Here is a 72,089-nt window from a genome sequence, read left to right on the forward strand (position 1 = left end):
TAATTAATTATAACATTCTATTATAAACAAATTAATTATAAAATTATAATATTATATTAAAGATTTATAGTATGATTACTTAATTCATTATAGTATGATTACATAATTAGTTATAACATTACATAATTAGATGATTATTTAATTGATTATGACATTATATTATAAATATTAATTGTAATATTACATTATAAATATATGATTATTTAATTAAATGATCAGAAATTTAATTAATTAAGCATTACATTATAGTTAAATAATTACTTAATTAAATTATAACATTATTATATTACATTATATTATGATCACTTAATTAATTATAGTATTACATAGTTAAAATGATTACATAATTAATTTTGAATTTATAACATTACATTATAAACATTAGTAAATGTAATAGCTGCTTTCTACTCAAATACTCATAAAACATGTACATAATAAAATACATATAAAGTAGTATAAAAAGTTGGGCCCAAATTTTTCTTTTATTAAACATATACATTCTTTATACAAAAAGTTGTATCATGTACAAAAGCATCAAAACAAGGTGGACAGTGTAGCCATATCTCTTCGCTTGTCGAGGCCCTTCCGACTGTATCCTCACCTAGGTCCTGCAAAACATAGAAAACAGCGGGGTGAGCACAACTAATGCTCAGTAAGTAAATCCTCTACTCATCTGTCCCCGTAACTCTTTCTCTCTAATTCTTTCCTTGCAATTCTCATTTACTCTCTCTTTATACTTCTCTCTAATTTCTCTTTCTCATAACTCTTTTTTTTTTTTTTTTTTAACTAACTCTCTTTAGTAGTCATGGCCTCATCTTACCGGAGGCACGGCCGGGACTCGCTCCCACTCTACGTGACTTCTACTCATTCTAGCCGATCAGACTTGGTTATGCATGGATTCGGAAACCTTGGCCATGTGAGTGTATATTCTCTCTCTCTCGGGTACTCTCGGGTATAGCCCTCATCCGCATGCACTCTCACGGGCTACACCACTTCTCTCTGTCTCATACTCATGCCGCTCTCTCAATGTGGCGTACATGCGGGAATACTCTACCCATAACTCACGGGTTCCCCATCGCACAACCTACTCTATTCTCTTTTGTTTAGCACTACTTTCTCTTTGTTCTCTAGTGCTCATTCTCTCTTTCTCTCTTTACTCTTAAAGTAGCTTATACTCACGTTCTCTACTATTTCTCAAGCTACTTCTTAAGTGCATAAATAATGCGTATGGACGGCTCATGTTGCACTTATGAAAAGCATAAATGCAATGGTGCCTCAAAGACAGTCATTCTGCGCAGGTCACACTGAAAACGGCATAACTTGAGTTATACACATCGGATTGCTACGATTTTTGTCTCGTTTTAAAGCTTAGAGACAAGGCTATAACTCTTATGTTTTTGTCTAAACCCAGTTCAATCCGTAAGATGCCCAAACATCACTCAGAAAGTCATGGCTGTGACAAGGCAGTTTGGTAACATGCTTTCACTTAGGCATTTCATCAAGCAACTCATGTGCATATAAACACTCTACTATAACTACTACTCTACTTCATTTTCTAGCCATCCAAAATGGGAGAAAACTCCCTCATATAATCATAATCCCTGTCAAAGAAAGCACTTCCAAATAGGTTTACACAACATCTCCCAAAACTTCATCTCAATTTCCATTTCTCCAAACACATTAAAACACTTCTCATCTATGAAGTGTATCCAACAACCACAAAATAGCTACTCATCTCAACTAAATTTCTCATCAAGCATACTACATACTTATTCATGCATACATCTCTACTCAATCTCTACTCAAGAGCTTATTTAAAACTCAACTTGGTTGGATTTACTTACCTTGTGAAAAAGTGACTTCTCTAGCACATTTCCTTTCCTTTGTTGTCTTGTCTTCTCTCTACAACTCAAAACAACAACAAGAACAATAACAACCAAATAAGACTTCAATATAACTATAAGCAAACTCACATCTAAAGCAAGAATCCTTACCTTAGGATGCTTTAGATGAAATCTCTACTCAAAATTACTCAAAAGTTCTCTTAAATCCCTTAGAAATCTTAGGAAAATTGAAAGGAAAATTGAGAGAATTTAGAGAATGGGTATGGCGGTGGAAATGAATGAAATGGAGGGTTTATTTCACTTAACCCTTTTTAGCTCATATTATAACCTTTCTTTCCCATTTTGCCCTTGCTCTTTCTTAGAAATTTCATCTATATCCTTTGATTCATTACAATCACACCCCCACACTAACCTATTCTCCATGAAATTTCCTTACATTTTACTCCCCACTTTTCCTACTAATTAGGGGTAGAATGGTCAATGTGCCCCAAAGGAAGAATTCTCTAGAAACTCATTAAACTTTTCAACTGGCTTGTCGCTGCGGCGAAGAAACTTCCGTCGCCCCGTCGAAAAGTTACAGAGCCGACACCGCCTTACTCAAGCCAACGTCGCCGCGACGAAGACTGAAATTTTAAGAGTCCTCAAAACTCAACCAATTTCAAGGCAAACACTCAACCAACTCAACATACAAACTCAATTAAAAGCGAATCAATGAATACAACAAATCTTAACTACGTACCTCAAGCGAGGCGTTATAGTAAATTACTACATTATTACATTACTTAATTAAATGATTAAAAATTTAATTAATTATAACATTACCTTATATATTTATAGTATATTTATAGTATGATTACTTAATCAATTATGACATTCCATTATAAACATTAGTATATTAATTAAATGATTAGAAATTTAATTAATTAAAATATTAAATTATAGATTTATAGTATGATTTCTTAATTCATTATAACATTACATTATAGTATGAATGTATGATCACATAATTAATTATAACATTACAGGGTACCCGGGAATAATTGTTTGTGTTTTGGTTTTGATTGACGAATTTTATGTGAATTGTGATGGATTGATTGAATTTAAGTGTTGCCTAGAGATTACAGGTTATGAGTTACATTGGACACAAATGAATGAGTAATCAAAATTTGCTAGGGGTGTATTTGTAAACTTTTAAGGTATTTTTATCATTTTTTAAACTAATAGGGGTGATTAATTTTTTACAGGGTACTCGGGAAAGGAACCGAAACCTGCATTTTAGGTTCCGGTTCCTTGAATTTAAGAACCTACACTGTGCGGTTCTGGTTCCGGTTCCTTTTTTTAAACTTGTATTGTGCGATTTCGATTTCGGTTTCCCCGAAAAATGCAGGGTACCCGAAACTGCTCACCCTTAGTAAGACTACCTCCAAATGTATTTTTGGAGCTGAAGGTTGATTAGAAGAAGTGTGAGGACCTGATGCATTTAAGGTAGAATCACAAGAGGAGGTAGATAAATCAGATTCCGTAACTAAGGGTAAGACAAAATCAACAACAGGCCTAGCTAAAACACTAGGTAAAGGTTCTTTTGTATCAGGTGCATTAACAAGTCTAGCTGAAACACTTGTCAAAGGATCTCCTACACACAAAGAACCACTAGTAGTTTTTACAGTAGGTGAAGGTAGATTAGCAGCAGAAGAAGTAGTGTTAGATTCTACAGCAGGAGACACATTAGCACCAGTAAAAAAAAAACACAACTGGAGTCTAAACAATGAGCAAGACTCCATGAAGAATAAATCCCTTCAGAACTGGTGTTTGTTGAAAGTCCTGCAAGGTCAAGATTTTTTAGATGCACACACTTAAATCCATGTTTAAAAGGAAACATTATCTCATTAAACTTCACTTGTTTAACGATATATATTTTTCCTGTGGGAGACAAGCCCTTAAAACCCTTATGAGATGGGTTATACCCTTTAAACACACATTGTTCAGTGTGATAAGAAAACTTATACTTTTGATAGGGTCGTATATATGGATAGAAACAGCAACCGAATACTTTAATATCAGTGTATATTGGTTCTTTACCAAATAATGGAGTGGGTGAAAGCCCAACTTGTCTTATCTAAGGATTTGGGGTTGCGAAACTTATGTTAAGAAATTGACTTCGAACAAGATGGGCTCGAAATCCTGCGAAAGTGTGTTTGTGGGATATCCTAAAGAGACCAAAGGATACTATTTCTACCATCCAGAGGAGCACAAAACCTTTTGTTGCTCATAGTGGTGTCTTCCTAGAAATGAAATTTTTTCTAAGAATTACTAGTGGGAGAAAAGTAGAACTCGGTTCTAGTACCACAAGATGCATTAGATGAAGGACGAGATGATGTGCCACAGGAAGTGGTTGAACATCAGGAGGAGGTTACTCCGCAACTTGTGAATCAAAGTGAACCACCTTAGGTAGCACAGGAGCTACGTAGATCTGGGAGAGTACGTCATGAGCCCGAGAGATATGGTTTTCTCATGACTCAACATGGAGACATACTGGTTTACCAAGACAATGAACCCAGAACCTACGATGAAGCTGTACAGATCTAGATTCTGTTAAATGGCTTAAAGCCATAAAATCTAAGATAGACTCCATGTACCAAAACCAGACATGGTTTCTAGTGAATTCACCTGAAGGGGTAAAACCCATAGGGTGTAAATGAGTCTTCAAAAAGAAGACTGACATGGATGGTAAGGTGCATACCTATAAGGCATGACTGGTTGCCAAAGGTTTCATACAAATTCATGGTATTGACTATGAAGAAACCTTTTGCCAGTTACCATAATTTAATCCATCTCGATTATGCTTGTGATTGCTGCATATCATGACTATGAGATTTGGCAAATGAATGTCAAAACGGCTTTCCTAAATGAAAACCTTGAAGAGGATGTGTATATGGCACATCCCAATGGCTTTGTTTTTGATGGACAAGCTGAAAGGATATGAAAGTTGTAGAGGTCCATTTATAGACTCAAGCAAGCTTCAAAGAGTTAGAAAGTTCGTTTCGATGAAGTTGTAATTCGATTTTATCAAGAACGAAGGTGAGGCTTATGTTTACAAAAGGGTAAGTGGGAGCGTAGTGGCATTCCTAGTTGGTGTGCTGTTGTAAGCAATCAAGATTAAAACCTAAAAACACATGTAGTAGTGTAAGAAAGGATCATTCCCACAGAGAGTGTCTAGCCGAGTTTTATGTTACGTGAACAAGGCTGGAGGGGGGTGTTAGGAAACGACCCGGTTGCGCAGCGGAAAACAAAAANTTTCTTTCGATTATTGGCTTTCTAAGCTTATTAAGAAGATTTTATTTATATTGACTTCTCCATTTTGTTCTTTAACAGGATCATTAGTTTCCTTTTTCTTTTTAAAAGATTAAATTATAAGTTTGATATAGTTATATTTTAAATTTTTAAAATAAAATTTTCTCATTTCTATATTAATATTAAAAAATTAAAACATTAAAATCAGATTAATTATCATTTCTCATTATAGATATGACAAATAATACAAATATAATTTTTTTCAATTTTCAGTTATAGATTAGAATTTCTTTTTTTTTTTGTTTTTTTTTGTTTTTTTTTCAATTTACCTATTTAATTAGAAATTTGTTTTAAGTTTTTTATTTGATTTCTCGGTTTATACAATGGATCTTTATCAGTGACAATATGTCATGTAGCTTACAACTCACTGGGAGTCTAGGACACTATCAGCCCAAATTGATTGATTGGTTGATTGACATTGAAAATTACTTTGAAAAATGTTTATGAATTTATTAATTTTGTAACTTTTGATAATTATTTTTTATTTTTTTTGAAATCAAATTAGCTTTATATTCATTCAATAGGATCGACTAAGGATCCAATACAATTTGGAACATCTTCAAGCTCTACCAACACATCATCTATGGTTAGAGCATCTTTAGCTAGAGTATAAGCAATCACATTGGATGCTCTATTAACATGATGAACCAAAAAAGTTTGAAAATTCCTAAAAACTGATTTAGCATCCATAGAGATTAGACCAATTTGGCCCCAATTCTCTTCATCCTTAAGGAGATCATTGACTACTTGAAGTGCGTCCCCTTCCAGGATAATTTGGTTTATACCAATATCTGCTGCTAGGATAATAGCATGACAATATATGTATTTTTAAAATTATTATCATTTGAATAACATAAGGTTTATTTTCCAAAACCACCCCCGGGTTTTTGAAATATACAGCTACATTGAGAATTTGGGTCTATTATTCAAAACTACCCTCATGTTTCTAAAATTGTTCAAAAATCATCCTTATAGTCCAGGGGTGGCATTGGGCACTTGTCTGTTCGCCCTAACCAAAATCCAACCAGACCCTAACCGATTAAAATTTGGCTTTTGTTTTCTTAACCCGAAGAAAACCAATTGCAGAGTAAACTGAATCGAACCAAACTATTCATGTTCGGATCGGGTGGATTTTTCAGTTTGAGTAGACAGAAATTCTAGATCTCGCTCAGTCTGTAGAGAATATTGTTGCACAGTTTCAAAGTTATAAATATTATATTTACTTATATATTATTTTCTTGTCAAGAATTGATGTGAAAAAAATAAAAAAATACTTTTATATGATACCATGTTTACTATTTTTCTTGTAATATAGAATTTGTTAAATAAAAATTTTATTATACCTTTTTTGAAGTTAAATTATCCGTTTGTGTTGATATTAGTTAATACATATGATTAAGATTTATATTTTATTTTTATTAATTATTAATCTCATTTTCGTTTGAATATTTTGGATAAGTATTTTTGGGCAAGCTGATCGTTCCAGATTTCATTACAAATTCCAAGTTCCATCATATCAATCACTTCAAAAGACAACTCATGCATATTAGAATCACAACTTTTAAGGAGTTTATTTTATTATTATTATTATTATGATAAGTATTTTTGGGCAAGCTGATCGTTCCAGATTCCATTACAAATTCCAAGTCCCATCATATCAATCACTTCAAAAGACAACTCATGCATATTAGAATCACAACTTTTAAGAAGTTTATTTTATTATGATTATTATTTTCTTTTATTGGGTGCTCCCACTTTATATTTCAATTAATCCTGGAAATAAAATATCTTTTATTAATAATTCAGATGAGTTAAATTTTAAAATTAATTATTTTATTTTCTAAATCAACATTAAAATCAGGTTAATTATCATTTCTTATTATAGATATGACATATAAAACAGTGGAAATATAATTCATTATAAGTTTACAACTACTGTAATAAATTCATTTTAATTGTACTAATGAACGCAAGCTTAGTAAGAGTACATTGTTTCATTTAACGTGCAAGTGACGGTTTTTTTTTTTTTTTTTCTCACCAAGAGTGTTCAATCAATTTGTGTGCACCTACTTTCTATAGCCTTGAACTTGACAATCAAATAAATTTTCTCAGTGATCATCATATTAGTAATCCAAATAAATCAAACTTAAAATTTCTTAAGAATATATTCAAGAGTCTTAATTAACTGCTGAATCATCCAACTGTAGTTAACACTTGGGTTTTCGTTGGTGAGGGAACTGTGTCCGTAAAAATGAATGGTCTCAAGTTATTCTATTATCTCTGATAGTCCTTTTCATTTTTCCAGGATTCATTTATTTAATGTTTAATGTTTAATGTTTTATGATTATTGATTACTATTTAAATTTCAATACACAAATCCATTTCAATCATACTATTAATTTTACTCTTATAAGAGATAGTTAAATCTCAAATGCCCTAATGAATTCAAAAACATGATACCTCTATTAAATTATAAAAACCCTTTTAAAAATTGTCATAAAACTTTCTATAAAATATTAAAAAGCTATTCGAAGATTTATTTTAGTAAAAAACTTCAAATGAAATTGAAAATTACAATAAGCTTGGACTCAGTGTTGCTAGTTACAGCTCACTCGTGACCAAGCGTTAGATGTATTCAATAAATTAATTGATTTGATACGACAATTATTTTGATAATATTTATTTTGTCTATTTTATTTTCTCTGGCAGTAGTCAGTGTCTTACAGAGGTAATAAGTAAAGAATCAAACAAGATAGACAGTAGAAAATGTTTCCTCTCTCATCCAGGAGGATCACATGTTGTTTTATTTATAGATGATTTTGGATAAGCTTAATCTGTTACAGCATTTGAAAATATTTAAATTTACAGATAGTTTGTTAGTTCCTAGATTTACTCCCGTAAATGTTTATATGTATCTTCATGTTTGAATCGATCTTGATCTTTATCAATTTGTTGGGCTTTATCTGTTTGTTGAGATTCGGTTGTGCCATTACGCCTCCTCAATCGCAATGGGAGCTCGTGAACATTGAGATTGTCTCGAAGATTGCACAACTGTGCAGTAGGGAGAGCTTTGGTGAATGAATCTGCGATATGATCAGTGCTTGAGATGAACCGAACCTACAGTTGACGTTGGGCAACCTGGTCATGCACGAAGTGAATGTCCAGTTCAATGTGCTTCATGCGTGAGTGATAAAGAGGGTTGGCCGTTAGGTACGTGGCCCCTATATTGTCGCACCAGAGTGTAGGTGAATTTGGACTTGAGATGCCAAGTTCCGTTAGAAGAGAACAAAGCCACATAACTTCAATGGTGGTATTGGCAATAGCTTGATACTCTGCTTCGGTGCTTGAACGTGATACCGTTGGTTATTTGTGTGAGCTCCAGGAGATTAGATTTGAACCAAGGTATACACAGTAGCCACTTACAGATCTTCTGTCGTCAAGACAACCGACCTAGTCGGTGTCGAAAAAGGTATGTATGTCTGTGGATGAGGTGCAGCGGATGAGAATGCCATGGTGGATGGTGTGGTGGAGATAGTGGAGAATCCGTGTGACTGCGGTCCAATGATCTGTTGTGGGACGCTGCATGAACTGGCACACTTTGCTAACGGCAAAAGCAAGATTGGGTCTTGTAAATGAGAGATCTGGAGAGAGCCAACTATACTGTGATGAAGAGTTGGATCACTGAAAGGATCACATTTGAAGAGTGATAAGGTGGCTGTTGTGGACATGAGGAAGTTCACCAGCTTGGCATGTAGCATATTGGTATTCTTGAGCAGGTCAAAAAGATACTTTTGCTATGAGAGAAAAAGTCCACGGTTATCTTGTAGGGCCTCAATATCCAAAAAATAGTGAAGGGGCCCAAGATCTTTTAGGGCGAAATCGTGCTGAAGATTTGTAATGATCAAGTGTAAAAAAGATTGGTGAGGACTAGTTATGATGATGTCATCAACATGTATGAGTAAAAAATTGACAGCTTGGTTGGACCTGAAAATAAATAAAGAAGTATCGGCCTTGGAAGCAGTAAAGCCCATTTCTACCAATTTATTGCTGAGTCTGGAGAACCAGGCCTGAGGTGCTTGTTTGAGCCCATAGAGAGATTTTTGAAGATGACAAACATACTCAGGACATGATGGATCAAAGAAGCTGGGAGGTTGGGTCATGTAAATAGTTTCTTGTAGGTTTCCATGTAAAAAGGCATTTTTGACATCTAGTTGTCGAATGGGCCAATTTTGTGACACTACAAAAGAGAGAATAGTTTGAATGGTTGTGGGTTTTTACCACTAGACTGAAGGTATCATCATAATCAATACCTGGTAATTGATGAAAGTCTTTTGCAACGAGACGGGCTTTGTATCGTTCTATGGACCCATCAGCCCGTTTCTTGATACAATAGACCCACTAACAGCCCACAAGATTTATGTTGGGCTTTGGAGGGACTAGGACTCATGTACCGTTGTCAAGTAAAGCTTGAAATTCCTCATTCATCTCTTGTCTCCAATGTGGGCTTTTTGAGGCAATAGAGAAAGAAGTGGGCTCAATTTCTTGGATCTCGGTGATTAAGGCCCACAGAGTGGAAGTTATATCAGGGGGGAGACTTTTGGTTTTGTGTATATTATTTTTGGATCTTATGGTCATAGGATGCAAGTTTCGGTTTTTAGGATTGGGCTCAGGTTGGGAGTTTGGGCTTAAGTTAAGGCACGATGCAGTTGATGAGAGAGTCGGTAAGTCATTTGTCAAAGGGTGAGGCTACGAAATATAGAGGTCATTTTGTGAAGAGGAAGGCTGCGAAATACAGAGGGATGAGGGTAGTGATGTGAGAGAGGTTTGTGAATCGGTAGGCAGGGGACTCGTTTGTTGGAAAGGAAACCTGGTTTCATCGAAGATGACATGTCTGGAAATGAAGATTCGGCCTGAGGATGGTTGTAGGCAATGATAGCCTCAATGGTTGGGGCTATATCCAGGGAAGACATAGAGATCAGAGTGGTAATCCATTTTGTGGGAGTTATATGGTCTTAGATAGGGCCAACAAGCGCACCCAAAGGTACGGAGGAGGGTATAGTCTGGTGTTTGGTTGAAGAGAAGCTCAAGTGGAGTTTTGTGGTGAATGATTGCAGAAGGGAGGTGATTTATGAGATAGGTGGCAATGATAAAGGCATCATCCCAGTATTGGTGGGGAATAGATGCAGTGGCCATTAAGGTGAGGCCAGTTTCGACGATGTGGTAATGGCGGTGCTGGACAGACCCATTTTGTTCATGAGTGTGTGGGCAGGACAGACGATGAAAGATGCCGGATTTGAGGAGATGTGATTTTAGAGCCTGAAATTCGCCTCCAAAGTCAGTTTGGACGCTTTTGATTTTGCAACGAAAGTAGCGTTCAATTTGAAGTTGGAAATTGATGAAGGTATGTGCAACTTTTGATTTTGCATCAATAGGAAATAGCCATATGAATTTAGAAAAGTCATTAATGATGCTTAAGTAATATTTATTGCCATGAACAGACTTGGTGGGTGAGTGACCCCATACATACATAAATATTAACTCAAAAAGAGTAGAAGAAATAGAATTTGATAAATGAAACGGTAATTTATGACTTTTCCCTAATTGACAAGTATGACAAACTGGAAAACTTTTATTTTTGGTGACTCCTAGATGGTGCTTTGAGAGGATTTCTTTCACTATGCGTAAAGCAGGGTGTCCAAGGCTTGCATGCCATTGTGGAACCGAAACTCTTTTGCCAATGTAAGAAGTTGGACTGGTGGAGGGAGATGTGAGAGTATGCAGAGGGTAAAGGCCATTTTTACTCGGTCCTTTGAGAAGGATAGCTCCCGAGGATGGATCCTTGACACAAAAAAAAGAGGGGTGAAATTCAAAATAAACGTTGTTATCTTTTGTGAACTGAGAAACTGACAATAAGTTCTTTTTGATTTCAGGAGCATGTAAGATTTTGTTGAGAAAGAAAGATTTTGAAGCTGAATAAAGAAGAGAAGAACTAGTGTGAAGAATTTTCAAACCTTGTCCATTGCCCACTTGAATTTGATCAGGTCCAGTGTAGATATCGGTATTGAGGGAAAGATTATTAAGGTTTGAGGTAATGTGATTGGTGGCACCAGTGTCAGGGTACTAGTTTTGATCATATTTGGGTGTAGGAGAAGGGGTGGGAGGTATGTGTGATTGAGCTATGTTTACTTGAGGATGGGGTGTGGAGGGAGACTGAAATTGTTGGTTGAATCTATACCAACAAGTGGTAGCTGTATGGCCAATTTTGGAGCAGATTTGACATGGAGGTTTGTTTGATTGTGACATTTGGTGATGGGAATAATTCTCGAATCCATGCCCCCTACCTCTAGATCGATTGCCATAGTGGGGAGCACCTCTATTTGAAGGTGAACCACGATGACCTCGACTAGAGTAGGAGGTAGCAATATTGGCTGAGGGTAAGTTGAATTCATTGGAGGTTGTTTGTTGCTCAAGGCGGTTTTCATGAGTAAGTAGGCAGCCATATAGGTCATCAAGGGAGATGGGATCTAATCTGGTGGTAATCACAGTAACAAGTGAGTCATATGAGGAGGGGAGACTAGCAAGGAGATATGAGGTGATTTCTGAAGAGCTAAGGGGATGACTTATGGTAGAGAGAGTATCTGAAAGGTGTTTGACTTTGGTGAAGTAATCAGTGATTGTGAGGGAGGCCTTTTTAAGGGTTGAAAGCTGGAAACGAATGCTGAGGATTCGGGCAGAGGAAGTGGATGAGAATGTTTTCTCTAATGCAAGCCAAACATCTCTAGAAGTTGTAAGACCAATAATTTGGGTGAGAAGTGATTCGGTGAGGGAAGAGAGTATGGCGCTTAGAATGATTTGATCTTGTTGTGACCAGTGAATGTATTCGGGTTAGGGATATGTATGGAAGTGTTGGTAGAGGAAGGAATTGTGATGGGTGGGCAGGGAATGGAGCCATCTAGGTAACCAAATAGGTTTTGACCACGGAGGTATGGGATTAATTGAGCTCACCAAAGAAGATAGTTATCTTTGGTGAGTTTGATTGTGATGAAATGATGAAGTTGGGTGGGGAGAATGGAACTGGTAGCAACAGAGGAAGAGGAATCGTTAGTAAAAGATTCATTGGAAGCCATGGATGAGAGACGCAAGTCTTTGTGGCTCTGATACCATAAAGAATCAAACAAGACAGACGGTAGATAATTTTTCCTCTCTCATCCAGGAGGATCACATGTTGTTTTATTTATAGATGATTTTGGATAAGCTCAATCTGTTACAGCATTTGAAAATATTTAAATTTACAGATAGTTTGTTAGTTCCTAGATTTACTCCCGTAAATGTTTATCTGTATCTTCATGTTTGAATCGATCTTGATCTTTATCAGTTTGTTGAGATTTCGGCTGTGCCATTATAAGTTCAGTAATTGAATGAGAAATTTTACTTAAACCTTTTTTAATGGAAGAAATAAAAAATAATTAATTTTATTTAATATGATATAAAGGACCATTTATTCAATCTTCTCAAAGTAAAAATGTATGTCCTCACACTTTGCAACTTCAAATTTTAGATTTGAACTTTTTGTTTGATTTTCAAGTGATTTTGGAGGTTTAATTAAGTAAGTGCGATTAGTTTTAGTTTAATCGTTACTCTTTAAAAAAAAAATATTTAATTAAAAAACATAAATTAATTTTAGGTCACATTTTTTAATAAATTTGAATGAACTTGTGCAATGTTGAATTAAACATGTTAACCACCATTGGGTGGTCCAGCAGTCAACTAGGTCTCTTGTTGTATAATTCAAGAGGTCCTAAGTTCAATTTATCTGAGTTGCTAATAGGGTTAGTTACAGAGGAGATTTACCAAATTGTCAACATCAGACCCCAAGATATTATTTGAGTTGTACTCAAACGACTGCGCTCAGACACTCGCGATAAAAGAAAAAAGAAAAAAATTAAATTATTTTTTTCGAGATGGAGAAAGAAGAGAAGTGAGTAAGCTAGGGCAATAAAAAATCAACCCTCTCTTCTAAATATGTGCTTCAATAATAAGACAACCACTTAGAAGAATACTATTTGTGCATAAAGTCTTGCACATTTTACGAGTTATAACTGTTTTGTTAAAAAATTTATTGTGATGGTAGAAGTCTTGTTCGTAATAAAAAGTTTCTGAAAATTCGGCTCTCTCTCGTCTAAGCGAGTGCAAACAGATGGTTGTAGAGTTCAAAGTTATATAAATATTATATTTATTTATAATTATTTTCTGTCAAGAACTGATGTGGAAATCATATTTATACATGATATAATGTTTACTATTTCTTGTAATATAGAATTGTTATAAAAAAAATTAATATATCTTTTTAGAAGTTAAATTATAATTTTTGTTTTTCTTTAACGAGGTTATTCTACTAGTTTACAGACATTTCAACTAATCTCTTGGGTCCTAAAATTAAAGGTCGATAAATCCTCTCAGTGGCTGCCCCTATTAGTAGTCGTGAAGATTCAAACTCAAGACCTTTTGATATACACTTAGAGTCCCAAGCAAACTGTCAAACTAAATCAATTTGTGTTCATATTAATTATACATACTACGAAGATTATATTTTAATTTTATTAATTATTAATGAGGCATTATAATCTTGTTTTATTTGAATATTTGGATAAGTATTTTAGGGTGTGATCATTCCAAATTTCAAGCTCCATCTTATTTATCGTATGAAAGACAACTTCGGAGAAATTATTGCAGTTCTCCTCCTCCTTTCCAATAACTAATTTTCTTTTGATTATTTGCTTTTCTAAGCTTATTAAGAAGATTTTATTTAATTGACTTCTCCATTTTGTTTCTTGACAGGATCATTAGTTTTTTTTTTTTTTTCTCTTTTTAAAAGATTAAATTATAAGTTTGATATAAATAGATCTTTAGTTTTAAAATAAAATTGTCTCATTTTCTAGATTAATATTAATAAATTAAAACATTAAATCAGCTCAATTACATTTCTCATTATAGATATGACATATAAAACATACAATATAATTTTCTTCATATTGTACATGTTTTTCAATTTTCAGTTATATAAATTTCTGTTTTTTTATTTTTTTTTCATTTACCTATTTCATTTGAAATTTGTTTTAAGTTTTTTATTTGATTTCTCGGGTTATGTAATAGATCTTTATCAGTCACACTGTAAGCCTAAACCTTACCCCCCCCCCCCCCAAAAAAAAAAAAAAAAAAAGGGACACTGTAAGCCTAAATTTGATTATTGATCGATTGACATTGAAAATATTTTTTCAATATTATCAATTTTTTTTAAACCCTCTAAATTTGTTAATTTAATTAAATACCCCCTAATATTTTTTTTAAATTACAAAAACACCCCAATAATCCACTTTACCATCAGATTCCGACCCCCACCGCCGGAAAATCGTCGGAATCTGGTAGGATGGGCGCACTATCGCGCTGAATCTGGTCGGTAGTGTGCCGATCTAGTCTTTCCGGCCAGACCACGGTGGATCTGGCAGGAAAAGGCCAGATCAAGAGACCAAAGATCTGGCCGTTGATGGCCAGATCTTTGGCCGTAACAGTCGGTCACGACCCAACAAACGGTCATCGTTGACCATCAACGACGCCTTTGTTGGCCGTCGTTGAGAGCAAATAAGGCCAGATCTGGCCGTAGATCTACCTTTGCCGCCAGATCCACCGGGATCTGCCGGAAAAGGCCATATCGGTGTATGACCGGCAAGATCCAGCCGGACATGCGCCCATAAGGTGACTTCGGCCACCTCCGGTGGTGGTGGCCGACTGGGGGTGTTTGGGTGGGTATGGGTATTTTTGTTAACTTTTAATGTTTATTATATGGGGGTATTTTGTAAAAAAATAAATTATAGGGATTTTATATTTATAATCCTACATCTATACCCGACAAATTCAACTTTTTTTAACTTTTTTCAAAGAACTTTTCCCAAAACCCCAATTTTGAACCAAACGGAGCGCCATGAATTTATTTTTTTGTAACTATTGATATTATTGGTAATTTAAATTATTATCAATGAATAACAAAAGGTTTATTTTCCAAAGCCACCCTGGGTTTTGATAAATGCAGCTACATTAGAATTTGGGTCTATTATTCAAAATTACCCTCGTGTTTCTAAAATTGTTCAAAAATCAACCTACAGTCTAGGGGTGGGCACTTGTCTGTTCGTCCTAACCAAAATCCAACCCGACCCTAACCACTTAAAATTCAGCTTTTGTTTTCTTAACCCGAAGAAAACCAATTGTAGAGTAAAACTGACCGAACCGAACCATTCATTTTCGGATCGGGTGGGTCTCCGATTTGAGTAAAAATAATTATGCAACCTAAAATAAACTGCATTGCGATCATGAGAAAAATAAGCAAAAAACCGTTCATTTTTGCTAACATATTCCGTTGTCCGTGAGTGTTATGCATGTATAATGTATTGACTATTTGTCCACATATCAAAATTGAAGACAAAGGAGCCAAGAAGGGAAAAGAAGTTATTTCAGTTCATTGAAACTCTATCCCAGTGCTGTGAAAATACAATATAAAATAAAGTACAAGCAAAAACCAACTGGGATCATAAATGGCAAAAGATCAGCAAGAAGAAAACCAACTGTGGTGGGCGCCAAAAGAAAAGGGTGAAATCCTTGGCTAGACAACAATAATCTGATGTGGTTAGTTCCTCGTCCAAACTCGGTGCACAATAATCAGACAAATTTATTCTGATCAAAACATTTCTGGAAGTTATATTAGAACTAGAGCTGCAGAGGAAGCCATCCCTAAAATCCATTTTTATGTAAGAAACTGAAATTTAAATTGCGGTATAATAAAGTGCATTAGAGCTCAAAACTATGACAAGTATAACATGGAGAAAACCTTATTATCTCAATTTTTGCACAGAACATTTCCACAACCACAATGAATCCCTGTATTTTTAATTTTATACATAAAATGACTTATACTACAGCTACGTCTGAATCACTCCATTCATGCCTTGCCCCACCCCGAAAGGGGGAAATTTCAAATCTATATGCTAGCAGCTATATTACTTAAACTCATGGTTGACTGGGTTTCATAAGTGCTGCTACTTCATACCAATAGCAAAGGTTCTAATTAAATATCAGAAATTGACCAGAAGAGTATTGACTCATTAAACACAATTCTTTAAGGAATCTCCGGCTCCTTGGAAGAAGATATAAGAGAGCAAAATCAGCTAAAATATACCGACAAGGGAGATAACAACAGTCGAAGTCGTTGACTCCCCAACACCTTTTGCACCTCCCAAAGTGTAACACCCCGGCACAGCTCACAATGATATGATGGCACCAAAAACTTGTGATTTAATCATTGCACTGATTATATCCCATGATCTAAGTCTCTGTGGGCTGAATCCAGTAATGTTAATGCTAATTCCATAAACACCATCAGAAAGTAGGGCACTGGATGCCATCCCCACATTGAAACACATCAATGTCAAAAATGGAGCGCAACACAGGAAGCAATACTCTGGGGGTGACCAAGTAATCAACAGGGTCGAACCAAGAACTCTCAGCTGTCAGTTTGCTCAGAGACCTGCATTGTGCCCAACTCTGCTGCAAATGCACTTCCAATTCTCCAGCAACCACATTGATTTCACTACAGGACTAAGCTCCCTTGAAAATGCCAGAGCTAAGACGCCACCCACAGATCTATTCAAACCCAATCTAGTAAATTCCCTAACAAATTGGATAGTAAATCCTACCAACAAAGCTGCCGTCAAAAGACAGACCCCAACAGATCGTGGGCCAACTCTCTCGAGCTGCTGGAGAGTTTTTTCTCCATGCACTTTCCCTTTTAAAATCCTAGTTATTACCTGGCCTGCCAACACAAGAACTGATAATCCCCTCCAAAGGTACCGGGGAGGCGACCAATTGCTCAAGAAGGAATTTGCTTCCGAATTCTGCACTTTGTTCATAGTTGTATCTTCTTCCAGCTTGCACTACGGTGACCGTCATCAGAGTTCGAATTGCAAATAATCTTATCCCTCGAGCAGTCCTTGAAATTTACAAGACGAAACTCTTGCATTTAATCGCAGTGAACCCGTATTCGGATATTAATCTTCATAAACCCATTGTGTTTTACACAACTTCTCTGCATTATCATTTACGAAAATGAGCAAAACCTCCATTTAAATTATTTTTAATTGGCATCTAAAACAAATAAAGTAAAGAAAATAAAATAAAGATAGACCTGTTTGAAAGTAAAATACTGAGTAACAATGTGAAGCTGTTTGCATATTTGGACTCAGTTATTCTGATGGCTGAGCTAAATAACAGAACCATTAGCAGCTGTAATTACAGAAAGAAAAAAATTAACATTGATAAACAACTTAATAGAGCAACACAAAATAATATATAAGTTAATTAAACATGATAAAAATTAATAATAAAAAATGAAGAAAAAACAATCTGTACTCTGAAAATGAAACACTTATGTTAACTAAGATTAATAAATTTAACTACAAAAACATTAGTTAAAAATGGTTTTAAGTCTTTCTACATTTCGGATTTTAAACAATTATAATTACTTAATTACAAAGATTTTAATCTATAATTTTTATTTCAATCCACGTTCGATAATTAGAAAAAACTTGCCTTTATGTTGACTCATGGTTAGTTGGTGATACGACCCCTACTACTCACGTTTACAAAAGGAACAAGAAGGCCAGTCAGCGGGTGCGCGCAATGGGGAGTTAGTTACCCACGTGGCAGGAATCATGCTTAACAAGAAGGCCAGTCAGCAGGTGTGCACAATGGGGGAGTTTGTTATCCACATGGCAGGAATCATGCTTTGGGCGTGACTTGCAGATATAAATTGGGAATTTCAATTGTAAAAGGCAGGTTGTTTTTGAGTATGAATTTAGGGAGGAACTAGCCCCTCGAAGAGCTAGCCAGCGTTGTATTTACCATACTGGTTTTACATACCCATTACTATATTGTATTTCTTTTCCAGTCCAGCAATCAAAACAACAATAATTCTATAAGTCCTGTTTTATTTCTGTTCTGTTTGGAGATTGAACATTGTGATTTGAGTTCCGAATTACAATCCATTGAGTGGCGTTGCGTTGAGGGTCTAGGTTCTCAACAGTTGGACACTAGCCTGCAAGGGGATTTGTGTTCAAATTTAACTTAGAAAAACTTTATTGGCTGGCTTGCTAATAAAAATTATCAACTACATTTTTTCCTCGCATTTCCGACTTCAGAGTCTATTATATTGTGTGAAGGTCACAATAATTATATGATATGAGAAAGAATGTGCTTATGCCTACTAGACCAGCTTCAAGGATGAATCTCAGCAAATTTGAAGAGCAGAAGCAAATTGGTTTTCGAGCAGTTTAACACCTCATTTGAAATTCAACATTACAGAGTGGCTGACTGAAGAAATTCTCGATACTCTATAATTCAAAACAAAACAAAACAAAACAAAAGGCATCACAATTTTTTCCCAGAGTGACAAACTCCAACCCCATATATATCACACCGTTGATCGACCGTCTATTAAAACTATTTGAAAAACAATAATTTCTCAATCAATAAAAAAAGAGAGAAAAGAAACACCTGAATCACTTTCTGGCATTCATAAAGTACTTCGTTATAGTCCTAAATCTTACCCATCTCACTGTAACTGTTACATATTCAAGTCAAAACGCAACAATTAAGGAAAATAATCTCTCTGCAAAGTTCTCTTCACAGATATAAACCCATCTCCATTTCTTCGTATACCTCAACAAAAAGTCAACAAACTTAAAATCTGGACTAAAATCTAACCCAAAAACTCCTCATTTACGCTAACAAAATTGAGTGAGAACTTTGTTCAAACACTTAGCAAGCTTAAGGTTTTGGCAAACATGAAGATTACAAGGTAAGAAAGTTTCCCCCAATTCTAAGTGAGAAGCTCAAACCCATTTTATATATAAACATGTAAATGTAATTGGGCAAATAAGAAACAAAATGGTACCTGAGAAGCCTTCGAACCCGAGATTGAGAGATCTTTGAAAGATATAGAGAATGAACAAATGAGAGTCTGAGAGATAAAAGGTCTCGAATAGACGGCGGTAGTAGTGGCGGTGGCTTGTGGTGGTGTGTACGGCGGAGAAGAAGATTTTGTTACTCTGTAAAGAGAAACGACAGATTGCAGAGCATTTTGTATGGTAATCTGACGATAGCTTGCTAAAGGATTTAGGACGAGGGACGATTTTAACCATTTTGTTTTTCAATTTTTCATTTATTATAAATAGGGGCAATTGAATTAGGTTGGGATTAGTATTGGGTCGGCCCAAATAAATGTGAGCCGTCGGATCTACCCCATCTGGGCCTGTTTCTAATTACAAATATTTTCACATTTAATCTTCAATTACAAATTTATAATTGAGTAATGATAGGTTCACAAGTCACAACCTTCTTCCATAACCTCTTCCGTGATAGCTTGTAAATTGATCTCGTTTGTCTATTTGCAAGTTGACCAATTACGTGTTATCATGTTAAAGGTTATGAGGTTGGATTGTGAACCTAACATTACTGTTTATAATTTGCAAGAGAGTTTTATATATATATAATAATTCTTTGGTTAGGACGTCCTGATAATACTTTCATCAGGATCATGTTTATACACACCATTGAATTTGTCTCATGGGATTGAAATGATATTTTACCATTAAGATCTAATGGTATATATTCATGGTTATGTTAATATCAAGACATCTTGACTGAAAAATAATATATATATATATATTAAAATTGAAAGAATAGTTGAAATTTGCTCACTTAGGATTTAGGAAAGTGTTTGATTCATGAGTAATATTATATATAATATATATTACTCATAAACTATTCTTTTTAGATTGAAATGATAAATGTGCATGTTTGACAAACCATTTATTTTAATATGTTTAATTTTAATTTTATGTCATTCAATTATAGTTTAACAAATCAATTTTTATGAATTCATTTGTATAAAAAGTTTGTATATAATATTTTTTTTGTCAAGCTTTCACTAAAAGATCATCAATATTGTCTCCAAATCTATTTAATTATTTCAGACTGTGATATTTTGATGCCCTTTGTCTGAATATTTCTGAATCTATTAGAAACTCTCCACAAGCAAAAAAACATGTGACTTACAGTATGAATGCAATAGTTTCCTTCAATATATAAACCAACTCGTGAAGCTAAGAATTTACAATATCAATGGAACAATGCACTTCCATAATTTAGCCCCAGTAATGACCAAGAACCAGTGTAATCATATAAGCCTCAAGGCGACGTTTTGCTCTACAATTCCCTTGTTTGAAAAAAAATATCCAATCCATTTTTATATTTCATGCTTTCACATTATAGCTAGGTATATAATTAACTTTCACATTAATTTGATTCTTACAAAAATAAAAGAATAAAAATTGTTGAGTGGTTCAAACTATGTTTTAATTATATAGATGGTTGCTTAATTTTCGTTTTTTAAACTGTTAAAAAATAAATATATGATAGCAATGAACATAATCACTTTAATAACCAAAGTTCTTGGTATATATGTTTATTAGTTGAACAAGTAGTGCAACAACACAAAATAAAAATGAAAGTAAAACAATGATTGACCCTCAAGGGGTCAACTTGATCACCTTCAAAGCTCAAGAAAACAAGCAAGAAGAAAATAAAACATTAATCTTTTGTGTTTGCAAGATGCAAACATCTTAATTTAGCAATGGGAAGAGTTGGGGAGCTTGCATTTAGTAGGAAGCTGCATGGCTTGGTTGAAGTCTATCCCATAAAAACCTAACAACCCGGAATTCTTGAACGCGCAGAAGCATTGGAAGTTAGCCTTGGATAGCGCCGAGCAACACTCCGGCGAAGGAGGCGCGGTGCTCTGGGTGGTGACAAATGGCGCACACGCCGTGAGACCTTCCTTGGTCATACCACAAATGCCCTCAGTATCACTCTTCTTCTCCACCGCAAAGGCATCGGACCCAATCGCCAAACCTAGAACCACTGCCACAATTACAAGCTTTGTGTATGCTTCCATATTATGATCTCTCCAAGAAGCTCTCCTTGATTTTTGCTAGTCTTTTGGTTTGTTATTGGCTTGGTGTACTTGGAGAGGGATCACGAATTGGTTTATATAGAGAATGAATATGAGCAATATGGATGTTATGTTGCTGTTTTCAATGGGCACAGAAATTAACCATGCAGCTCGTGAAAGAGAGAGATGGCAGAAATTGACATTTCTATGGGCTGTTAACCGTCACGGGTGTGCATTGGGTTGATTTTCTAATGGGAATTAATTAGTTTGATGAGGCAGTGGTGTTTAAAATTGTTGTTCAGGGAGGCAGCATGTGAACTCTTATACGTGAACAAAATATATGACAAAGGGTGCTCAACTTGCTCTATATATTTTAATGGTTTATATTGATAATCTTTCTGTTAGCTAGCACTAAATTTAGTCGGAATTGGGTGTTATATTCCGATGAAAAGATTTGGCAAGATTTCATATGGGTTAGAGTTCAATGAGGAAATTTATTATAATTTGAAATTCTTATATTAGTAAGAGCAATTTCTCCATAACATTACTCATGAAATTAACAATTTTTATTACGAACTTTCAATGTTAACTCCAAGGGTCAGCCTGGTGGTTAATGAAATTTGTTTTCTTTTTTGAGTTTTTGGGTTTAAACATTGGGGTCACCTACTACAATAATATTGTGACTAACTTGATCTTTTGAGCTTGTGAGTGTTCAATGAATTCTTGAAATTAGTTGAGATACGTGCAAACTGGCTTGAATACTCTGATTATCTTCAAATTGGCTTGAACACCTCGATTATCCCAAAAATAATTTTTTTTTTTTATGTTTATTAAAAGAGCCTAATTTAAATTCCTATACTCTCAAGGATGACCTGTGATTCCTTAGCACGTAGTTTTACTAACAATTCAGATTCAACCTTGAAGAAGGAAATGAAGACTTATTAATAATCCAAAATTGAGAGTTAATCAATTAATAGTTTGATATTCAAGATATAGCTAGCTCGAGGATTAGAAAACCAATTAATATTTTGTTTTTTTTACTGGTTTCCCCGTTTAGGAACTCTTGAGAATCTATAGTTACATAAAACATTCAAACTCTCTTTGTCTCTTATTTATTGTAGTTGAGGAGACATACGTCTTTGTGGTTACCAATTTTCCTCTTTCCAATATTATTGGCTATTGTGATATTGTACGGATCAAGTATTACATGTGACCTGTGATTAATTATTTTACTAAACTAGTGCGACTCGTAATAATTATGGAGGGGTGCAACACATGATGTTGGCGAGTTCAAAGTTATAAATATTATATTTATTAATAATTATTTCTTGTCAAGAACTGATGTGGAAAAATCATATTTAACAGTTATAATGTTTACTATTTTTCTTGTAATATAGAATTTGTTATAAAAAAAATTAATATAATCTTTTTAGAAGTTAAATTAAAATTTGTGTTTTTCTTTAACGAGGTTATCTGGACTAGTTTCAGACTTTCAACTAATCTTTGGGGTCCTGAAATTAAGTTCGAATAATCCTCTCATGGTTGCCCTTATTGATAGTCGTGAGGATTCAAACTCAAGACCTTTTGAGTAATACACTTAAGAGTTCCAAGCAACTGTCAGACTATCAATTTGTGTTCATATTAATTAATACATATTGTTAGCCGTTTTTACAATATGGTCCTACACTTCTCATATAATTACATTTTGTCCCTATTGATGTGGTCATACGTTTTGTCTCTTGAGCAGTTGTCTTTGATGGAAAGACACTGCTATAAGAAGAAGTTTACAGTCCCCATTGATCAGTTTTATTTTTGATCCTAAAACCATCACCCAAATTTGCAGTCATGTAAGATCCTGTAATTCATAAAGGAGCAGAAGACCAAGAATAATTGCTATGGCTGGAGGTTTGTCATTATTTCCGCATATATTCCATGGAGTTTTTAAACTGAAATTGTTGTGTTTCACTGAATATTGGAATTTATGTGTTTTAACATTTGGTATCAGAGCTTTTATTTGAATCTCTGCCTAGCATGAAGTTGTTTGTTTGCAAATCTGAAAAATATTGCATAAAATTAGGATTTTTTCCATAAAACCCGTACTGGTTAATCAAGCATAACTTTTATTATAAATAGAATTTGTTTTCGTATTTTGATGTCATTGGAATCCTTGTTGAAAAAGCTTTCCAACGGTAATTACTTTTGTCAAAAACGGAGTTCTGGATGCAAATTAGCTAGTTTAAAGTTTTGGTTTAGTTTTGTTTGGGTGTTTCGGAAGCCATTTATGGCATCGATTTAGGACTAAATTGTCATTTGGGATGTCACTGACATAGTTATATGTCCCATTTGAGTTTCCCATGGAAACGCCGGAAAATGCCGGAAACGGCTTTGAAATCTAGAAAATATTGTGGTAAAAGTTGCAGAAAACCGTGTCAGAAGAACCGCCCCAATAGGATAAAACGTGTCAAACTGACCCGTCAAGTCAAATCAAACCGGTCAAACGACCCGTCAACCCAACCCACCCCGTTAGTCACCCGCCCGGTCCAACAGTCCAGCCCGGTCAATGAACCGGTCAACGAGTCAAACCGGAAGTGCCGGTCAACGTTCCAGACCGTCACGAACCGGTCCAATGGGACACAAACCGGGTTAACCGACCCGATCAAAATGGGTCAACCCGACCCTGGTCAGACCCGGCGCGTGCAGATCGTGCGCTTGCGTCAGGCGCGTGAGGGTGCTGTTTGGGCCGCGTGTAGGCTCGTGCAAGCGCGTGATAGGACCGTGGAGGCGCGTGAGGGCGCTGAGAGTGTGTGCTGCCTTCTGGGGGCCGTGGGGGCTCGTCCTTAGTCACGGTGGCGCGTGAAGTCGGTGCAGCTTGTATGATGGTTTTTTTATGTTTATATTACTTTGTTATGCATAAAAGTATTATTCTTGCATTGATTTGTGTTATATTATACAATTCATGTTATAAATTATTTTGATGTTTTATGATCGTATATATTTTGATTAATTTAGAGTAGCCGCAGCATCTAATTATGATAATATATGCATTAGAAATATTAGTTATGAATCATATTAAGGTTAATAACATCGTTTTTGTAGTTAATCATATTAGTTAATCATTTTACCCACAGGGAATGTTATATTTTTATGATTAATTAGGGATAAATAGAATTATCTTATTTCTTAATTAGCCCACAGGTATTATGAAATTAATAATTCTAGTTTCATCATTAAAGGATAATGAATCAATAATATGTAATGTCTTTAACCCACAGGGAGATTTTTATGATATGTCGATTCTTTATGATTTATTTATTGTTTTACATTGGTAAACTTATAATGTTATTGATGGTTTGTGCCTCATACTTTTTTTAGTAAGCATGTCTATTGATTACCTACAGTTGATCAAACTTTGATATGGTTGAGATATGTTCCTATTTAAATGGTGATAACGATAAAATCCTGGAAGAGGCTGTCTCCTTCAGTTTAGGGTGCATAGATCTTACTATGCTCTTCGTAAGGAAGACCACCAACACCTACAGATACTGCTCTCAAGCGAGATTGCTTTGTATGAACGGTGGGGCGCGATCTAACCGTTTAAGCATGATGTTCTCAAATCTCACATTACGAGTAGTATCCGTGGGTCGATACCCGGAGTGTGAAAATGCCAAGGATCTATGGGGCATTCATGCATAGTTTTGAAACATCAGACAAGGCATTAGGAAGCATCCTAATGAGTAGATTGACATCCTGAAGTTGACTGGTATTAAGGCGTCCGTGAGTCATATTGATAAATGAGGGACATAGCTGCTCATTGAAATCCCTTCATTGGTGATTATGATGATTTCCTGGTGCATTTGTTTCCTGACTCCTCTCTCGTCTCATTATACTCCTTTCAAGATATCTTTACACACAGAAGGATAAATGGGTCCAATCAATGAGCTTTTGACCATTTGTGTTTCAGGAGGGAGAAGAACTGCTTCAGGAAGTAATGAAACTGCACACTGGTGACGGAAATGTCAAGTACACTTCAAATAAATAAGAAGTGGAAGGGAAAGGCAAGCTGCACGAAATTGTGAGCAAGGTAATAAGGACAATACAAGTGTTTCTTCTGTAAAAGACGGACACATGCAGAAAGATTGTCCTAAGAGAAAAGCCTGGCTTATAAGAAAGGTAACCTCTTATCTCTTGTGTGTTATGAATCTAATATGATTTGTGTTTCACATCATGATGGTGGATATTCTGGTTCTACAATCCTGTTTCTAATACCATACAGGTGTTTTCTGGATCAAAGGACCATTGGGAAGTGAATCGCATCTATTCGGAAATAGGTCCTTCACGTGTTGAAGTGTTGGAAACTTTTAGACTTATTTAAGTACTATTATGTTTTGATTTGGAACAATCTTTTATATTCCAGTTTTTCTAGGAATTTAATTTCAGTTTCTAAACTTGTACCTGTGGATACTCTTTCAACTTTTATGGTAGTTCTTTTAATTTAATTAAGACTCATCTATTGTTGTAAATGGTACTTGATTGATGGTTTGTTTTAAAATTCATTTAAGTGATACTGTTCCTTATGTCTTATGACTTCACATGCTAACGCTGGTATGAAACGTAATATTATGTATGAAAACTCTTCTTTTTTGTGGCATATGAGATTAGGAACACTCTCCATTGATAGGATTAAAGGTTGGTAAATGCTGGAGTTCTTGAAACTCTTGACTTTACTGACTTTGATACTTTGTGAGACTGCATTAAAGGAAGCAGACTAACAAATCCAAGAAGGGTCCAGGAAGAGTTCTGAACTTTTAGAAATCTACACACAGATAATGTTGCCCTGACATGAGCTCTAGTGTCAGAAATATTTCATCACCTTTTGATGATTACTCACGATATATGTATCTCTATATGCTTTATCACAAGGATGAAGCATTGGATGCTTTAAAATATATAAAGCAGAAGTAAGAAACAATGTGGAAAACAATTAAGATCGTGAGAATCCGATAGAGGTGGTGAATATTATGGTAGATACACTGGTATATGCAGCACTTGGTCCATTTGCTAATTTTCTTCAAGAGCAAGGTATTGTGGCTCAGTACACCTTGCCTGGCACACACCCATCTCAGAATGGTGTAGCAGAACGAGAAATAGAACATTAATGGATATGGTACGGATGTATGCTAAGTAACTCCAACTTCCTCATTCTTTGTGGATTGAGCTCTCAACTGCAGCGTATAATTAACCGAGTTCCAACTAAGGCGGTTCCCAAACGCCATTCGAATTATGGAAAGTTGGAAACCAAGTTTAGTCTTTACCATCTGGGGTTGCCCAGGTTGAGGTTGCGTTTATTAATCCACAAAAGGAATTTAGATCCTAGGACTATTAGTGCATATTTTATTGGATATGCGAAAATCCAAGGGATATAAGTTTTTATTGTCCTAACCATTCCAGTAGAATTGTTGAATCAAGAATGCCAAATTTCTGAAAATGATGTGGTCAGTGGGAGTGATCAATCAGAGACTCAGTCTCTGAGAAAATTGATATTCAGACAATGCTCCTACATCAAGTAAAAGATTGTGTTCATCCAAACAGGGTGAATATGAGGAACCACTCAATCAAAATCCACATTCTGATGCGATTGTTTTAGAAGTCATTTTGAACAACCTCCAAACACGTGGACAACCAGTTGTGCAACAGTCTCAAGAGACTGCTGATACAACATTAAGGAGATCTACTAGAACAAAGAATCAGCAATTCCTACTGATTATGAAGTGTATATGCAAGAGTCTGACTATGACATAGGTTTTGAGGATGATCCAGACACTTTTTTACAAGCTATGAACAGTAGTAAATCTGAGTTGTGGTATAATGCCATGATTGACGAGATGAATTCTATGGCGGATAATACAGTTTGGGACCTTGTTGACTTGCCTACTGGAAGAAACCTATTGGTTGTAAATGGGTATTTAAACCAAAAGGATTCATTAGGCAACATTGAGAGATACAAGGCTAGACTTGTTGCCAAGGGTTCACGCAAAAGGAGGAATAGATACAAAGAAACATTTTCTCCAGTTTCTAAAAAGGATTCCTTTCGTATCATATGGCATTAGTTGCCCATTTCAATTTAGATTTACATCAAATGGATGTTAAACAGCTTTTCTCAATGGATATTTGGAGGAAGAGGTTTATATGAAACAGCCTGGGGTTCATTTCAAGTGATGGTGGCATTTGTTTTGCAAGCTTAAGAAGTCCATTTATGGACTTAAACAAGCCTCCCGACAATGGTATTTAAGATTTCCACTGTTATCTCTTCATTTGGTTTTGTAGAGAATGTCATGGATCATGTATATACCACAAGGTCATAGTAAAATCATCTTTCTTGTGTTATATGGTAATGATATCTCCTTGCAACCAATGATTTGGGTTTGCTACATGAGGTGAAACAATTTTCTCTCTCTCACATTTTAGTAGAAGGATATGGGTGAGGCATCTTATGTCATTGGCATTAAGATTCATAGGGATGGTCTCGACATGTTTTGGGACTATCTCAGGAAGCCTATATTAATAAATTCTTGAGAGATTTAGGATGAAAGATTGTTCACCCAGTGTGCACCCATTGTTAAGGGTGACAGGTTCAATCTGAACCAAGTCCTACACTTGAGATTGAAAGGAACAATAAAATTATTTCCTTATGCTTCAGCTGTTGGAAGCCTAATGTATGCTCAAGTCTGTACTAGACCTGACATCACGTTTTGCAGTTGGCTGTTAGGAAGATCAAAGTAATCCAGGTTTTGGATCATTGGAGACTGCAAAAGAAGGTCATGAGGTTCTTTCAGGGACTAAAGGTTTCATGCTTACTTATAAACTTTCGACATTTTGAAGTCTCGGATATTCAGACTCAGACTTCGCTGGATGCGTTGATTCTCGAAATCAACATCCGATATGTTTTTATGCTTGCCGGAGGTGCTATATCTTGGAGAAGTGCCAACCAATCTTGAGTTGCACCTTCTACCATGGAAGCTGAGTTTGTTTCCGGTTTTGAGGCAACTACACAGGGTATTTGGTTGAAGTTTTCATTTCTGGGCTTGGAGTTGTTGAGTCTATCTCTAGCCAATTAGTTATATTGTGACAATTCACTGCTGTATTCTTTGCTAGAATAATAAGAGTGGAAGTCGAAGTAAACACATCGACATTAATTACTTAGCAATAAGGGAGCACAGTTAAGCCAAGAAGTGCTCTTGAACACATACTACTGAGCAGATGATTGCTGATCCTCTAACGAAAGGCATGCCACCAAGACGTTCAAGGATCATGTTGTCAAATGGGACATTGTCCCGCTTTGTCACTATGAGAGTAATACTTTCATTGTCTGAAACTTTGTAATTTAGTTTGTTTTCCTCTTTTAAGTTGTATACATTTTGTTGGGAGACAAACAAACATTCTAGAGGACCTAGAGCAAACATTTGAGGTTTGTTCATACAAGTGATATTCCACATTTAAGCGTTTTATTTAGAAGAGAAAAATTGCATTGTAATACATAGAAGTATACTTGTTTAAGGGACTTACCGCTATGATTCCTGTAATTTCCTCATTCTAATTGATATACCGCATATACATCTCTTGTGTTCCTGGATTATATTATACAGTTTGGACCAAGTGGGAGAATGTTAGACTTTTTACAATATGGTCCTACACTTCTCATATAATTATATTTTGGTCCCTGTTGATGTGGTCATACGGTTGTGTCTCTTGAGCAGTTGTCTTTGATGGAAACAACTGCATATAAGAAAGAAGAAGTTTACAGGTCCCCATTGTGCAGTTTTAATTTTTGATTCCCAAACCATCACCCAAATTGCAGTCAGTGGAGATCTTGTAATTCATAAGGAGCAAGAAGATCAAAGAATTAATTGCTATGGCTGAGGTTTTGTCATTTATTTCCGCAATATTCCATGGGATTTTTTTAAACTGAAATTGATTTGTGTTATCATGAATATTGGAATATGTATGTGTTTTAACACATATGACTAAGATTTAATTTTAATTTTATTATTATTAATGAGGCATTATAATCTTGTTTTTTTTGATATTTGGATAGTACTTTAGGGTAAGGTGATCATCCCAAATTTCATTACAAATTTCAAGCTCCATGCTTATTTATCGTATGAAAGACAACTTTGAAGAAATTTATTGCAGTTCTCCTTCCTCCTTTCCAAATAACTAATTTTCTTTTGATTATTTGCTTTTCTAAGCTTATTAGAAGATTTATTTTATGACTTCTCCATTTTTCTTTACAGGATCATTATTATTTTTTTTTCTCTTTTAAAAGATTAATTATAAGTTTGATATAGATTGATCTTTATTTAAAATAAATTCAATAATATTATATTAAAACTTAACTCAGCTCAATTATCCATTTCTCATTATAGATTGACATATAACACAGAAATATATTTTTTTCATATTGTATATGTTTTTCATTTTCAGTTATGTAATTTCTGTTTTTTTTTTTTTTTTTTTTTTTTTTTTTTTTTTTCATATTTACCTATTTCATTTGAAATTTGTTTTAAGTTTTTTATTTGATTCTCGGTTTATGTAATGGATCTTTATCAGTCACACTGTCAAGCCTACCCTACCCCCCCCCCCCCCCCCCCCCCCCCCACCCCCCCCCAACCCCCAAAAAAAAAAGCACACTGTAAGCCTAAATGATTGATGATCGATTGACTTATAATTACTTTGAAAAATATTTATGAATTATTTTTTTGTAACTATTGATATTATTGGGATAATTTAAATTATTATCAAATGAATAACATAAGGTTTATTTTCCAAAGCCACCCCTGGGTTTTTGAAAAATACAGCTACATTGAGATTTGGTCTACTATTCAAAATTACCCTCATGTTTCTAAAATTGTTCAAATCACCCTTATAGTCTAGGGGTGGGCACTTGTCTGTTCGTCCCAACCAAAATCCAACCCGACCCTAACCAATTAAAATTCAGCTTTTGTTTTCTTAACCCGAAGAAAACTTAAGAAAACCATTGCAGAGTAAAAACTGAACCAAACCGAACCATTCATGTTCGGATGGGTGGGTTTTCCGGTTTGAGTAAAATAAATTATGCAACCTAAAATAATGCATTGCGATCAATGAGAAAAATAAGCATAAAAACCGTTCATTTTTGCTAACAATATTCCGTTGTCCGTGAGTGTTATGCATGTATAATGTATTGACATTTGTCCCATATCAAAATTGAAGACAAAGGAAGCCAAGAAGGAAAAGAAGTTATTTCAGTTCATTGAAACTCTATCCCAGTGCTGTGAAATACAAATGAACAAATAAAAGTACAAGCAAAAACCAACTGGGATCATAAATGGCAAAAGATCAGCAAGAAAAAACCAACAGTGGTGGCGCCAAAAAGAAAGGTGAAATCCTTGCTAGACACAATATCTGATTACTTCAAGAATTTCGTGGTTAGTTCCTCGTCCAAACTCGGTGCACAATAATCAGACAAATTTATTCTGATCAAAGACATTTCTGGAAGTTAATATTAGAACTAGAGCTGCAGAGGAAGCTCCCTAAAAGTCATTTTTATGTAAGAAACTGAAATTTAAATTGCGGTATAATAAGTGTATTAGAGCTCACAACTATACAAGTCTAACATGGAGGAAAACCTTATTATCTCAATTTTTGCACGAACATTCCACAACCACATAATCCCTGTATTTTTAATTTTATACTAAAATGAGTTTATACTGCAGCTACAGTTCTGAATCACTCCATTGACATGCCTTGCCCCATCCCGAAAGTGGGGAAATGTCAAATCTATATGCTAGCAGCTATATCTTAAACTCATGGTTGACTGTGTTTCTAAGTGCTGCTATCTTCAGTACCAATAGCAAAGGTTCTAATTAAATATCAGAAATTGACCAGAAGTAGGTATCTACATTAAACACATTCTTTAAGGAATCTCCGGCTCCTTGGAAGAAGATATAAGAGAGAGCAAAATCAGCTATAAATATACCGACAAGGGAGATAACAACAGCTGAAGTCGTTGACTCCCCACACCTTTTGCCACTCCCAAAGTGGTAACACCCCAGGCACAGCTCACATAGATATGATGGCACCAAAAACTTGTGATTTAATCATTGCACTGATTATATCCCATGATCTAAGTGCTCTGTGGGCTGAATCCAAGATAATGTTAATGCTAATTCCATAAACACCATCAGAAAGTAGGGCACTGGATGCCATCCCCACAGTGAAACACACTCAATGTCAAAAATGGTAGCGCAACACAGGAAGCAATTACTCTGGGGGTGACCAAGTAATCAACAGGGTGAACCAAGAACCTCTAAGCGTGTCAGTTTGCTCAGAGACCTTTGTGCCAACTCTGCTGCAAATGCACTTCCAATTCTCCCGCAACCACAATTGATGTCACTACAGGACTAAGCTCCCTTGAAAATGCCAGAGCTAAGACGCCCCCACAATCTATTCAAACCCAATCTAGTAATTCCCTAACAAATTGGATAGTAAATGCCATACCAACAAAGCTGCCGTCAAAAGACAGACCCCAACAGATCGTGGCCCAACTCTCTCGAGCTGCTGGAGAGTGTTTCTCCAGTGCACTTTCCCTTTATAATCCTAGTTATTACCTGACCTGCCAACACAAGAACTGATAATCCCCTCCAAGGTACCGGGAGGCGACCAATTGCTCAAGAAGGAATTTGCTTCCGAATTCTGCACTTTGTTCATAGTTTATCTTCTTCCAGCATTGCACTAGTCAGGTGACCGTCATCAGAGTTGGAATTGCAAAAATCTTATCCTTGAGCAGGTCCTTGAAATTTACAAGACGAAACTCTTGCATTTAATCGCAGTGAACCCGTATCGGGATATAATCTTCATAAACCCATTGTGTTTACACACTTCTTCTGCATTTTCATTTACAGCAAATGAGCAAAACTCCATTTAAATTATTTTTAATTGGCATCTAAAACAAATAAAGTAAAGAAAATAGAAAATAAAGTAGACCTTTTTGAAAGGTAAATACTGAGTAACAATGTGAAGCTGTTTGCATATTTGGACTTCAGTTATTCTGATGGCTGAGCTAAATTAACAACAGAACCATTAGCAGCTGTAATTACAGAAAGAAAAAAAATTAACATTGATAACAACTTAATAGAAGCAACACAAATAATATAGGTTAATAAACAATGAGATAAAATTAATAATAAAAATGAAGAAAAACAATCCTACTCTGAAAATGAAACACTATATGTTAACTAAGATTAATAAATTTTAACCACAAAAACATTTAGTTAAAAATGGTTTTAAGTCTTTCTACATTTCGGATTTTAAACAATTATAATTAATTTAATTACAAAGATTTTAATCTATAATTTTTATTTCAATCCACATTCGATAATTAGAACAAAACTTGCCTTTATGTTGACTCATGGTTAGTTGGACACTAGCCTGCAAGGGGATTGTGTTCAAATTTAACTTAGAAAAACTTTTTGGCTGGCTTGCTAATAAAATTATCAACTACATTTTTCCTCCATTTCCGGCTTCATAGTCTATTATATTGTGTGAAGGTCACAATAATTATATGATATGAGAAAGAATTGCTTTGCCTACTAGACCAGCTTCAAGGATGAATCTCAGCAAATTTGAAGAGCAGAAGCAAATTGGTTTTCGAGCAGTGTAACACCTCATTTGAAATTCACATTACAGAGTGGCTGACTGAAGAAATTCTCGATACTCTATAATTCAAAACAAAACACAAAGGCATCACAATTTTTTCCCAGAGTGACAAACTCCAACCCCATATATATCACACCGTTGATCGACCGTCTATTAAACTATTTGAAAAACAATAATTTCTCAATCAATAAAAAAAGAGAGAAAAGAAACACCTGAATCACTTTCTGGCATTCATAAAGTACTTCGTTATAGTCCTAAATCTTACCCATCTCACTGTAACTGTTACATATTCAAGTCAAAACGCAACAATTAAGGAAATAATCTCTCTCAAAGTTCTCTTCACAGATATAAACCCATCTCCATTTCTTCGTATACCTCAACAAAAAGTCAACAAACTTAAAATCTGACTAAAATCTAACCAAAAAACTCCTCATTTACGCTAACAAAATTAGTGAGAACTTTGTTCAAACACTTAGCAAGCTTAAGGTTTTGGCAAACATGAAGATTACAAGGTAAGAAAGTTTCCCCCAATTCTAATGGAGAAGCTCAAACCCTTTTTATATATAACATGTAAATGTAATTGGGCAATAAGAAACAAAATAGTACCTGAGAAGCCTTCGAACCCGAGATTGAGAGATCTTTGAAAGATATAGAGAATGAACAAATGAGAGTCTGAGAGATAAAAGGTCTCGAATAGACGGCGGCAGTAGCGGCGGTGGCTTGTGTGGTGTGTACGGCGGAGAAGAAGATTTTGTTACTCTGTAAAGAGAAACGACAGATTGCAGAGCATTTTGTATGGTAACTGACGATAGCTTGCTAAAGGATTTAGGACGAGGGACGATTTAACCATTTGTTTTTCAATTTTTCATTTATATAATAGGGGCAATTGAATTAGGTGGGATTAGTATTGGGTCGGCCCAAATAAATGTGAGCCGTCGGATCTACCCCATCTGGGCCTGTTTCTAATTACAAATATTTTCACATTTAATCTTCAATTACAAATTTATAATTGAGTAATTTAGATTCACAAGTCACAACATTCTTTTGTAAATAGATCCCGTTTATCTATTGTGAACTGACCAATTGCGAGCTTCATATCAAAGATTATGAGATTGGATTGTAAACCTATATTACTGTTTTAAATTTGCAAGGGAGTTCTATTATATATATATTATATAATATATATATATATATATATATATATATATATATATATTATATCATTCTTTGGTTAGGACGTCCTGATATTACTTTAATCATGATCATGTTTTACACACCATTGATTGTCTCATGGATTAATAATATTTTACCATTCAGATCTAATGGATATATTCATGGCATGTTAATATCAAGACAGCTTGATTAAAAAATGATAAATATATATATTATATATATATATATATATAATATTTAATATATTAATATATCCTCTCGTTAAAATTGGAAGAATAGTTGAAATTTGCCACTTAAGATTTAGGAAGTAAACTCTTTTGCCAATGTAAGAAGCTGGATTGGTGGAGGGAGATGTGAGAGTATGCAGAGGGTAAAGGCCATTTTTACTCGGTCCTTTGAGAAGGATAGCTCCCGAGGATGGATCCTTGACACAAAAAAAAGAGGGGTGAAATTCAAAATAAACGTTGTTATCTTTTGTGAACTGAGAAACTGACAATAAGTTCTTTTTGATTTCAGGAGCATGTAAGATTTTGTTGAGAAAGAAAGATTTTGAAGCTGAATAAAGAAGAGAAGAACTAGTGTGAAGAATTTTCAAACCTTGTCCATTGCCCACTTGAATTTGATCAGGTCCAGTGTAGATATCGGTATTGAGGGAAAGATTATTAAGGTTTGAGGTAATGTGATTGGTGGCACCAGTGTCAGGGTACTAGTTTTGATCATATTTGGGTGTAGGAGAAGGGGTGGGAGGTATGTGTGATTGAGCTATGTTTACTTGAGGATGGGGTGTGGAGGGAGACTGAAATTGTTGGTTGAATCTATACCAACAAGTGGTAGCTGTATGGCCAATTTTGGAGCAGATTTGACATGGAGGTTTGTTTGATTGTGACATTTGGTGATGGGAATAATTCTCGAATCCATGCCCCCTACCTCTAGATCGATTGCCATAGTGGGGAGCACCTCTATTTGAAGGTGAACCACGATGACCTCGACTATAGTAGGAGGTAGCAATATTGGCTGAGGGTAAGTTGAATTCATTGGAGGTTGTTTGTTGCTCAAGGCGGTTTTCATGAGTAAGTAGGCAGCCATATAGGTCATCAAGGGAGATGGGATCTAATCTGGTGGTAATCACAGTAACAAGTGAGTCATATGAGGAGGGGAGACTAGCAAGGAGATATGAGGTGATTTCTGAAGAGCTAAGGGGATGACTTATGGTAGAGAGAGTATCTGAAAGGTGTTTGACTTTGGTGAAGTAATCAGTGATTGTGAGGGAGGCCTTTTTAAGGGTTGAAAGCTGGAAACGAATGCTGAGGATTCGGGCAGAGGAAGTGGATGAGAATGTTTTCTCTAATGCAAGCCAAACATCTCTAGAAGTTGTAAGACCAATAATTTGGGTGAGAAGTGATTCGGTGAGGGAAGAGAGTATGGCGCTTAGAATGATTTGATCTTGTTGTGACCAGTGAATGTATTCGGGTTAGGGATATGTATGGAAGTGTTGGTAGAGGAAGGAATTGTGATGGGTGGGCAGGGAATGGAGCCATCTAGGTAACCAAATAGGTTTTGACCACGGAGGTATGGGATTAATTGAGCTCACCAAAGAAGATAGTTATCTTTGGTGAGTTTGATTGTGATGAAATGATGAAGTTGGGTGGGGAGAATGGAACTGGTAGCAACAGAGGAAGAGGAATCGTTAGTAAAAGATTCATTGGAAGCCATGGATGAGAGACGCAAGTCTTTGTGGCTCTGATACCATAAAGAATCAAACAAGACAGACGGTAGAAAATTTTTCCTCTCTCATCCAGGAGGATCACATGTTGTTTTATTTATAGATGATTTTGGATAAGCTCAATCTGTTACAGCATTTGAAAATATTTAAATTTACAGATAGTTTGTTAGTTCCTAGATTTACTCCCGTAAATGTTTATCTGTATCTTCATGTTTGAATCGATCTTGATCTTTATCAGTTTGTTGAGATTCGGCTGTGCCATTAATAAGTTCAGTAATTGAATGAGAAATTTTACTTAAACCTTTTTTAAAATGGAAGAAAATAAAAAATAATTAATTTTATTTAATATGATATAAAGGACCATTTATTCAATCTTCTCAAAGTAAAAATGTAATGTCCTCACACTTTTGCAACTTCAAATTTTAGATTTGAACTTTTTGTTTGATTTTCAAGTGATTTTGGATGTTTAATTAAGTAATGTGCGATTAGTTTTAGTTTAATCGTTACTCATTTAAAAAAAAATGATTTAATTAAAAAACATAAATTAATTTTAGGTCACATTTTTTAATAAATTTGAATGAACTTGTGCAATGTTGAATTAAACCATGTTAACCACCATTGGGTGGTCCAGCAGTCAACTAGGTCTCTTGGGTGTATAATTCAAGAGGTCCTAAGTTCAATTTATCTGAGTTGCTAATAGGGTTAGTTACAGAGGAGATTTACCGAATTGTCAACATCAGACCCCAAGAGATTATTTGAGGTATGCACAAACTGGCTCAGACACTCGCGATAAAAAAGAAAAAGAAAAAAGAATTAAATTATGTTTTCGAGATGGAGAAAGAAGAGGAGAGTGAGTAAGCTAGGGCAATAAAAAAATCAACACTCTCTTCTAATATGTGCTTCAATAATAAGACAACCACTTAGAAGAATACTATTTGTGCATAAAGTCTTGCACATTTTACGAGTTATAACTGTTTTGTTAAAAAATTTATTGTGATGGTAGAAGCTATTGTTCGTAATAAAAAAGTTTCTGAAAAATTCTGGCTCTCTCTCGATCTACAGAGTGCAAACAGATGGTTGTAGAGTTCAAAGTTATATAAATATTATATTTATTTATAAATTATTTTCTTGTCAAGAACTGATGTGGAAAAATCATATTTATACATGATATAATGTTTACTATTTTTCTTGTAATATAGAATTTGTTATAAAAAAAAATTAATATAATCTTTTTAGAAGTTAAATTATAATTTTTGTTTTTCTTTAACGAGGGTTATTCGGACTAGTTTACAGACATTTCAACTAATCTCTTGGGGTCCTAAAATTAAAGGTCCGATAAATCCTCTCAGTGGCTGCCCCTTATTAGTAGTCGTGAAGATTCAAACTCAAGACCTTTTGAGTAATACACTTAAGAGTCCCAAGCAAACTGTCAAACTATCAATTTGTGTTCATATTAATTAATACATACGACTAAGATTTATATTTTAATTTTATTAATTATTAATGAGGCATTATAATCTTGTTTTTATTTGAATATTTTGGATAAGTATTTTAGGGTAAGGTGATCATTCCAAATTTCAAGCTCCATGCTTATTTATCGTATGAAAGACAACTTTGAAGAAATTTATTGCAGTTCTCCTTCCTCCTTTCCAAATAACTAATTTTCTTTTGATTATTTGCTTTTCTAAGCTTATTAAGAAGATTTTATTTATATTGACTTCTCCATTTTGTTCTTTGACAGGATCATTAGTTTTTTTTTTTTTTTTCTCTTTTTAAAAGATTAAATTATAAGTTTGATATAGATAGATCTTTAATTTTAAAATAAATTCTAGATTAATATTAATAAATTAAAACATTAAAATCAGCTCAATTATCATTTCTCATTATAGATATGACATATAAACAATACAAATATAATTTTCTTCATATTGTACATGTTTTTCAATTTTCAGTTATATAAATTTCTGTTTTTTTATTTTTTTTCAATTTACCTATTTCATTTGAAATTTGTTTTAAGTTTTTTATTTGATTTCTCGGGTTATGTAATAGATCTTTATCAGTCACACTGTAAGCCTAAACCTTACCCCCCCCCCCCCCCCCCCAAAAAAAAAAAAAAAAAAGGGGACACTGTAAGCCTAAATTGATTGATTGATCGATTGACATTGAAAAATATTATTTTCAATATTATTCAATTTTTTTTAAACCCTCTAAATTTGTTAATTTAATTAAATACCCCTAAATATTTTTTTTTAAATTACAAAAACACCCCAATAATCCACATTTACCAGATTCCGACCACCACCGCCGGAAAATCGTCGGAATCTGGTAGGATGGCGCACTATCGGCTGAATCTGGTCGGTAGTGTGCCGATCTAGTCTTTTCCGGCCAGATCCACGGTGGATCTGGCAGGAAAAGGCCAGATCTAAGACCAAAGATCTGGCCGTTGATGGCCAGATCTTTGGCCGTAACAGTCGGTCACGACGGCCAACAAACGGTCATCGTTGACCATCAACGACGGCCGTTTGTTGGCCGTCGTTGAGAGCAAATAAGGCCAGATCTGGCCGTAGATCTAGCCTTTGCCGGCCAGATCCACCGTGGATCTGGCCGGAAAAGGCCATATCGGTGTATGACCGGCAAGATCCAGCCGGACATGCGCCCATAAGGTGACTTCGGCCACCTCCGGTGGTGGTGGCCGACTGGGGGTGTTTGAGGGTGGGTTAGGGGTATTTTTGTTAACTTTTAATGTTTTATTATAGGGGGTATTTTGTAAAAAAATAAATATATAGGGTATTTTATAATTTATAAATCCTACATCGTAATACCCGCCCAATTCAACTTTTTTTTAACTTTTTTCAAAGAACTTTTCCCAAAACCCCCAAATTTTGAACCAAACGGAGCCAATGAATTTATTTTTTTGTAACTATTGATAATTATTGGGATAATTTAAATTATTATCAAATGAATAACATAAGGTTTATTTTCCAAAGCCACCCCTGGGTTTTTGAAAAATACAGCTACATTGAGAATTTGGGTCTACTATTCAAAATTACCCTCATGTTTCTAAAATTGTTCAAAAATCACCCTTATAGTCTAGGGGTGGGCACTTGTCTGTTCGTCCCAACCAAAATCCAACCCGACCCTAACCAATTAAAATTCAGCTTTTGTTTTCTTAACCCGAAGAAAACTTAAGAAAACCAATTGCAGAGTAAAAACTGAACCAAACCGAACCATTCATGTTCGGATCGGGTGGGTTTTCCGGTTTGAGTAAAAATAAATTATGCAACCTAAAATAAGCTGCATTGCGATCAATGAGAAAAATAAGCATAAAAACCGTTCATTTATTGCTAACAATATTCCGTTGTCCGTGAGTGTTATGCATGTATAATGTATTGACTATTTGTCCACATATCAAAATTGAAGACAAAGGGAGCCAAGAAGGGAAAAGAAGTTATTTCAGTTCATTGAAACTCTATCCCAGTGCTGTGAAAATACAAATGAACAAATAAGAAGTACAAGCAAAAACCAACTGGGATCATAAATGGCAAAAGATCAGCAAGAAGAAAACCAACTGTGGTGGGCGCCAAAAAGAAAAGGGTGAAATCCTTGGCTAGACAACATATAATCTGGATAACTAACTTCAAGAATTTCAGTGGTTAGTTCCTCGTCCAAACTCGGTGCACAATAATCAGACAAATTTATTCTGATCAAAGACATTTCTGGAAGTTAATATTAGAACTAGAGCTGCAGAGGAAGCTATCCCTAAAAGTCATTTTTATGTAAGAAACTGAAATTTAAATTGCGGTATAATAAAGTGCATTAGAGCTCAAAACTATGACAAGTATAACATGGAGGAAAACCTTATTATCTCAATTTTTGCACAGAACAATTCCACAACCACAATGAATCCCTGTATTTTTAATTTTATACATAAAATGAGTTTATACTGCAGCTACAGTTCTGAATCACTCCATTGACATGCCTTGCCCCATCCCGAAAGTGGGGGAAATGTCAAATCTATATGCTAGCAGCTATATTACTTAAACTCATGGTTGACTGTGTTTCATAAGTGCTGCTATCTTCAGTACCAATAGCAAAGGTTCTAATTAAATATCAGAAATTGACCAGAAGTAGGATATGACTCATTAAACACAATTCTTTAAGGAATCTCCGGCTCCTTGGAAGAAGATATAAGAGAGAGCAAAATCAGCTATAAATATACCGACAAGGGAGATAACAACAGCTGAAGTCGTTGACTCCCCAACACCTTTTGCACCTCCCAAAGTGGTAACACCCCAGGCACAGCTCACGATAGATATGATGGCACCAAAAACTTGTGATTTAATCATTGCACTGATTATATCCCATGATCTAAGTGCTCTGTGGGCTGAATCCAAGATAATGTTAATGCTAATTCCATAAACACCATCAGAAAGTAGGGCACTGGATGCCATCCCCACAGTGAAACACATCAATGTCAAAAATGGTAGCGCAACACAGGAAGCAATTACTCTGGGGGTGACCAAGTAATCAACAGGGTCGGAACCAAGAACTCTAAGCGTGTCAGTTTGCTCAGAGACCTGCATTGTGCCCAACTCTGCTGCAAATGCACTTCCAATTCTCCCAGCAACCACAATTGATGTCACTACAGGACTAAGCTCCCTTGAAAATGCCAGAGCTAAGACGCCACCCACAGATCTATTCAAACCCAATCTAGTAAATTCCCTAACAAATTGGATAGTAAATGCCATACCAACAAAAGCTGCCGTCAAAAGACAGACCCCAACAGATCGTGGGCCAACTCTCTCGAGCTGCTGGAGAGTGTTTCTCCAGTGCACTTTCCCTTTTATAATCCTAGTTATTACCTGGCCTGCCAACACAAGAACTGATAATCCCCTCCAAAGGTACCGGGGAGGCGACCAATTGCTCAAGAAGGAATTTGCTTCCGAATTCTGCACTTTGTTCATAGTTGTATCTTCTTCCAGCATTGCACTAGTCAGGTGACCGTCATCAGAGTTCGGAATTGCAAATAATCTTATCCCTCGAGCAGGTCCTTGAAATTTACAAGACGAAACTCTTGCATTTAATCGCAGTGAACCCGTATTCGGGATATTAATCTTCATAAACCCATTGTGTTTTACACAACTTCTTCTGCATTATCATTTACAGCAAATGAGCAAAATCTCCATTTAAATTATTTTTAATTGGCATCTAAAACAAATAAAGTAAAGAAAATAGAAAATAAAGATAGACCTGTTTGAAAGGTAAAATACTGAGTAACAATGTGAAGCTGTTTGCATATTTGGACTTCAGTTATTCTGATGGCTGAGCTAAATTAACAACAGAACCATTAGCAGCTGTAATTACAGAAAGAAAAAAAATTAACATTGATAACAACTTAATAGAAGCAACACAAAATAATGTATAGGTTAATTAAAACAATGAGATAAAATTAATAATAAAAAATGAAGAAAAAACAATCTGTACTCTGAAAATGAAACACTATATGTTAACTAAGATTAATAAAATTTTAACTACAAAAACATTTAGTTAAAAATGGATTTTAAGTCTTTCTACATTTCGGATTTTAAACAATTATAATTAATTTAATTACAAAGATTTTAATCTATAATTTTTATTTCAATCCACATTCGATAATTAGAACAAAACTTGCCTTTATGTTGACTCATGGTTAGTTTGGGTGTACGCCCCTACTACTCCACGTTTACAAAAGGAACAAGAGCCAGTCGAGCGGTGCGCGCAATGGGGATTAGTTACCCACGTGGCAGGAATCTGCTTAACAAGAAGGCCATCAGCAGGTGTGCACCATGGGGAGTTTTGCTGTGGCATCTGCAGGGCATCAGCTGTGTGTGACTTGCAGATTATAATTATGGGAATTTCTTGTAAAAGGCGGTTGTTTTGTGAATAAGAATTTAGGGAGGAACTAGCCCCTCAGAAGAGCTAGCCAGCGTTGTTTTACCATACTGGTTTTACATACCCATTACTATATGTATTTCTTTTCCAGTCCAGCAATCAAAACACAATAATTCTATAAGTCCTGTTTTATTTCTGTTCTGTTTGAGATTGAACTGTGATTTGAGTTCCGAATTACAATCCTTGAGTGGCGTTGCGTTGAGGTCTAGGTCTCAACAGTTGGACACTACCTGCAAGGGGATTTGTGTTCAAATTTAACTTAGAAAACTTTATTGGCTGCTGCTAATAAAATTATCAACTACATTTTTTCCTCGCATTTCCGACTTCATAGTCTATTTTGTGTGAAGGTCACAATAATTATTGATATGAGAAAGAATGGCTTTGCCTACTAGACCAGCTTCAAGGATGAATCTCGCAATTTGAAGAGCAGAAGCAAATTGGTTTTCGAGCAGTTACACCTCATTTGAAATTCAACATTACAGAGTGGCTGACTGAAGAATTCTCGATACTCTAAATCAAAACAAAACAAAACAAAAAAAGGCATCAAATTTTTTCCCAGAGTGACAAACTCCAACCCCATATATATCACACCGTTGATCGACCGTCTATTAAACTTTTGAAAAAAACATAATTTCTCAATCAATAAAAAAAGAGAGAAAGAACCTGAATCACTTTCGGCATTCATAAAGTACTTCGTTATAGTCCTAAATCTAACCCATCTCACTGTAACTGTTACATATTCAAGTCAAAACGCAACAATTAAGGAAATAATCTCCTGCAAAGTTCTCTTCACAGATATAAACCCATCTCCATTTTTTTCGTATACCTCAAAAAAGTCAACAAACTTAAAATCTGGACTAATCTAACCCAAAACCCCTCATTTACGCTCAAAATTGTGAGAACTTTGTTCAAACACTTAGCAAGCTTAAGGTTTTGGCAAACATGAAGATTACAAGGTAAGAAAGTTTCCCCCAATTCTAAGTGAGAAGCTCAAACCCATTTTATATAATAAACATGTAAATGTATTGGGCAAATAAGAACACAGGTACCTGAGAACTTCGAACCCAGATTGAGGGATCTTTGAGATATAGAGAATGAACAAATGAGAGCTGAGAGATAAAAGGTCTCGAATAGACGGCGGTAGTAGTGGCGGTGGCTTGTGGTGGTGTGTACGGCGGAGAAAGATTTTGTACTCTGTAAAGAGAACGACAGATTGCAGAGCATTTTGTATGGTAATCTGACATAGCTTGCTAAAGGATTTAGGACGAGGGACGATTTTACCATTTTGTTTTCATTTTTCCATTTATTATAAATAGGGGCAATGAATTAGGTGGGTTTAGTATTGGGTCGGCCCAAATAAATGTGAGCCGTCGGATCTACCCCATCTGGCCTGTTTCTAATTACAAATATTTTCACATTTAATCTTCAATTACAAATTTATAATTGAGTAATGATAGTTCACAAGTCACAACTTCTTTACTCTGTATATGTATGATCTCGTTTGTCTATTTGGAAGTTGACCAATTGCGGTTATCATGTAAAGATTATGAGGTTGGATTGTAACCTAACATTACTGTTTATAATTTGCAAGAGTTTTATATATATATATAATAATTCTTTGGTTGGGACGTCCTGATATACTTATCAGATCATGTTTATACACACCATTGAATTTGTCTCATGGGATTGAAATATATTTTACATTAAGATCTATGGTATATATCATGGTATGTTAATATCAAGACATCTTGACTGAAAATAATATAATATATATAATATTAAATTGAAAGTAATAGTTAAATTTGCTCACTTAGATTTAGGAAGTGTTTGATTCATGAGTAATATTATATATAATATATTACTCATAAACTATTCTTTTAGATTGAAATGATAAATGTGCATGTTTGACAAACCATTTATTTTAATATGTTTTAATTTTAATTTTATGTCATTCAATTATAGTTTAACAATCAATTTTTATGAATTAATTAGTAAAAAGTCTGTATATAATATTTTTTTGTCAGCTTCCCTAAAGATCATCAATATTGTCTCCAAATCTATTTTTTATTTCAGACTGTGATATTTTGATGCCCTTTGTCTGATATTTCTCAGTCTATTAGAAACTCTCCACAAGCAAAAAACATGTGCTTACAGTATGAATGCAATAGTTTCCTTCAATATATAAACAACTCGTGAAGCTAAGAATTTACAATATCAATGGAACAATGCACGTCCATAATTTAGCCCATAATGACCAAGAACCAGTGTAATCATATAAGCCTCAAGGCGACGTTTTGCTCTACAATTCCCTTGTTTGAAAAAAAATATCCAATCCATTTTTATATTTCATGCTTTCACATTATAGCTAGGATATAATTAACTTTCACATTAATTTGATTCTTACAAAATAAAAGAATAAAATTGTTGAGTGTTCAAACTATGTTTTAATTATATAGATGGTTGCTAATTTTCGTTTTTTAAACTGTTAAAAAATAAATATAAAAGCAATGAACATACACTTTAATAACCAAAGTTCTTGGTATATATGTTATTAGTTGAACAGTAGTGGAGCGACACAAAATAAGATGAAAGTAAAACAATGATTGACCCTCAAGGGGTCAACTTGATCACCTTCAAACTCAAGAACACAAGCAAGAAGAAAATAAAACATTAATTTTTTGTGTTTGCAAGATGCAAACATCTAATTAGCAATGGGAAGAGTTGGGGACTTGCATTTAGTAGGAAGCTGCATGGCTTGGTTGAAGTCTATCCCTAAAAACCTAACAACCCGATCTTGAACCCGCAGAAGCATTGGAAGTTAGCCTTGGATAGCGCCGAGCAACACTCCGGCGAAGGAGGCGCGGTGCTCTGGGTGGTGACAAATGGCGCACCACGCCGTGAGACCTTCCTTGGTCATACCACAAATGCCTCAGTTATCACTCTTCTTCTCCATCGCAAAGGCATGGACCCAATCGCCAAACCGAAACCACTCCCACAATTACAGCTTTGTGTATGCTTCCATATTATGATCTCTCCAAGAAGCTCTCCTTGATATTTGCTAGTCTTTTGGTTGTTATTGCTTGGTGTACTTGGAGAGGGATCCGAATTGTTTATATAGAGAATGAATTGAGCATTGGATGTTATGTTGCTGTTTTCAATGGGCACAGATTAACCATGCACGCTCGTGAAAGAGAGAGATGGCAGAATTGACATTTCTATGGCTGTTAACCGTCACGGGTGTGCATTGGGTTGATTTTCTAATGGGAATTAATTAGTTTGATGAGGCAGTGGTGTTTAAAATTGTTGTTCAGGGAGGCAGCATGTGAACTCTTATACGTGAACAAAATATTGACAAAGGGTGTCTCAACTTGCTCTATATATTTTAATGGTTATATTGATAATCTTTCTGTTAGCTAGCACTAATTTAGTCGGAATTGGGTGTTATATTCCGATGAAAAGATTGGCAAGATTTCATATGGGTTAGAGTTCAATGAGGAAATTTATTATAATTTGAAATTCTTATATGTAGAGCAATTTCTCCATAACATTACTCATGAAATTCAATTTTTATACGAACTTTCAATGTTAACTCCAGGGTCGCCTGGTGGTTAATGAAAATTTTTTTTTTTTTCTGAGTTTTTGGGTTTAAACTTGAGGTCATTTACTACAATAACATTGTGTTATAACTGATCTTTTGAGTTTGTGATGTTCAATGAATCTCTGAAATTAGTTGAGATACGTGCAAGCTGGCTTGAATATTCCATTATCTGCAAATTGGCTTGAACACCTCGATTATCCCAAATAATTTTTTTTTATATGTTTTATTAAAGAGCCTAATTTAAATTCCTATACTCTCAAGGATGGCCTGTGATTCTTTAGCACTAGTTTTACTAACAATTCAGATTCAACCTTGAAGAAGGAAATGAAGACTTATTAATAATCCAAAATTGAGAGTTAATCAATTATAGTTTGATATTCAAGATATAGCTAGCTCGAGGATTAGAAAACCAATTAATATTTTGTTTTTTTTACTGGTTTCCCGTTTAGGAACTCTTGAGAATCTATAGTTACATAAACATTCAAACTCTCTTTGTCTCTATTTATTGTAGTTGAGGAGACATACGTCTTGTGGTTACCAATTTTCCTCTTTCCAATATTATTGGCTATTGTGATATTGTACCGATCAAGTACTACATTGACCTGTGATTAATTATTTTCTAAACTAGTGCGACTCGTAATAATTATGAAGGAAAAAAAAAAAAAAAAAAAAAAAAGAGAGACAGTGGTTTAGGTTAGGATTTAGGTTATGGATTCTGCATTTTTTGTGCTGAACAAGAACAAGGAGAGTTAAGGCTTTCACATGTTTTTTCATTATTCTATCATAAAAATTTAAAAATACATTGTTTTTAATATTCTCAAACCCACGTCTATTTTATTCAATTAAAAACATTAATAATTACTTTTTCATAAAACTAACACAACTCAACTCAATTTTATTTTGTCCAAAGTACTAGTCTAAAAAACATTCATAATAGTGAATCAAACTGTTGTTATTCTTTGTTTAATTCATTTATCAACTTTAATTCTTTCTTATTCCAACACATAATTGCATTAAATTAAACAGATATAAGCGAAACAAACAAGCTTTCTGTACGTATTAGCTGCTTAATTAAGGTCACTGCTGTTCCTTTTTACTCTACAACAGGGCCTGATTGCTGAATTTGTAATCCGCCGTTGGGTTTTGTTCAAATCATTTACTTGTACAAACTAATAATTATTATTATGTGACTATTATATAATTTATATATTTAATTATTGTTTATTTTCACACATCTATCCAAATCATGTCCTATTTGTTTTAATGGAGATTATATATATGAAAATTTCCCAATGCAGATCTTCTGTAATTTTTTTTTCCGTATTTCAGATCAAAGGTGAGCATCTAGTCGTTAGCTTTTAATTGTAAGGTTTGTGACATTCACCTTTAATGTGTAACTAAAAAATTTCAGGACATCTAAATTGGAGAATATATATATATATACACACACACAAAAAAAAAAGTATTGATAGTTGTTGATGCGTGATTTTGACACCAACTAAACACGTGTGAAATGTTAAACTGACTCACAGAACACACACGATTGGGGGTATGATAATGGATAAAAGATGGAGAACGATGTTTAAAGTAGTTCGGATACTTCAACAAGCGAATCCTATGTCCATTGATATTGTATTAATATACTGAGGTCAGGTCGAGTTCAGCGAGCTGATTTACAAGTGATTACAAAGAGAAGATAAGTAAGTTATTACAGAGAGAAGATAAGTAAGCTATTACAGAGAGAAATTAGTTAATCCCACAAACGAGAGAAGAGCCCTTTATTTATAGTGGGATGAAATCACGTAATGATTACTAAATCCGTGAATGGGTTAGATTGCTGTGCAAATCCTTCCTTGCACCCCGTTATTCACCTGCTCGAGTAATTCACTCGAGTTTTGCAAGGTTGGACACGTGGATCACCTCCAGCCTTTCGCTAGCCTGACGCGCACCTACTGCACTAATTGGAGCACGCCTCTTGCGTCAGTGCGTGACGTGGCTGCACCTAAACGGCACCTAGACTTACCTAAGCTCTGACCACTTGTGCTGACAGGGTCCTACGTCAACGCTACTTTTTCAGGCATAACAGAAGTCTCCTAGTTTTTAAGGTTTGAGAATCGAACCTTGGGAACTTCATGTCATGCCTTGATTTGATGCGTTTGAACATCGGTTGACCGACCTGAATGCGGAGAGGTTGAAGAAACATTTTCATGCAGGCGCCTGCAATGGCCTTTACTTTAAGTGTCAACGACCTGAATTAGACCATATTCAGTGCCACAACAACGACCTTGATCTTCGTTCGAGGTTCACGACCTGATTGCACTTTGCGCAATTTTTTGCGTAAGGCAAGAGATCGTGTTGCTTTGCGACCAATGCTCATCCAAGCCGAAGAGTCATGTCGCTTCGCGATGAGACATGCGTTGAAGAGTGTTGCACATAACGACCTCTTCAGATGTCATCCGTTGCGTTTTTGCAGCAGATACATTTAATGAAGTATCTTTTGTTCTAACAGACATGTCTTGCGCGCAATAAGTGCCAGCCATATACATTAAATGCGAGCCATGCTGAAACGACATTCCCCTTCAGCGTATTAAATGTGGATGTGAGCGCATTTAATGTGGAGGAGGGAAAATGTGTCGTTGCTTGAGTGTTTCAATGGAAAAGGACAATGATCTGGTTTCTCAAAGCATGACGGTCACTCTTCTTCGCTGATATGTGACACGTGGTCACGATCAATGGTGAGATGTGTTTTCCGTCCAAACATCATTTGATTTCGAGAAACCAAAGCGCCATTTCCTCCACTATAAAACCCCAAGTTCACTTCAAGCAATGCCACAGTATTCATCTTCTCAGAGAGAGCAAGAGATTTTCGTGAGCCTTGGTTTTTTGTCTATTAGATTGGTGCACGCTTGATATCCGGAGCAGAAGGACTAATCTTCTCATTTCAAGAGGTAAGGATGATCCTTCTGCCACATTCACTATTATTTCTTGTTTTCTATAGTTGCCATGCGATGATAGTCTGTCAGAAGTTGATCGGAGATGAAATATTCTCTTTGGGATTGAGCCATTGGTGGTGGCTCTAGGAGTATTCTGTTAGGGTTTTTCTAGGGTTTAAGGAAGGAAGTGTTTTCTTTTTCCTCCATGTCATCGTACGAAGCTGTGTACGAAGACTGAGTGATTCCCTGCATGTTGCTTTTGTAGACCGCAGTAGAATGAACCCCCCAATGACTAGAGTCGAGGAAGGGACCAACTCACCTGTGCAGGATGCTCTTATAGGTCCCCCCTCGAGAGATCCTATCGATACTTATAGACGATGAGCTTCAAAGGGTAGTAGACCAATATGCTATTAGCGTGGAGGTCTTCCGAGACATGACACACACAGCTCGGAATCTGCCATGAGGGTTAGCCGCGATCTCCAAGGACATTTTCAAGGGTGGCAGGTTGATCCCTTTCCATCCCTTTATCACGTCGATCCTCGACCATTTCGGGGTCGCACCATTGCAGCTCACACCGAACACGTACATGATAGCCGTGGCCATGTACATCGCATGTCGTGAAAACGAATTGGGCGAGCTAACCGTGCTAGAGCTCGATTTCTCGTACATCCTGAAAAAGAGTAAGGACCAGGATTCTTACTACCTTTCCAGGCGAATTACCATTGAAGCGGGGATACACAGTTACCCGAGCAATGTAGGACCATATGAGATAAGTTCTTTTTCTTTCGTTATAATGACATTTGCCATTTTCAGGAACCAAGTAGGTCCTCATTTTTTTTTAGTTCGCGAATTTTCTTTAGTTTTTTGCTAATGAACTCTTTGTCTCTTCGCAGCTAATAAGACGACCAGTTTAGAGCTCCTTGCGGATCTGGACAGGATCACAACCTTTGGCTTTCTGCCTGAAGAGAGTCGCGACGCAAGATTGCTCGTGACAACAGCAAATTTGCGAAAATACAGTTTCTTCAACTTAGAAGCGACCTGAGAGACCTCATCGATAAACCTTTTAACCTTAGTCTTTTTGACTTTGCGTGTAGCGAACTATTTTCCTAACGATGTTCACGTGCAGCGACTATGGCTCCCAGAGTGCCCAAGTCACCACGACCATGACAATTCGCCTTCCCCTGAAGGGGTTCCACCAGTCCAGCTGGAGCAGCTCCCAGCAGTCTCCTCGGCGGAGGCACATCGACAGCTGATCCTGCCCGACCTGCTAGCGCTGCCTAACCTTCGGTTGCTCACCCATAGCAGAAAACCATGGCCTAAAGGCCTAAAAAGAGGAGGCAAATTCAGACTGAGGAGTCGAAGTCCGAACCAGAGGGCTTGGGCGTCCAGCCTAAGAGGTCGTAGCTGTACCAAGCATTTCTCTCGGGAGGGCCAGCTAGGGGTGCGACTGGCATCTCTATCGCTCCGGGGGTCAGCAGGGAAGATAGGCGATCGTAGTCCCTAGGAGGAGGTCGGGAAAGAGTCGGTAGAGGGGACTCTACCTACTACGGGCACAGACACCCCCGTACTGGAGTCAATGGGTCATCTATTAGACCATTTACAGCCGCTAGTCTTTGCTTTGCTCTAATACGGGCTTGTGGAGGCTGAGTAGTTCATGGCCTTCGACACCATGAACCTGATGACCACGTCCTTCCACCACTTGAGTAAGGTAAACGAGCTACCCTCGGCGAGGACATTTACTTTTGTAATATAAGGGACTAACTTTATTCTCTTCGTTATGTAGGCCCTGCTCTCATGCACCTGTCCCTGCAGAAGGTCCAGCTAGGGGCTGCTGAGGGACTGGTCGAGATGAGGGAAGAGAATGCGCAGCTTAAGCGGGAGCCAGAGGTCGTGCGAACAGACAGGGACCTGTCCATTGCTCAGGCGGAGCAGCATTTGTCCGAAAGGGATGCTATACTTCGTGCGGTGGACTTCCAGAAGTCCAAGCTAGAGAAGCGTAGTGAGGAGGTAAAAGACCTCCAAAGGACTGTGGCCAGACTCACCAAGGAGGCTGGCAAGAAAGACCAGGTGCTGCAAATGACCTCTGAGCTAGCCTTGCGAGCAAAGAGGGAAGAGGGCGAGTTGTGGGAGAATACTAAGAAGCAGCGATCAGCGCTTGAGGCCAAACTCCACTTTACCCAAGGTCTCGTCACTTCACTAACTGCGGAGATGCAGTAATAAGAGGCAGAGGTTGAGAGTAGGGCTACAGAATGGATGATTCAGTCCATCTTTGCCCTTCTTTCAAAGAACCCTAAGATGGATCTGTCCGACCTCTTTGACGAATATCGGAACGAGCTTGCTTCCATGGCACAGGCCGAAGTTGAGGAAGCGGCTCGGGGACCTGACCTGGAAGAGGAACATCCTGAGATTGTTTTAGAGGAGCCCGCACCCGAACAGGCGATCGGTGACCAGCCTGGGGATAAGGATCAGTGATCAGCTTCTCTTGTTTTCTCCCTTTATGCCTATGTACTTTCCTTTTCTATAAATAAAGACATTTCTTTTTTTAATCTTTCATGAGTATTTACAATTTTTGCATTCTTACATATGAGATCGCATTCTAACTGTTTACAATAACATTGGTACAAGTTTATGTGAACAGAATTGTATACATGGGAAAATGATTACAAATGAATAGAACTGTACACTCACAATTTAAAAAGATTGCGAAAATTAAGAAAAGTAAAATCTTTACAAGGAAACAATTGAGTTCGGAATTACTGATAATATGGTCGGAGATGCTCATCATTGCAAGCTCGGGGTACTTTGGAACCATTAAGCCTTTTGAGATGATAAGTCCCCTGTCTTATTACTTTGGCGATACGGTATGGGCCCTCCCAGTTCAGTTCTAGAACTCCCGCACTTGGTTCTCTAGTACCGAGAAAGACTTCCCTTAAAACGAGGTCACCGACCCGGAAGTCTCTTCTTTTGACCTTAGAGTCGAAGAACCTTTTAACGCGTTGCTGATAGGCTGCTATTCTTAGTTGAGCCTTGCTGGATGTTCCTCAACTAGGTCCAGACTTGCACACATGAGCGCTTCATTGTCGGCTTCGCCGAATAGGTCCCTCCGAAGTGAACCAATCCCTACCTCCACAGGGATCATTGCTTTGTAGCCATATGCAAACGAAAAAGGCGTTTTTGAGGTAGAGGTTCTTGGAGTTGTCCTATAGGCCCACAAGACTTCATGAAGGTCGTTGGTCCAATTTCCCTTGGCTGCGCAAAGTTTGGCCTTCAGAGTGTGCTTGATGGTTTTGTTGACAGCCTCAACTTGACTATTTGCTTACGGTCTTGCGACTGAGGCAAATTTTTTATGGATACCCAGCTTGTCGCAAAATTGCTTGAATTTCTCGTTATCGAACTACTTCCCATTGTCAAATATGAGGGTATGAGGAATCCCATAGTGGCATACAATGATTTTGAAGACAAAGTCCTTGAGCTTTTTGGTGGTGATCACGGCTAATGAATGCTACAACCCATTTGGTGAAGTAGTCCACCGCGACCACTGCATACTTGACTCCCCCTTTACCAATTGGCATGGGACCAATGAGATCAATTCCCCACATGGAGAATGACCAGGGGCTGGTCATGGTTATTAGTTGGTAGGAAGGAGCTCGTGGTATGTTCACGAACTGCTGGCACTTGTCATACTTTTTGACAAAGTTGTAGGTGTCTTCTTGGATCAAGGGCCAGTAATACTCTTGACGAACAACTTTGTTGGCGAGAGATCATGCGGCGGTGTGATTACCACAGATCTCTTCATGTATCTCTCGCATGATTTAGTCTGCTTCTTCACTGGTTACACATTGGAGAAGGGGGACGCTAAACGCTCGCCTGTACAGCTGGTCTCCTATTAGCGTGTAACAAGCAGCTCTTGTTCGCAGGGTCCTTGCTTCAACCTTGTCATTGGGCAAGATCCCATCTCGAAGATACTAAATGATAAGGGTCATCCAGGAAACTGATTCTAGAGGTGTGCAAAAAAAATCGTTAACCAAATCGAACACGTTAACTGAACTGAACACGTTAACTGAATCGAACTAATCCCAAAAATTCGGGTCAGTTTTGGGTATTTATTATGTGATAACTGAATTTTTGGTTCGGGTATTTATTTTAAGAGAATCGGGTATCCGGTTTATTAAGAAATAAAAAAATAAAAAACCTAAGTTTTTAAACCTATTTTCCTTTAACTTTCAAAGAGTAAGAGGCAAAAGCCCCATATCTTAAGTATTTAAGCTATTAAATTAAAAGTTGATTTAGTATATGGAAGAAATTCTATTCACAAATTGAAATTTGAAATGTACAAAATTAAAATTCATGTAAAAATATTCAAATTCGGGTACCCGAAAAACCGGATATCCTTAAAAGCGATTCGGTTTGCGGGTACTCTTTTAGGGGTACCCGAATATTTAGGTACCCGGTTTTTGGGCAAAACCGGTTCGGGTACCCAGTTTTGCACAACCTTGACTAATTCTGTCATATTCATGGCCCGTTCGGTCGAGCTAATACTGCAAGCTTCTATGAATCAAATAGGAATACTTTCTAGTGCGTCTGAGTCTAGTGATGGGACTATCTTTGCCAAGGCATCTGCCACAGAATTGCTATCTCTAGGAATATGTGTGATCATGAAGTGCTTAAATGGCTCGAGTGTGACCTTAGCTTTCTTCAAATAACTGATCATATTTTCTTCCTTGGCCTGATATTCCCCTTAAATCTGGTTGACAACCAGCATAGAGTTACTGTGGATGCTGATCGTGGTTGATCCCATTTCTCGAGCCAACCACAACCCAGCGATCAGAGCTTCATACTCAGCCTCATTATTGGTCACTTTGAACCCAAACCAGAGAATGCCATGAATACAGGTCCCCTCGAGACTTAAGAGAAGAAGACCTGTCCTGGCCCTCTTCCTATTCGATGATATGTCGATGTATAGGATAGATTTCAGACAGTATCCTGGTTGACTTCACTGGCCTGTTGCTTGGATTCGCTGGTCAGATGATATGAGAATTCTGAAATAAAATCAGCAACAACTTGCCCTTTGATAGTTGCTTTTGGTCTATATTGTACATCGAACTGACTTAGTTTCATGGCCTATTTGAACAATTTACCTGATGCCTCTAGTTTTTGGAGGACCTTCCTGAGTGGGTAACTTGTCATTACATGGATTATATGGGCGTGGAAGTAAGGTCGCAACTTTCTAGAAGCGATCAGCAGGGCATAAGCTAACCGCTCCATTTTCGGATACCGTATCTCAGCATCCAACAGGCGCTTGCTCGCATAATACACTGGCTATTGAACCTTGCTTTCTTCTCGAACTAACGCTGCACTGACTGCGTACTGAGAGATGGACAGATACAGGAGCAGGATCTCTTATGGGAGAGGCTTGGACAAAAGAGGTAGCCTTCTGAGGTGCTCTTTAATGCTTTGAAATGCTTGTTCGCACTCGAAAGTCCACTGAAATTTCTTATTGGCCTTGAGAATGTTGAAGAATGGCAAGCAGCAATTTGTTGTCTTTGATATGAAGCGACTAAGCATCGTTGTTCGCCCATTGAGACTTTGAACCTGCTTTTTCCTAGTGGGGCTCTTCATGTCGAGGAGAGCTTGGATTTTCTCGGGGTTGATCTCTATTCCTCACTACTGAACTATGTACCCTAGGAATTTTCTTGAGGATACTCCAAATGAGCATTTGAAAGGATTGAGCTTCATTCTATATTCTTGGAGGATGTCGAACATCTCAGCGAGATGTGCTATATGATCCATAGCCACATGCGACTTGACTAGCATGTTATCAACATAGACTTCCATCAACTTCTCGATCTGCTCGGAAAACATTTGGTTAACCAACCACAGGTAAGTTGCACTAGCATTTTTTAGGTCGAAAGGCATAACTCTATAGCAATACAACCCCCGATCGGTCACAAAAGAGGTATGCTCTTCGTCTGGCGCATACATCAGAATTTGATTGTATCCCGAGTATGCATCCATAAAACTTAACAGCTCATGATCGAAGGTGGCATCAATGAGCTGGTCGATTCTGGGCAGGGGAAAGCTGTCTCTTGGGCAGGCTTTGTTGAGGTTAGTGAAGTCAACACAGGTCCGTCACTTGCCATTAGACTTCTTTACTAGAACTGGGTTGGCAACACAGCTTGGGTAGAGCGTTTCTCGTATGGATCCATTCTGAAAGAGGTTATCTACCTTGATTTTCAAGGCAGCATACCACTCTGGATCCATCGCCTTTCTTTTTTGGCAGATCGGTTTGGCTTCACCATCGATGTTCAAGGCATGGCAAATGATGTCCGGGCTGATCTCGACCATATCCGCATGCGTCCATGCAAACACATCAATACTTTCTCTAAGGAATCAGATTAGGTCGTTAGCGAGCTGGGGGTTGAGATTGCTTCCGATCCTCAACACTCTGCTCGGCTCGCTCTGGTTGACCGACACTTTTGTTAGATCCTCAACTGGCCTATTGACAGGGTATTCCTAGATACGAGGATCCATATTATCCTCAGCTGGGCTAGGCTGTGGTTTGATTCGACTGATCGTCATTACTTGTTTAGGAATGCCATGCGAGATACCTTTCCCCTTGCACGCCATCTGCACTGCCTTTACATAGCAGTTGCGAGATGCATGCTAAGATCCGCTTACTTCCCCTATCCTTGTCAGGGTGGGGAACTTCATCTTGAAATGGTAGATCGAAGTGACTACTTTGAAGTTCCTCAGTAGAGGTCGCCTTAGAATTCCATTGAATGCAGATGGGCAATCCACTACTAAGAATTCAGTTATTTTAGTCACCTCATCAGAGTCAGCTAGCGTGACTAGAAGATAGATCGTTCCTTTGGGGATTTGATGATCCCCTGTAAAACCATATAGGGGGATCGAGGCAGGCTTCAGGTCGGCCTCGTCTAACTTCATTCTCTCGAAAACTGTCTGAAATAGGATGTTCACAGCGCTTCCATTGTCCACCAACATTCTGTTGATGTCAAAACGCCCTATTTGAGGCGTGATGACGAGAGCATCATCATGGGGATGATACAATCAGACTGCGTCTTTTTTGGAAAAGGTGATTTCCTCTTGCCTGCAAACCTTTGGTGGTCGCTACGTCGTGTTCATTACACTGATGGGGTTGTGATGGGCTATGCAAGCATATCTTTCTTGGGCACCTCGCCAGTTTCTCTAAGGTGCGGTCCTCCAAAGATTATTCCCATGCTACAAACACCCTTGCAATCATGACGCTTTTTACTCTATTCCTCTTGATTTTTCTCCCTTGCGGGAGCAGAGTCATCAACATACTCTTTGAAATTCCTCTGCTTGATAAGATTTTCAATTGCCTGCTTGAGAGCTCAACACTCATCGGTCTGATGTCCATTGTCCCTATGATAACAATAATATTTTTTACTGTTTCGAGATGAGGAGAGACCTTTCATGGGCCCAGGCTCTTTGAGCAGATCGATTTCCTCTAATTTATCAAGAATGGCTGAAACAGATGCATTCGAAGGAGTATACTGAGTTCTATCATGATCGCGACGAGGAACTAGAGTGTAAGACTTCTTGGTCTTGAACCGAGGTTTCTTTTCTTTTCGTTGATCGTCATTAGCCCACCTCTGATCAACTCTCCTGTTTTCCCCCTGACCTGATGCATTGCCAGAAGTGCCGGGGTCGTGGCGATGGAGCACCGCCACAGAGCTCTCAATACGGAGGTATTTCTTCGTAAGGTTGTAAAAACGGGTTAGAGAAATATCATCCTCTGATTGCAGCTCCTTCCACATATCTGTCTGTGGACGAATTCTCGTTATGATGAGAGTCTGAACGGACTCCTCGAGAGTATGAGCTACTTTATGGAGCTCCTTGTGGAACCTATCGGTGTAAGATTGGAGGGATTCATTCCTCTCTTGTCTTATATTGCTGAGGTAGCTCAAAGGCATCGAGAACTTCCTGTTTACCTGGAAGTGCCTCAAGAATGTTGAGCTCATCTGGTTCCATGAACTGATTGATCTCGCCAGGAGCGACCTGAACCACCGCTTGGCATGAGATGTAAGAGTCACTGCCAAGCATCGGTATTTGGCCAAATTGGAAACTTGATAAAGTTCTATTAGGTTGTTGAATTCGTATAAATGATCCTGTGGATTAGAATTTCCATCGAACGCCTGCATGTCAGACATTCTGAATCTGGATGGGAGAGGGGCGACTTACACAGTCAGAGAAAAGAGAGATGCTTTTGCAATCAGCCCTCGCTTATTTTGCTGAGCTTTTAGCTGATCTAAAGCTTGTTGTAACTCCTCAATGTGAGGCAGCGGAGCCATCTGGGGATTGCTTTCCCTCATGCAAGTTTGACCCTCGCGATTACGGTTGAGGAAAGTCCGGAGGTCAGATTCCTCTTCCCCTCAACCTACAATTTTGGCTACTCTTGACACATACTGGCTAGAGCTGTGTGATGGCGATGAATGGTATAGGAAGTTTTCACGACCTCTACAGTGGTACGAACCGCCCTGCAGAGTGTGGGAACCTCTCTCACGATGACGATTGGGATCGTCACACTGGCGGTGATAAGAATTGCCCCGCCCAGCAGTTTTGTGGGAATGTATGTGCGATGTGGCATGGGACAGCTCGGGATGCGACCTGTCACTGAGCCTTAACACCATGGGTATTCTACCTGGGACGTGGTCAGTGTTTGTCGGCCCTTTGGAACCCTTAGGTCCACTGTTCGCCACTTGTTTACCCTTCCTTTGATGCGCTGCAGTGTGCGCGACATAGGCTATTGCCTTTTTCCTTGCCTTCATGTGACCTACAGGCGTTTTAGGCGGTGGCACTGCCTCATTCGATTCAGGTGGCGCAAGCTGATCCAAACGGTCTAAGCTTTGGTTGATTGTTTGGAAAGTATTGTTGAACCTCTTCAGGTAGCTCATGACGCCTGGGTCAAGCTGTGAGCTTGAAAGAATATCCCCCATGAGGTTTTGCAGAATTGGAGGGACTTTGGGAGAAGTGCCCTCTTGCACCTGGGGGACTTCGTTTTCACCATGATCGAGTCGCTCAGATTCAAATTTGCGAGTCATTTGCTGTTGTAGGACCAGTTAGTTAGAGATTCTCCTGATGAAGGACGAATACTAAATCAAGCCCTTCTTCTAGCGCCAAACTGTTGATGCGTGATTTTGACACCAACTAAACATACGTGTGAAATACTGAGCTGACTTAGAAAACACACGCGATTGGGGGTATGATAATGGATAAAAGATGGAGAATGATGTTTAAAGTGGTTCAGATGCTTCAACAAGTGACTCCTACGTCCACTGATATTGCATTAATATACTAAGGCTAAGTCGCATTCAGCGAGCTGACTTACAAGTGATTACAAAGAGAAGATAAGTAAGCTATTACAGAGAGAAATTAGCTAATCCCACAAATGGGAGAGGAGCCCTCTATTTATAGCGGGATGAAATCATGTAATGATTACTAAATCTGTGAATGGGTCAGATTGCTGTGCAAATCCTTCCTTGCGCCTATTATTCACCTGCTCAAGTAATTCACTCGAGTTTTGTAGGGTTTGGACATGTGGATCACCTCTAGCCTTTCGCCAGCCTGACACGCACCTACTGCACTGGCAGGAGCACGCCTCTTGCATCAGCATGCAATGTGGTTGCACCTAAATAGCACCTGGACTTACCTAAGCTCTGACCACTTGCGCTAATAGGGTCCTGCATTAGCTCTACTTTTCCAGGCATAACAATAGTTATGATTTCAAATGATAATGGAAACTGCATTATCGAAAGCATTGAATATAAACATTTCACGTGCTTGAGAAAGCATTATCGTTGGCTTTTGAATGTTGCTCAAGGGTGGACTAGACTTCAAAAACATTATTACACATAGCAATGTATGGCCAAACATTGATTTTGAAATCGAAGAAAACAACCAGCTAATAAAAACTTGATCTTTGCGTTTCCACAAAAGATAATCAGAATTAGTTCTGATGAAATATGGAAGGCTGAAGATATTCATGCTTGAATCAAGCAATTATTAATTTGCAATTATTGGATTAATTAATGTAATATTTTGTAATTAAGTCTTTTATTACATTTCCTTTACTATATTATTTCATTGCCTCTATTGTATTCAAAGCCATTATATAAATTGGTTGATGTACTCATTATAATACATGAAATAGACATACAAATTACAGTATTCTATTCTCTCTTTTCCTGACATTCTTCAGCACTATCTCTACTACTTTATCTAGCTTCCATCTATTGGCATTCTTCAGTAGTCCTCTGCATCTTTTGCCTTCCTTCCAGCCTAAACTCTGACATGGTATCAGAGCACTTCTTTGCTTCTGCCAAAATCCTCTCTAAGCCATTATTTTTCTGAACCTGCAAAACAAGGCAGTAGGATTAGATTATCTTTTCCAAACATCACCACTAGCCAACAATGGAACCAACCAAAACACCTATAGCACTAGACTCAGAGTCCACAACCACAAATGAGTCACCAAACACAAACCAAAGTGGCTAAACTAGCCCAACTCATCCAATAGGCGTAAACAACCAAACTCACCCAACTCATCCAATAGGCCCAAGCACTCAACCTGATCCAACCCATCAAACATGCCCTAACTACCAACCCAGACCCAACTACATAACTGACTCGATTCAATTTGAGTTTATGGGTCAAAACCCTAACCTGACGGGTCAAAATCGCTACCCGGTTTTCCATATTCTTCCAACCACCATTGGTCAATCAAAATCAAGCGATGCCCTTTTTTTGCTGATTTTCGACGGATCTAAGCTTGTGCTCATGAAACAACCTTTAGCCGAATCTCAAAATTACGCCACTTAGGTTAGAGACTTCCCGCGAGCTCTAGTAACCAACATTTAGGAAGAGTTCATCTATAGAACCCTTTCGTAACCCACTGAACCACACCTTTACCAGCATTGGATCTGGTGTAATACACTTGTTCGTGCCTGAATAAACAACTCCTTGACCAGGAGCTTGCTACTGGCTTGCCTTAGACTGAAAAGGTCCAAGAGATATGGGCAAGTATTCAAGGGATGTATGGCCAATTGGATCTCGCAAAGATCTTTACTTTGCATAAAAGCCTTCTTGAGATAAAGCAACAAAACCTTTTGGTCACAGCCTATTTCAATCGCCTTTTGATGATTTGGAACGAACTTGATGCTGTTGAAGAACTGTTTGAAGAGTCATCTATGATTCTTCAATAGATCAAGCGTGTTAAAGATCAAAACAGGTTAATTCAATTTTTGATTGGTTTGAATGATAGTTTATTGGCATTTTAGACTCAGATGTTGGCCACATCGCTGGCGCTTTCTCTCTAGCACACTTACTTGTTGGTTGTGCAAGACGAGAGCTAGAGATCGGCTTCGTTTGACTCTCAATCAAGCGCTGATGTTGCTACCTTCACTGTCACCAACAGATACAAAGAATGGTGATGGCAAAGGGGGGCTAGGACAACTTGAAGGAGAAAAGTTTATTTTATATAGAGGAGTGAACAACCTAGATCAGCACTCTTCATCCAATGGCTTAAAACCAAATGGGACATATAGGTTGAATAATCACTTGGGCTCAAGTTTTGATGCTGGCCCAAATTTGGGAAATGGCCCAACTCTTTCCAACAATTTTAATTCACCTAATCGGCCATCCAAGTCCAACAAAAATCATTACTGTGATTATTGCAAACAGAGAAACCACACAAGGAATACATGTTGGAAATTACACGGCCACCCTTAACACCAACGATCTAGATCCGCCACTACCAATCAAGTAAGTCAACCTATCACTTCTAGAAATAGTACTACAACCCCTGTGTTTAGCTAAGAATAGTATCACCAAATCTTGCAGATCTTACAAATGTTGAACCAAACTCCACAGGCCAATACAACATCCTACGCAGGTACATCCTTTTGTTCCAATATTATTAAAGATAGTATTTGGATAATTGATTTAGGGGCTAATGACCACATTGTTTGCAATCCCAAAAACTTCTCGCAAACATCCACTATATCCTACACCTCGATCCGTATGCCTAATGGTACACATGCACCAGCCACTCAATTAACGATTGTTCATCTTAACAAACACTTGGTTCTTCATAATGTCTTGTTTATTCCTGCTTTCCGTTTCAACCTTATGTTTGTCTCTAAACCCTGTCAAGATAATATCTGTGTTTTAAAATTCTTTCCTAACAAATGTGAGTTTCAAGGCCGTTTGACTGGGAATCTGATGGGCTCGAGTAAAGTGCACCATGGTCTTTATTATTGGATAGGTTATTCTGATGCTAAAAATTCCATTGTCTTGTATTATTGATAATAAAATTTATGTTTGTAATACAAACATTAATAAAACTCTTCTTATTTTGCATCAACGCCTGAGTTATAGTGCCTCTATCCCTCAACCTAATTGTCCTGTTTGTTCTATTGCAAAATAGTCCCACAAAACATTTCCCAAAACACACACCTTCCACTACACACATTTTTTCCTTAGTTCATATGGACATATGGGGTCCATATCACACAGTCAATCACGATAGCTCTAGATTTTTTCTAACAATTGTTGATGATTACTCTCGGGGAACCTGGGTCTTCCTCATGTAATCTAAAACACAAATACTCACTCACATTAGACATTTTTTGTCCATGGTCAAAACCCAATTTGATCTTTCAGTTCAACGAATTCAAACTAATAATGCTAGAGATTTTTTTAACATTCAATGTTCGCATGTTTTCTTCTCTTGGTATTATCCATGAGAGCTCTTGCGTCTATACACCTAAATAGAATAACATAGTTGAATAGAAACATCTCCATCTCCTAGAGGTCGCCTGTGCCCTAAAACACCAAGCCAACATCCCTATCACCCTTTGGGATGAATGTGTAGTCACGTCCACCTACCTAATCAATCGGATGTCAAGTCGAGTTCTGCATGGTAAGACACCCTATGAGATTCTTTTTAGTAAACACCTCCAGTTGATCTTTTCGAGTATTTGGGTGTTCATGCTATTCTACAAATTTAGGAGGGCATAAATTTTCTCCTTGTGCTAATCAATGTGTTTTTATGGATTACCCAATGCATCAGAAAGGTTATCAACTATATGATCTAACATCAGAAAAGTTCCTAGTTTCTAGAGATGTGGTTTTTCATGAAGACTCTTTTCCATTTTTAAACAGGTCCATTATGATAAATCTTCGCAGTCTTCACCTTTTTTGGTAGATCCTTCAAAAGATACTCTATCAAAACCTTATTATATCATGCATCCCATCCATGATATGGGACCTTTAGTGTCTGTCTTAGAACCAGTTCCCACTTCTCCTTATTCTTCTCTAGAGAAACAGCATACCAGTCTGTCTTCATCATTGGATAATGCTCCTATAGTCCCTATTGCCCTTCAGAGACAATCCACAAGGGCCACCCTCCTACCTATTTGGATAGACGATTATGTCTATCCTACCATTCAGACTACCACAAGTACTCCTTACCCTACTTCCAACTATGTCACTTATGACAGACTGTCCCCTGCCCACAGGATTTGTGTTAGTCAGATTTCTGCCCAGTAAAAGACTTTCTGCTATTTTGATGCTGTTCCCCGAGCACATTGGTGCCAGACCATGACTGATGAACTCAGTGCTCTTTCTCAAAACCATACCTGGGATCTTGTTCCATGTCCTCCTCACAAGAGGTCCATTAGCTGTAAATGGGTTTACAAGATCAAGCACCGTGCTGATGGTTCAATAGAGCGATACAAAGCTCGTCTCGTTACAAAAAGCTTCACTCAATGATAAAGGTTTGATTACCATGACACTTTTTCCCCAGTAGCCAAGCATGTTACTGTTCGGGCTTTCTTATCTGTTGTTGTCATACGTGACCATACTCTTTATTAGATGGATGTTTATAATGCCTTCCTTCATGAAGATCTTCACAAAAAAATCTACATGGATCTTCCTCCTGGACTACGTAGATAGGGGGAGAATCTAGTATGTCATCTACACAAATCTTTTTATGGTTTGAAACAAGCATTTTGCCAATGGAACACAAAATTCATAGAGGCTCTAATAAACATGGGCTTCACTCAGTCCAAGCATGACTACTCTCTCTTCACATGGCACAAAGGTACCATCTTCACTGCTCTTATTATTTATATCGATGATATCAAAATTATTGGGAATAATGAGGATAACATTCGTTCCCTTAAAGGGCATCTCAATAGACATTTTAGCATAAAAGATCTTGGGGAGTCAAAGTACTTCTTAGGCATTGAGATTGCATGATCCCCAACAAGTAATTCTTTGAGTCAAAGAAAATATGTTTTAGAGCTCGTGTCTGACTCTAGTTCATCAGCATGCAAGCCGAACACCATTCCTATGGAACAAAACACCAAACTTACATCCCAACAATATGATCATGAGACAACCTCTTCAGAAAATGATCCTTTGTTAAATGACCCATCCCACTATCAGAGACTCGTGGGAAGACTTATTTATCTCACCATGACAAGACCCGACATAAGTTACATAGTTCACATATTGAGTCAGTTCACGCATGGGCCAAAACAGTCTCATATGGATGCAAAAATTATGGTACTTAAGTATTTAAAGGGATGTCCTAGACTGGGACTCCTTTTACCATGAGGCGGGAATTTGGACATCACAACATATTGTGATTCAGATTGGGGTACATCTCCTATGACCCAAAAAGTCTATTATAGGATTCTGCATTAAATTTGGAGGGTCTCTCATATCATGGAAAACAAAAACGTAGTCAACAATATCACTTTCCTCAACTGAAGTGCCATGACAAAAACAACTTGTGAAATTGTCTAGATTCTTGGATTATTGAAAGATTTAGGAATGCAAACAGGGAAATGAGTCACTTTATACTGCAATAATAAAGCTACCAATGATATCGCGGCAAATCCAGTTTTCCATGAAAGAACCAAACATATAGAGATTGATTGTCATTTCGTTAGGGAAAATATTCAAGAAGGGATTATCAAGACCATGCGCATACGAACCTCGGAACAACCAGTAGGTATTTTCACGAAGCCTTTATGTAGTCGTCAGCATTCTTATTTACTACACAAGCTTGGGGTTTTCGACATCTACAAACCACCAGCTTGAGGGGGAGTGATGAACTATGGAATGTTGAACATATTCATGCTGGAATCAAGCACTTATTGATTTGCAATTATTTGATTAATTACTGTAATATTTTGTAATTAAGTCTTTATTACATTTCCTTTATTGTATTATTTCATTGCCTTTATTGTATTCAAAGCCACTATATAAATTGGCTGAGGTACTATTACAATACATGAATTAGACATACAAATTACAATCTTTTATTCTCTCTTTTCTTGACATTCTTCAGCATTGTTTCTGCTACTTTGTCAAGCTTCTCTTTATTGGCATTCTTCAGCAATCCTCTACCTCTTTTGCCTTCCTTCCAACCTAAACTCTGACAAGTTCTCTTAAGCTTCTCACTTGAATTTTTAGCTTTTGCAAAGACAAAAGCTGGAGGACATGGCCTTTCTCCATTAATGAATCCTTCTAGATTAAACAACCTCGGAGCTAGAAGAACTTATGATCTCCAGAATTTATAATTCTTCTTAACAAGCTTAATCATTGGTAGTTGAGCTACAAAAATGGAGCTTGATCGAGTTAGATTGGACACAAATTTAGATTGGACACAAATTTAGATTGTTTACCTTGAAACTTAACAAGTATTCATAGTGGTTTCATCAACATTTAGGAAAGAGAATGATTTCGTGACTTTGGTCAATGACTCTGATACCATGTAAATGATTTAGATTAAAGCAAAGAAATGAGAAAATTTGATCAATCTTTCAATAATGAAACTTATAGCAAATATACATGCTTATATACTATCAATGGCACACTGCAAACACAATCTAAATGAACCTGCTTACTAAGCATTTATTTGTTTACCATGAGCTAAGCAGTTGACTTAGCTAGACAAGTTCTTATATAGAACTAAAACTTAATAGTAGCTTAACTACAACTAACAAAACTAACAACCTCTTAATAAAAACTAACTTCCTCTGTTAGTTTTAACTAACATAACTAACACAATAAACTTCTCTTTTATTCTAAGTTTTTAAACTTTTAGCATTTGTTCATCATGCCCTCACATGTTAAGCTGAAGAGTAGTCACTATTAGCTTGTCTCTGAGCTGAATAAACAATGTTGTAAACAAAGGCTTAGCTAGAAGAGACATACTAAACATAAACTCATTTTGCAACAACCAACTCTTGTAAATAATTCACATCTATTTCAAGTTGCTTCATTCTAGCAATGGACAGAGATGGGGAGTTGCATTGAGCAAAGATAAGAGATGGATTGCAAAAGTCTATTCCATAAGATTTAAACATGCTGGAGTACCCTTGAAGATGCAAATATAATTAAGGTTAGCCTGGATAAAACTGAGCAACATTCAGGCACTAGAGGAGGAGAAAGAGTTCGATGTTGCATCGTTTGTTGCATATCTCATAGATCTTCCTTATTCATGCCACATAAATGCATAAAAACCGAGAACCTCCTGAGTAAGTTGCCTCAAATGCAATAGCCAAATTATCTAGCACCACAACTACAATGACAAGCTTTTGTATGCCAGCTCCATATCGCCTAGAACAATAAGCTAGATCTCTTTAATTTTATAGTAATTGTTTATTTTATCTGTTGGCTTGGAGTTTAGTGAGAGATCTGAGTTGGTTTATATAGAGAATTAATGAAAGAATCTATTTTGTTCACTGGTATGCATAGAATGAGTTTTGATGGTGTAACGTGATTGATTTGGTCAGGGAAGTTTATACTATGTTTAAAACTACTTACGAATTGCTTGAATTTTATTGATAAATCAATCCATTGTTCGCATTTTAAAATTATTTTTAGTATTTTATTGATATCGATAAATCATAAATCCTTGTTCGCATTTTTTCCACTGGTTTTAGGAGTTTTTAATTAGACTGGTTTTATGGTGTTCTAAAATCATTAATTATCAGATTTTTATATACTGGTTTTGATTGACTCAAAAACCTCCCAAAACTAGTGTAGGTGTTTTAAAACCCCCTAATATAGGTGTTTTGGTTGGTTTTAAAATTTTTTCCACAAATACCCTATCCACTACAAACAATCCCAGTATATCCAAAAAATTTTTAACCTATTATGCGCATCTCAACCATATAATAAATTAAAATAATTTTAAGCAATCATAAAAATAAAAAATATTAAAATTTCATTTCTAGATTCTTTGGAGAAGTGAAGCTACAATTTTTCAATCATTCCAAATGCTGAAAAGAATGGCGAATTCATCACATTTGAAGTTACAAAATACTAATAAGTAGAAAACAAATAAAGAACCCTACCTTGTAATTGAAAAAACAAACTCCCAAGTACTGGTTGAAGTTGGGTATTTTTATGGGCATATATTTAAATTTATCATTTTAAAAAATTATCAGAACCGTTGGAAAATAAACCCAAATATTTTGGGTGTTTAAAAACTACTACTAAAAACCCCTTAAAACACTACGGTGGTTTATCTTCAAAACTGTTACAGTGGTTTATTGATGCGTGTTTCCACAATATGCAATATGTAGCAAGTAACTAATCGCACAAGTATATAATGATAGATGAGTATCGTTCCCACGAGGATTGTTGCTAAGCACTAAGTTCTACTATTTCAAGTTGGAGCAACGTTTCTTTGGATTGATGGAGCTATTTCTAATTAAACTGAATAAATTTTAAACTAAATTAACTATGAATGCAAGATGAAAATCACGGATAATCAATTCAAGTGTAAACGGGTAGGTTTTGACTTCATCGATTTTATGGGTTAAACCTAAAAATTACACTACATTCACATTCATATGCATTGGTTGTAAACCGAACTCACTAAGGTGTTAAACATACCTTCTCAGGCTTGTTTTCCTATTCTTCCTTTTAACTTCCGCACCCACAATTTGAAAGTTAACAATTCCAAACTCATTAAGCAAAGAATCCTACAATGATTTCATTAATTCTTGAATCTATCTCTAGCATCCAATACTATAATGCGTGTTACCCAAGAAGCCTAACATGATTCATTTTCAATCTCATCATGTTCTCACATAAGCATTAAAACTCAGAGCAAACACACTCAAACATAGTCATATACATAACATGATCAATATTTAACCCATTAAAATCCGATTACAATCAAAACCCTAACCAAAATGGGTTAGTTTATAGCTAAATTAACACTACAAAACGAAAAACAAATATCAAGTTCACATAATGAAAATAAGAGAAATGACAAGAAATCTCCCCAAATGATGATCCTTGGTTCAAAATCAATCTTCACCCTTAATGCTAAATCTCTCCAACTTAATCAAAGAATGAAAAGTGCTAAACCTACTTCCTCAATGACCCGGGCAAAAGGTTAAGTGTTTCTTTTAACCTCGCCCCAAATTTCTTAGAAAAACAACACAAAGTAAACTGGCTTTACAAAATGGAAATTACGACTTCGCCGCGCAAGAAAAAAGCAGACTTGTCGTGTCTGTGTACTTCTCCGCGGCGAAGCTTCTTGAAAAGTTCTAAAATTACAAAACTGCCACTCTGCTTGCATCTCGCTTGATTCTTCGATTCTCGGTGCTCTCTCTTTGGAACAAGCCTCATCGTGTCTCTCTGTTTAGAACTCACTTAACTTTGAGATCCCTAACTTTTAAGTCAAAAACAACCATTTTGTCCTCATTTGCTCAAAATTCCATTCTAACCTGAAACAGAATGTAAAAATTAGCAACAATTCAGGTCAAAGCACCAGAAATACTGAAATCCGAATAAAAGTCTAATGAAAATTTATATCGGATTATCAAATACCCCCAAACTAAAGATACTCGTCCTCGAGCATAGTAAAACCAACGAAACAAAAACACAGACACAAAGAAAACACAAACACACACACACAACTGGAAAATGAACAAAATCAACAAGACTCAAATTCAACAAACAAATTGCTAAAATTGCACAAGTCTCAAAAGTTGTTGAAAATTATTATAAGGAAATGTTCAACACTCCAAGAAGCTATAAGCATTTCACTGTCTTCCTCAATCGGTCCACCAATAGTGATCCCCACTTCAATCCACATCCCAACTTCCTGGATTATTTTATGCAAAAATGTAGTTTATCAAATGGTGGCAGACTCCATAAGCCTAATATCGAACTACTCGCCACTAATGAGGACTAAACAAAGATGAGAATCAAAAGGTCTTTAAAAGGTTGTAACGTTAGGCTCGGGTAATGGGTTCCAAGAAAAGGATAGGAAAAACAAAGTAAGAGAACTCGGTTTTCCTCATTGCAAACACTCAAGTCAAATCGAACTCCACTTCTTTTCAACCAACAATCAATGTGTCCACTTATTTACCACCCTCAAACTTGTATCCTTCTTATTTTTGATACCACAAATGTGCGGGTTTAAGGTGTACATGGCGTTGTTAAACCTGAGGTCGCCAAGTACTGCTAGGCAATTTTTAAGGCGGTTACTGGTTTCCAGCCGATATATCCTTAAACCCAGCAAATGAATTTATTAAATTTTATTTTATTTTTTTATTTTTATGAACATAACATGATCAATTGAATTGAGGTGAACTACCTCTTTTATAATTTTTTTTTTTTGCCCTTCTCCCAACCCTCTAACCAATCTTTTGGCTTATTAGTACAACTCTTTTTCCGTTCTTTGTGTTTGCACTAAGGCCGAATTCTCCTAAGGGTACGATAAAGTGTTTAGAGTAACAGGATTGGACAATTTTCGGTTTGCCAAGAAAAATAAAGCAATACTGATTCATACGGCTCAAAAGGGTGACTAAGGACAATTTTATTCCTGGGTCGGCTAAAAAGGCTCAAACATTCCAACAAGAATGCCTAAATCATCTTCTCAACCATGTCTAATCCAAGAATTTCGCCTCAAGCACTTCTCTACTAGGTTCTAGAGTCCACCAACATTATCAAGCCTTCACCTAGCCACATAAAATGAATCTAAGCATGCCGAAATAAATGAACATTGTGGTTGAACCACTCAACAAACCTCAATAAAAATCCAGTCAATACACAAAAACTTAAAGCAATGCTTAACATTTCTCAACAATAAGATTTCAACAACCCAATTCTCATCATTGATTTGTACAATTCATCATCGGCAAAAACATACAAACTAAAGAAAAAAACTAAAAATAAATTTTTTTTTTCAGTTTAAGGTGTACGTGGCATTGTTATACCAGAGGTTGCCAAGTATTGCTAGGCTGTTTTTAAGGTGGGCACTGGTTTCCAGCCAATATACCCTTAAACTAGGTTTTAATTCTATATACTACCCCCAAACTAAACATGACATTGTCCACAATGTTCCATTATGCATAAATCAGGAATAGAGAAAAATAAAAACAACAAAGGTCCGAGAATGCTCCCTGGTTAATCCATGAAGTGTCGCTCCACAATGAACACCCGGCCTCGGACTTTTCATCACCCATAATCTATCAAAACAATTGAAACTGTGGTGTCCCTTATGTTAGCACAAATTCACAACTAACTTGAAAATATTACAACCTAATCTCGTCCTTTCAACAACTACAACTAAACAACTAAACAGAATCCAAAACAAAAATAAAACTGAGTTTAATGTTTAGGATGAACAACAAAATCAAATAAACATAAAGATAAACAAAAACAGGTGCTCCAACTCATTCTTCTTCTTCCTCTTCTTCCTCATCTTCCCCTTCTTCCTCGAAGTCCATCCACTCATCTGAGTTCCAGTTGGCCCATTGGTATGCTCAAGTGTCAACGTTGAGCTCCTTAAAGCTATTCCTCTGCATCTCATGCATCATCTGGGTTTGCTCAACCAACCAATTCTGACATTTTTTCATATATTTCATTAAACCCATCATCTCCTGCATCATCTCTTTCTGTGTACCTATGGAGCTAGACGATGTGGCAAGGCTTGTTCTTTGCCTTTTTGCCCCTGCTCTTGGTTGCGCAGCTTCCAGACAGTCAAGGTGCTTCCTGTAATACTCTGAATCTAGAACTGGGGCAACATGAATACGGTGCTCGTCATCCTGAACCTTGACTCCAGCTCTAAGGCATAAGGCTGTGATGAGATGTGGGAAACCGTAACTTGTTCGCCTTGGTTTGGCCGCTAGCTTAATGCTGTTCCAGATCATGTCTCCCACATCAATGCTCTTCCCTGTGGCAATTGAGTAAGGCAATATTGCCTTCTCATGAGTAAATGTGTTGTAGTGCGATTCCGACATCAATTTCGCACAGACAAAATATTGCCACAGTCTAGCCATCGGTGTCAACTGAGTTCCCTTCAAAGTCTCCTTCTGTTTCTTCGAAACTGCCCAATCTGCATCCGGTTTTGCAATGACTGGAGGGATGACACTGTCCTCAAACTGTGATCTCTTAAACTATACATACTCATCCATGAGAATTTTAGGCAGGTTATAGAACTCATTGATCACCTTTCCCATAAATGGCACATCTTCCCCTCTTACAAAAATAGTATCTTCCTGACAATCCGGGAGATTGGCATAGAACTCCCTTACTAGCGGCTCTACAGCCGGTTGTGCAGGAGCACTCATGAACATCTCCCAACGTCTCTCTCTACTCCAATCCAAGGCCTGACTTGCGGTCAACCCGCGCTCCGGGATAATACCCTTATCCTTTCTTTGAATTGCCCCCTCATACCTTTTACGGGCTTCATCATTAACAAAACGGTTGTCAACATTCTTCCTTTTACTCTTACTCTTGCCCTTGTATGGTTGCTTAATTTTGGGAGCCATTGTTCACAATAAAAATTCACTCAAAAATTTTACCCCAACAATTCAAATCTAATTGTTCTACACAATCAATTCAATCCTGCAAAAGCAACCAACACTTCCAAAAATTTGTGCTTTACCCCCAAACTACAAATTTTCAATTTCACACAAACACTTCAATATTTCAAAAACCCACACTCCTCACAATCACCCAATGCACGAACTACTCTTCCTCTAACAAAATCAACGCTCAAAATCACCCAAATTCCACAACTCAATCGCAACAAAAATTTTTTCAGATCTACAATTAAAAACTTGAAATTGTGCGATAAAAAGCTTTGGGTACTTGAGATCTTACCAATATGAAGGAGTATTCGCCACCAATTGAACCAGAAATATCCCGCATTGAAAAGCCCCAAATTTTGGATCCAAAAATTTTTGTGAAATTTTCGCGAAAATTGTTGTTGAAATGGGTTGTTTTGGTGTTTAGGAAGGTTATGGAGTAAGAAATTTGGTTGGAACAACACTAGGGAGGTAAAAGATTGAATTTTGAAAAATTTTCTCTAAAGTGAAAATGAAAAGTTGCGTGAAAAATGAAAAAGAAGAGTGGGTATTTATAGAAAAGTATCTTCGTCGCAGCGACGTTCTTCGTGCATGAACCCTAAAAAAAAAAACCAGGTTTTGCCATGGCGAAGAAATATTCTTCTCTGAGGTGAAAACTCCAGAGGATACACGGCTTACTTCACCTCGGCGAAATGCCTTAGCCAAATTTCGAAATTTTTTTTTTGCCTTCTTCGCCGCGGCGACAACAATTACTTTGCCGCGGCGAAAACTTCCAGGAGTTAACCCAATTTTCAGGTTTCTTTGCCGCGGCGAAGTCTGGAACATTTTAACACCAAATTCGTCTTCACAATGCTTCGCCGCGGCGAAGAATACTTCTTCGGCCTAACGAAGTCTGGAGCATTTTTATTCCTTTCTTTGGCTGAAAACTTCACCTGAAACACCCAAAAACACACACATCAAAATCATACAAACTCATAATGAAATCAGACAAATTCAAACAACCAAAATGAAAAACAAACAATTAAAGACACTTGGGTCGCCTCCCAAGAAGTGCTTGTTTATAGTCGATAGCTTGACTCTCTCAATTCTTCACATCAGCCCGGACTATCCAAGTACATCACATCCCGAAAATTTCCCTTGTACTGGAGCTTCAATTGCTGATGATCTTTTTCACACAGTGGCCATGTTGAGAGTTTCACCACCCATTTCCATCCCTTGGTCATAACTTTGGTTGCTCGACTCTTCTCACCTACCACCTTCCGTTTTCTTTGCTTTACTTCACCCTTTTTGATCTTAGAGACCCGTTCCTTATGCGAACTCAAACTCAACTGTGGCATGTCTCATAATTTTGTGTAGCCCCGTCCGTAATGGTCCTCAATTTTGAACTGATTCGGGTTGACAATGCAGCTCTTAATTTCCACTTAGGATTATTCAGTTGGAAGGGTTCAATTTTTGACTTATCCACCACATCGATTTTTAAACACAACACTTTCCTGGGTGGAGCTCTCATTGATTCAAGGACATTAAATGTTATTTCTTCATCTTGCATCCTGATGATCAACTTCCCTTCTTGAACGTCGATTAAAGCTCTTCCGGTGGCTAGGAATGGTCGTCCCAAGATAAGAGGAATCTCTTTGTCTTCTTCCATATCCAACACAAAGAAGTCCGCAGGAAAAATAAACTTGTCCACCTTAATCAACACATCCTCTACAATCCCTCTCGGATGCTTTATTGATCGATCTGCAAGTTGCAAGCATATGGTTGTCGGTTTAACTTCACCAATTCCTAGTTTCCTGAAAACAGAAAAAGGCATAAGATTAATGCCAGCACCTAGGTCACATAAAACTCGATCAAAGGATATATCTCCTATAGTGTACGGGATAGTAAAACTCCCT

General features: G+C 36.9%; 2 protein-coding genes, 3 non-coding genes and 2 pseudogenes across 5 annotated transcripts; all 7 read right to left on the reverse strand.

Moving 5' to 3' along the window:
• Positions 1-16,504: 16,504 nt before the first annotated feature.
• Positions 16,505-17,165, reverse strand: LOC116112304 (annotated as a pseudogene).
• A 1,323-nt stretch (positions 17,166-18,488) lies between these two features.
• Positions 18,489-18,613, reverse strand: LOC116112393. Its single transcript, XR_004125244.1, has one exon. It is a non-coding gene; the product is annotated as a small nucleolar RNA snoR77 (small nucleolar RNA).
• Positions 18,614-20,928: 2,315 nt separating this feature from the next.
• Positions 20,929-21,252, reverse strand: LOC116112305 (putative lipid-transfer protein DIR1). The gene has a single exon (XM_031398463.1). It carries the CDS (start codon positions 21,250-21,252, stop codon positions 20,929-20,931), a length of 324 nt encoding a protein of 107 aa, XP_031254323.1.
• Positions 21,253-31,151: 9,899 nt separating this feature from the next.
• LOC116112307 lies at positions 31,152-32,208 on the reverse strand (annotated as a pseudogene).
• Positions 32,209-32,861: 653 nt separating this feature from the next.
• Positions 32,862-32,984, reverse strand: LOC116112394. Its single transcript, XR_004125245.1, has one exon. It is a non-coding gene; the product is annotated as a small nucleolar RNA snoR77 (small nucleolar RNA).
• A 6,686-nt stretch (positions 32,985-39,670) lies between these two features.
• On the reverse strand, positions 39,671-41,193 carry LOC116112371 (protein TRIGALACTOSYLDIACYLGLYCEROL 1, chloroplastic-like). The gene is made up of 2 exons (XM_031398508.1): positions 41,090-41,193; positions 39,671-40,987 (listed from the first exon to the last, which is right to left on the reverse strand). The coding sequence occupies exons 1-2, from the start codon at positions 41,134-41,136 to the stop codon at positions 39,982-39,984; spliced, it is 1,053 nt and encodes a 350-aa protein (XP_031254368.1). The 5' UTR covers positions 41,137-41,193; the 3' UTR covers positions 39,671-39,981.
• A 951-nt stretch (positions 41,194-42,144) lies between these two features.
• Positions 42,145-42,263, reverse strand: LOC116112395. Its single transcript, XR_004125246.1, has one exon. It is a non-coding gene; the product is annotated as a small nucleolar RNA snoR77 (small nucleolar RNA).
• Between the last annotated feature and the right edge of the window lie 29,826 nt (positions 42,264-72,089).

This window comes from Pistacia vera, unplaced genomic scaffold (genome assembly GCF_008641045.1).
Source record: "Pistacia vera cultivar Batoury unplaced genomic scaffold, PisVer_v2 Contig660, whole genome shotgun sequence".
Taxonomy (NCBI): Eukaryota; Viridiplantae; Streptophyta; class Magnoliopsida; order Sapindales; family Anacardiaceae; genus Pistacia; species Pistacia vera.

Excerpts from the sequence above, each read along its gene's own strand:
- LOC116112305 (XM_031398463.1), bottom strand. The coding sequence starts at position 21,252 with ATGGAAGCATACACAAAGCTTGTAATTGTGGCAGTGGTTCTAGGTTTG.
- LOC116112371 (XM_031398508.1), bottom strand. The coding sequence starts at position 41,136 with ATGCAAACAGCTTCACATTGTTACTCAGTATTTTACCTTTCAAACAG. Across the intron at positions 40,988-41,089 it reads GTATTTTACCTTTCAAACAG|AAGAAGTTGTGTAAAACACA; the intron begins GTCTATCTTTAT and ends ATGATAATGCAG.